The 72,089-nt window shown below is 44.3% G+C and overlaps 1 protein-coding gene across 1 annotated transcript; it reads left to right on the top strand.

Annotated features, from left to right (window-relative positions):
- Positions 1-20,419: 20,419 nt before the first annotated feature.
- Positions 20,420-24,888, top strand: MSX2 (msh homeobox 2). The gene is made up of 2 exons (XM_086471010.1): positions 20,420-20,774; positions 24,464-24,888. Exons 1-2 carry the CDS (start codon positions 20,420-20,422, stop codon positions 24,886-24,888), a joined length of 780 nt encoding a protein of 259 aa, XP_086327136.1.
- The last annotated feature ends 47,201 nt before the right edge of the window (positions 24,889-72,089 follow it).

Raw genomic sequence — 72,089 nt, forward strand, 5'->3', positions numbered from 1 at the left:
GCATTTCTGTGCAAATACTGTGAACTTCAGGGGTAAGTCAAAGGTATTACTCACCTCTACGTAACTTTATTTTTAAGTGATGTGGTTTGACGAAGCTTTTAGAAAAGTGATATCATATGAGAACGAAGCAGTTTCACCCTCAAAATTCCCAGTTGCCCTCCCACAGCAGTTTCCCAATATACTGCCCATTTTAATTTCTGCAGCATGACTTCTGTTTCCTGTGTTACCAGCTGACCCAAAGCAGAGGCCTCCAGAGAGAACACAGGCGGTCCCCACATATGTGGCTGTTAACAAAGGAGAAAAATCAAAATCTAGGAAAGAGATGGAAGGGAAAAAAAATATTATTCTTTTCCGAGGTAATAGCTTCTTTTCCCAGCTCATGTACAGAGACAAATAACCCAAAATTAAGCACAGTCATATGAGTTGCCAAATCTAATGAAACTGGGGAAATTACAAGGAAAAGTTGATCACAGCCACATTCCCAAGAAAACCCCATGTCACAGATTATTGGTCTTTTCCTTCGAGGCAGATATGTAACATCCATCAGTGCTGCCCATCCGCAGGAAATCTCCTGCAAAGCAGTGAACACCGGTGAGGCTTTGGGTAACAAGCTGGCAGCTAATGGGAGCACTTTCTATCTAGGTTTCTTCCTACATCCCCTCTGAATCTGTTTTATGACGTAGAAGAATGCTTTGAAGAGAGTGAGAAGGAGGACCTGATGAGTGTCACTTGCAGCCAGCCTGTCCTGCAGCAGACCCATACAGCCCTCAGAACAAACTTGGCCTATGAGACCAAGAAGAACCATCCAGAAAAGCAAAAATCAAATATTGTTTGCTGCAGCAGGCAGCAAAATATAAAGTATCACTAAATATTTTGTCCTTCCTAGCAAACAGAGAAATAGAAAAGAGGAGGGAGGTGGGGCTTCTGGCTCACTGGATGCCTGCTTCCAGGACATAGCAGAAATGGAAAGGTCATGAAAGTGTTCATGTAGGTATGTGATCTTTGGGCAATACCTCCTCTTCCTTACAGACACTAGAAGCTTGAGACAGAGAAGAGCTTTCAGGAATGAAAATAACTCAAATCTGGGGCAAAAAAAAATGCTTTTTGAATCAGTCATAATCACGTACCCAAGGTCTCTTCTCTTCTTGGTTCTTGCTGAGCATGTATCAAATTGTTTTTTCATAGCTCATTTGCTTGAGCCTCAGACGCATTGCAGTAGCAGTAGCCACTGGGGGCAGCAGGATGCCCATGCGGAGTGCCACCTGAAATACCTGCAGGGGAAGACAGCAGCTGTGATCAGAAGGGGAAACCTTTAAGTACTGGAATTCCTTATGGAGCTCCATGCTCAGAACACTGGATGAGAAAACTTACTAAAAACCGAAAAACTACTGTGAATTACCACTAGAGTCAACACATGGGAGCAGACAGTGCAAACATCAAGCTTGATTTCTTTCTGATCACATGGGGGGAAAAAAAAACAAAACAAAACAAAACAGAAAATAATTAATCTGTAAGAACGATACCAGCATCTTGGTTTCAGATGTAGCTTATACACCTGATGCTTTGCTTTTGTACAGCAGGCACTCTCTTCTAGCACAGTTACAGGGGGAAAAAAAATCTGCTAAAAATCCCTCTGCTACTACTCCAATGTTAAAGTAGTAGTAGTATTGTACAGCCTCTGAGGTCAAGGGGGTGAAGACATCAGTGCAGAGGCATCAGTGTTGGTGGTTGCATTAAACAACGTTGGACATGTTCATATAAAAACAACCATTGGGATGTTTTCATGCCACATATGTTTGCATAAATATCTCTATGTATTTATAACCCTCCTCTTCTCATAAAGATACAAAGCTATCTCTCCAGTGATATACATTGTGTATCTGTAATCTGCTGCAAGGTCAAAGCAACTGAACTGAGGTCTGTGGAGCTACTCCAGATTTACACTAGTCTAATAAAGATCAAAATCTGGCCCTGAATACTACCCTTCCTATTCACAAGAGTATTTTTATGTCTCTGTTATCTTCTGCCGCCTTACATTCCTGAAGAGTTTTCCTGCTAACATTCTTGGACTACAAGATTTTCTCTAATCATCTAATCTTGGCCCTTTTTTAAGAGAAAGAAAAACTGATAGCTGGGTTAAATTACAAAAATGACAGTATTATATGACTAGCAGCATCCGTATCTAAAAAACAGTCTGTTTATCAGACACTGCTGAGCATCTAATTATACGAATGAAATCCTAAAAAAGTTCCACTTCATTCAAATATTTTACTGTGAAACTAAGAAAGTAAATTGTTCACTGGAAGGAATCCAGTTCTATCTGCAAAATGCACTTCTAGCAGTAGCATTGATGTGTGTGTGAGATGAACTTGGCACTATCCTTTAAAAAACCAATAAAACTCCCAAATCTTAATGGTCAGTTCTTTATGCGTAAAGAAGTACTTCATAGTTGGGGTCTTTGGGTTGGGGTTTTTTTGGTGGTTTTTGTTTGTTTGTTTTTATTAAAGGTGATGCAGAGATCAGCTCATTGATTCTTCAAATGCCCTGTTAGGAAACATGATTTGGAAACTGTCTGCACTATTTTTTCCCTGAAATCTGAAAGATACCAGTCACACAAACATGGTCCATAAAAGAGAAAAGGAATCAAAATCAAGATTTCAGATCTGCCCATTAGTAAACATAAGTGTCTGTTATGTTTACTAATTAATAATTGCTTCTGTTCAAGCAATAGAAGCGACATGCCCAAGGCCCACAGGAAATTGGTCTCAGTGGCGGGTTGAGGTTGCAAGAGCTCCCAGAGCCTGTGCACTTATCCGTTCACTCACCCATTGCACCATTTAATTCAATCTGAAAAAACACCTATTCAAACTCTAAATGTTATTGGAAGCCTATAATGCACCTGATTTTTATAGTGCTTGGAAAGGTTTTAAAGAAAAACTTTTACAAATTAACTGCCATGCATTATTTAAGAACATTGTGTTCTGTCTCAGCACAGGATGATCCTTTCATTTCACTTTTGCATTCTGCCAATCTGTTATATATGTAAATTAAAGAATTGCAAAAAAACTTATTCCAGACATAGCCCCTTTTGCCACCAATACCTTAGCCATAGCTTAAGCCATGTCATTTTCTTTAGTGAGTGTTTATGCTTCCAAACACCTACCATGAATGCCAACTGGCTTTACATGTAAAAATTAGCAAAGAAGAAGGAATATAAAAGTTGCGAAAGCTTTTGTAAAGAGACTTCCCCCCATCTGAATCCTAGTGAAAGGTGTATCATGATTACTGAGTGAGCTTTTTAAATACCTGACCTCAGGGATTCAGTACAAAAAAAAATAAGGGGGGGTGGGGGGGTGGAGAGCAAGTCGATTTATATAGCTTGATGTATTCCACAGCCAAAGTGGCTAGATCCTTACAGGCTAATGTTCTCAGAGACACAATGAAATAAAAATGTTATCTCTCTTTTAGCTGTAATCTCTGATTAGAACGTTTAATCAATTAGCATTGCTGTTGTCAAAACTTGCTCCCAACAAAGGATGAGAAAACCTGCCGGAGGGGGATCTCAACGGCTGGCCAATTCCAAACCATGCAAGAAGGTGGGAGACTCGTCCCTGCAAGAAACGTCATGTTTTACTAGGGTGCAACACTGACTTTTGTGTCGTGAGATGAGAGCACTTATCTTGCATTGTTCATCTCAGAAGCACTAACAGAATGTCAAATAACCCCAAAAAGAAGAAAAGCTTAAGGTCAAGAATTGGAAGTGTCAGATTACACTAAAGAGGGTGTCTTTATCTTTTCGCCTTTCAGAAAGCAGGGGACTTGTGATCTTTGGAAACTGGGCTGCTGCTGTTAAAAAAAAAAAAAAAAAACAAAAAACAAAAAAAAAAACCACATGTTTGGAGGCCAAGTGTGAAAAACTTACTGCATGTTTTCCTTGCTCTATGAGTCACCTGGGATTTAGTCACTCAGAGCTGGTCATTATTGGAATTCCAACAAAAATGACAAGAATTCTTTTTTTTCCCCAGTGAGGTTTATTGTCGCTCTCATTAACCCAACCTTTGTGTTACAAAGTTCTCTAAGGTCTCAGACAAGAACAGGATCTCATTGTGCTAAGTACTGTACAAACATATAATGGCTAAAATAAACAGGCAGGAGATCAGGAGACAAAGAGTAGAAGGAAGAAAACACGATTGTTCCTGTTTCATATATGGCAACCTCAGGCCCAGAGAGGTCATAGACTTACTTAAAGCAAAGGACAATGTCCAGGGCTTAAAAATTCACCCATGTTTCCTGTGTGAGAGTAGGCAGCATTAACCACAAAATTACCTTTTGTTTCCACCTACCTATCTGCTTATGTTTCCTGTAATGCAGCAGGGTTTCTTGTTTGTCTCTGGCCCTCCATCAAAACCCTCCTCAGAGACTTCTGCTTTGCAACTCATGAGCCACCTGCAGAGCTTGCCCATCCTCTGCACTGTGCTGCTGTAGTAAACACCTTGGCTCCACTATCTGTACCATTGATTTATTTGAACCATGGACATAGCTTCAATGTGGTGTAATCTTGGTACCTGGCCAAATGGGTGTATTAACTAAGAATATTTCTTCACGAGAAATTCAAATGTAGGTCACGGTAAACAAGTGTATTTGAATGGAGATTGTTTATTTGGGGGCAGAAGGGCATTTGGAGGGTTTTCAGAAGACTTTATATAAGGCTTCTCCATAACAGGTAGCTATAGGAAATAAATCGCCATTTTGGGACAAGGGAGAAAGTATCTTCTTGCCTTAAAACTGCCAAGTAGCAGTCGGTACACTGCAACCCCCAGAGCAAAGGAAAGACAAGCCCAGGGATTGTTCTCATGTCAGAGCTGCAGAGCAGAGAGATTTAATGTGTTGGGTTTTTTTAATGAGTTGCAGAAAGAAGTGGACAGTGAGGTGATGAAATTTCCTGAAGTGCTGACAGACTAAGACGTTCTTACTTAGTTATGGGAAATGCTGGAATATGCATGTTAATTGGTATGACTGTTCAGGGTTGTATTCAAGCGTGCAGCGTTCTTGGAAAGAATTGTATTGGTTTCATGTGCACCTTTTTGATGTGGTGTTCATTCCTGAGCCACGACTCCATCTCCTAAGGACTGGAAAAGACAAACAACCATGGCGAATGTGGCAAGAGCAATTCTAGAGAGGCCCAGGCTGGATTAAGAGGGGTCTAAAGGGAGCTCTTACACTTATGGGAGGTCCTAGGAAAAACAGGAGTAGAGCAAGAGCCACTAGGAGCAGCAGCAACGGTGGGTTCCAGAAGGAAGGAGATGACAGCTGCCATGTGCCTCTTTGCATGTAACACTCAAATTTCATGCTCAGAATTGCAGCCTAAAAGCTATGGACAGAGACCGAGATTATTTCCTACCATCATATCACTCACCTCAGAAATTCTTATGTACTAAAGAAAAGTAATTAAAGACGACAGTATAGCTATCAGTAAGAAGGGGTGAAGTACTGGCAGCATGCTCTTGCCTGTTGCAGTGCAATGGCACAACTAAGACAGCCAGAGCTCCACCTTGGATGGGAGAAACAGGGCAAGCTTAGTGGTATTATTAAATGGCAGATCCACTACACAGTAGCACTCCCCAAACATACTTGAAAAGTGACAGCCACGCAAAATTAACCAGAACATGACGGATTAAAGCCGGCTGCAGAGAGTACAGTGGGGTCATTCAGCTGCTCAAAACGCTTCACAACAACAGTTTGTGAAATGACTGCCTGGTTCCTGAAAAAAAAAAATGAAAAGTCTAAAACCATAACCAAAAACCTATGAGAAATGGTGAAATTCACATCAGAAATACACACTAGAAAAAAATAGTTGGCTTAGTTACTACTTACTTACTATTTTGTTTGTCAGGGTTTTTTATTTTAGGGTATTTTGTTCATTCACAGTCCTCCAATTCCAGGTTATAAATAGCCAAAGCAACTCCTTGAATTCAGTACCACTTGCAAATTGAAAGTTAGGATCTCCCAGACTAGCCGATAGTGCTAGAGAGAGCTTTTTCAGAATTAGGAACCCAGAGGGTTTTTAGGAGTGAATCATCCTCTTAATGTCTGCAGATTTCTGGGAGAGAGAGGCAACAACCTACTCCTGAAAATCCAGCATGGCCTCATCCTCCTTTTATTTCAGGCCTTAATCTATGTAAATCTGGATGTACTGACATGTAAAAAAGTTTGAAGGGCTAAAGAAATACGCTGAATTAGATATTTCTGTTGTCAGAGCTGACAACGGATTAATAAAAGAACCATATTCAAACCTCAGTCCCATGCTTTACTCATTCCCCTAATAGCCAAGAGACTGTTGTGTTAGAAAAGGGTGTAATAAGGACATGCTGTCCTAGACATTGTGTTTCCTAACATTTTGTTAACTGGACACATTTTTGTGGGTTAATAACCTCGCTTGTTTTCTGATGCTTACATTCAATTGCAAAAGCAGCTGAGAGGAAAAAAAATGCAAAGAAAGACTAGAATAAAAGCCAAGAAAACCTTCTGTGGAAGTGTAGGTGTTTGGACATGATAGCCTTTTGGCAACTTCAGATGTTGCCTTTTTTTTTCGTAGGTGTTTAAAGAAAAGCAATTACCTCTGTGATGACACTTAATATGCCAGGATTCAGCCTTGAGCAATTTTTTATGGCTGTGTTATAAACTGCAGAAACTACAGAGCACACTGGATCCACTGAAAGATGTTTCAGTGTAGCAGTTCTGACAGGAAAACTGTGGTTACACTGGCATCTGAAAATTCTTGAAAAAAGACAAATAAGCAAGCAAAAAAATGGTGGTTTAAGGAGGTGGAAATGCTGCATCATTGGCTGGAGAGGTACAATAAATGGGCTGAGATTCTTTGCCTTTTTGAAGCTTATCTTTATATTTCGAAGCAGACTTTACCCCCTTTGCATTTGTTTCTTTGAAGAGCAAACATGACCTTCACCGAGGGGATGGAAGAAGGTTTGCAGACCCTGGGCAATATCTCCATATGCAGCAGCAGTTTATTCCTGTTCCTGTGTGCAGGTTAGGATCAGGGCTTTTACAACCAGCCCCCAGTTCTGCCACGTGGACACCTAATACCTCCCAGAGAAGCCACTGACCACTGCAGGGCTGGCCCCCAAATTAATTCTGGCTAAGAGGCCATTGGAAAAATACAAGTGGCTTGTGTTTCCTTAACTCCAGAGGTGTCTGGGACGGGTTTCATTATCAGCACAAGCTGCTGGCTGAGGTGACACCCAGCAGCAGTCGGGACAGGACCTTTACAAAGCAGCAACAACCTAGACACAGACCCCAGCTACTGCCATTTCTGCTTTCAGGGAGTCCCGGTCCTTTGAGTGGGGACTTAGCATGGCTGTGAGGGCAGTGATGGATTCCTCACACAAATTAAGCAAAACTCAGAATTAAATAGTATAAGATCATGAGGTGATTTCCTTTAAAACAGATATATGGCATAAATTTTTTATATTAATCAATTAATTACCAGAAAGATGTTATATAGAAAAGCATGGCCTGAAGCATGGGAGACATTTGGGAGTTTTCCTGTATTCTGACACTTACCCCCTCCTAGGTTATAAACGAGAGAAGGGGAATCATTCTGCAAAATCAGGGCTAAAATAGAAATTCCTTCATCCATCTGGTCATGACCCTGATTTTCCCATGTATGTTCCCTGCACCTCTTGATCAATATTTTCTCTAGTATTTCAGCAACTGTAAACTTTCATTCTAAGAACCCACAAGTTACAACATTAAATAATATTTTCAGATATGCTTATGATGTTTATTTTAAGGATATGTCCAAATGTATGCTTCTAATTGCTTCATGGAAAAACAAGTTTACTTTATGGTTTGAGGGTGTGAGGCTGGGTATCATATTACTCTTGTATTTGTGTAAGAGTGACTATTCAAATGGTTGTGATAAGCTACTGTGCCTGAAGAGCTACAATTAGATGTTTCCAGAAGCTTGTGCCCTGCCAGTCAGCACAAGGTGGTACAGATTTTGTAAAAACACTGCACTGAGCCACTTGGAAATTTTCAAAATGTAGTATTTGTTCAAAAAATGCCTCTTTTCCCAGCCACAAACTGTCAGGTTTTGTGTTTCCTTGGGGTTTTTTTCCAAAACTCTTTGGATGTTTAAATCTTGCTTTTTAATAAAAATATGTTTAGAAATGTGTTAAAAGTCATATTTGATGCTTCAAAAAAAGTTAAACAGCACAGCATGTGTTAAATTGTGTGTTTGAATCCATCTCTGTAACTAAAGTGATGAAAAAAATCTTATTTTTAAAGAAGAACAGACTCAATGAAGTGAATAGACATATGGGTACTGACTGCTTTTGTTGCTAAAAGAAAAAGAAAACTTATTTCCAGCATTTCCAGAATATGAAAAAGAAAGAAGTAGCTCTTCTTCCTGAAACCAGCCTGCTTCATAAAGGTGCTCTCCCAGCAGTGCAAATGAAGATGCTTATTCAAACTTGCAAACAAAATCCAGGAAGATCCTTTTGGCGTTTGGTATAAAGTCATTATGAAGGTGATTAACCCATTAATTTTCAAATGTGTACGTTGTCAAACATGACAAAACAAACGAGAGGAGGATGAAAGCAAAGTTGCCAATTACGACTGTTGTATGAAGGAGTCAGCCCAGATTTAAGTGACAGACCTTTCTTTTCCCTCTAGGTTAATATTGCTTAAATTGCACCGAGCAATTTGCCGCATATGATGCAAGTTAAATACCACTCCTGCAAACTCCGTGGAGAATTCTGCTGGCTCAAAGCACTTACAAGTGGCAAGACTGAATCAACCAACTTCAATTGAAATGTGTATTTAACTGGATATTGCATTTCCTTTGACTTAAAATGCAAATTGCAACTAACTTAGACAGATCTAGCTTTGGATGTGGGAAATGTGATTCAAAAGTCATTCGATCAAATGGAAGTCAAGGCTCCACAGCTTAGTTTCTGTTTCAACCACTGATTTATAAAACCAAGGTTAGACAATAATCTCTTTATGCTCTTGTCGTTGTGTTAACCAGCTTTTAATTTAAGACTGTATAATTTTAGGAATGATCTGAGATCTCAGCGGCAGAGATTCTCTTCTACGCTGTTGCTATAACTATATGTGTAGAGAGAAATGTACACACACTTTAAAATAAATGTTTGGGATCAGATCTCAAGGGTCCGTATGCTGCTGTTTGATGAAGATACAGTTCGGAGAATATAAAGAGAGTTTGTTTGGAGGTAACCAAAGAAACCTTGGCACTATCCATCTTTTTACTCATCAGCTATCTCGAGCAAAGATAATAAAACAAATATTTTCAGAAAGTGGCAAATTATTTTCAAGACATCACTCCAGAGATACCAAACACACATTACTCTGGATATCCAGAGTAAGTTTTAGGGCTTAAAAAGCTATTATCAGCTTCTGGTGTTCCCCTTTAAACACAATTATGTTTTTTCTGTTTAACTGGTGATCAGATTTTTTTTCAGATCTCGATTTTACCAGTCTAGAAACTTCAGTGGAACAACAGCCTGCAAAATTTTGTCTTATGCTATTACTAACACCTGCACTCTAGAAAACAGAATTTCAATCACCACCTTATTTTTTCCTTTTCTGATTTTTTTCTTGTACAAAGCCATTCATTTTGCTTGGATTGTGGAAATGAAAAAGTTACTGTTATTTGCATTTATACTGTTTTCAATCCTGGCACTGCAGAATTTGGGAGGTGATGGTGGGGATTTTAATTATATAAGAAAATTCTTTTAATTGGAAAACTTAATATCCCCCTGTTTATACTTTCTTACATTCTTCATTTCAAAAAAGAAAGATGCTGTTTGTTTGTTTTACAAAATCCAAATTTGGCACGAACAAGCCCATAGCAGAGCCAGTTAATAAAATTACTCAGTATTTATGCTTCTCCCTAAAGATTGCACAGAGAGAGCAGGAGAATACACACATGAAGGAGTGGCTGCCTCTCTCAAATCCAACACTGGATGATCTCATGTTTCTCCTGACTTTTTATATTGTTTTTGGAATCCTTCACCTAAAAGAAAAAAAAAAATAAAAGAGGAGACAAGAGTTGATTTGCCTTTCTGATGGAGACACATATTCTCTGGCGGTTAGAAAATTCTGTTCTTCCCTCATCTCTTCAGGTTCTGTGCTGGTGTCATCCATCTGCCTCCAACAGTGGACAACCTACACCACTCATATGCTACATAAGAGCCAACCTGAAGCCTAGTAGAAGGACTGAAGAAAAACTGTTGGGGAAAAGAAGTGGAATTAGGTCTGAAGAATTGGAAACAACCTTTCTGCTCCTCTCCTCGGATTGTGAAGCCAGCCCTTCAGTGGAGGTCAGGGCAACCCAGCACGAGCTACAAAACCAGGCTGCAATGAGGGCAGGAGGAGAAAAACAGGGCAGATGCTTCTCTTGGGAGCAAGAGGGAAGGCACCGAAGAGACGAGATGGGAGCTCACAACCTCTCCTCTTGTGCCTGGGCAGTGCTCCAGCGTCTGCTGAATCAAGCCCAGGGCTGGAGGCAGTGTTTAAAGCCAGTGTAGGGGCAACAGAGGTGAGTAGGGAGACAACCTGCTCCCTGGCCATGGGCTGCTTGGAAGAGATCCTGAGCACTAGGGATAGAGGGTGAAACTGCCGTCCTTCCAGGTGTGGCTGCTGCTCCTCATGCCGTCCCATTCCTCCTCCTCCCTTGTCCGTCTTGCAAGCACGGAGCCAGGCTGAGGAAACACAGCTGTAAAGCCACAGCACACCTCTGTGTACAGGACCATGCTGCACCCAAGGTCAGAGCAGAACATGCACCAGTCACAGACCATTTCCAACAACCTCCTGGGGTCACCAACAACACTTTGAGGGAAGCGGCAGCAGACGCCACTGTATACAAGCGTTATTCTGTGTGGGCATTTACTACCTTATTCTGATCTGCTTTCTTCCCATGCCAAGGCCAATGCAAAACCACGAATGAGCCCTATTTCTTTAGGACCCTTTGGCCCCTGCAGCACAAGCTGTGCCTGCAGTGATGTTCTGCATTTGAATCCAAGCACCACTGGGAATGGTAAAGGTAAACCAAGGACACCTATGCCCCGTGATTTGCTCTGTGCTGTTTGTAGCCTCCAGAAGCTGCTTTTCTTGGCATTCACCACCTTGAAAGAGAACATTTTGCATTTTGCTGCAAACTGATCTGCAGAAGGAAAACAGACACACACACCCTCCAAAATCTGATTTTACATGCCAGCCTTTTGGCTAGTACAGGAAAGCAAAGGGATTATCACTGACAATAATGTTACACTTGCAATAAATAGTTGCTATGGAGAAAAACTTCTAGTGTTTCCCAGAAGGCATCAGCAACTTTCATATTTATTGAGTATAATCTGCCTTTTGCATTATCCTCTTTGAATTCTGCCACACCAATAATAACTCTAATCATACCATTAGCAACTACCTCCAAGGTTTCCTGACAGTTTCTCCTTTATTACTAACTGGTAGATGTTCACGGCAAGGCATTTTCCCTCTTTTCCCGTAACCATGGGTATACTTAATCTCGACCTATTTGAAACATGACCAAAGAAATCAAAATCTTACTGAATAGACTAAGAATTTGTACTTGTGAATTATGTATTTACACACAAAAAAGAGGGTATGATTTAAACTACAAATGGAAGTGCCGAAGAGACAAAGGGCACTTTATCTTTCTGTTGTATAGAGATGTGTTGCAAATGTAGCTGGTACTGGTCATGCTCCAGTAGATCTGGTGGGAATTTTGGATCTTGCGAAGCCTGTGTTAACACATTAGACCTAGGGCTGATTAAGTGAGTTGTAATTGAAGTGGAGTTAGGTCATAACGAGGTTGGCTTTGTTGGACCTACACCGATAATGATGGAGAAGCAGAGACAATATTATTACTGCAAACCGAGGCTGACTAAACTGTTCTGATTGCTGTTAGTTCAAGATTTATTCCTCTGCAATGTAGAAAACTGTTAACATAATTTTAAGATGATTTTATTGGCGTACACAGATCTAGCTTTCACTGTGCTGTAAAGAGCAGCAGCCCTCTCCCTCGCCTTCTCCTCCTCCCCCTGTGCAGCGTATAGCTCTGGAATCCAAACTGCTACAGATTCAAGTGTTGCCCAGGCTGTTATCTGTTGTGGGCCAAATGAAAATTCATTACTCGGATACTCCTGCATGCTGGAGATCTGGTTGCTGTCTAAGTCACTGTGTTGTGGCTGAGAACCATCTGGAGCAAATCAAATGAAATAAAACCTCTATTAACTGAATCTTAAATATCCAGAGCTCACCATTATCACGGTCAAACACCCTGACATTGCAGAAATGTCTTTGCTTGGTACAAATCTCTGTTTCCCACATTTCTTCACCGTTGTCATTGCTGCCCAGGAAGTCGAGACTGAGCTGGTTGCCTGCATCCTGAAATATTCTGAACAACATTGCCATGTAGCACAGTTGTGGAAGCTGACCAGTGCCAAGCCACTGACAGGATCAGGGTCCAGCTACAAACCCAATCCTTAAATTCCACGGTCATTTCTGAGCGTAGCGGTCTTGTTAGCACCACTTTGAAAAAAAAAAAAACCAAAGTGTTGAAAAGACAATTTGATTTGACTGTAGAGTAACTGAGAATTTTGCAGATGAGGAACAGTGGGGAGCTACTATCCGAGGAACTTTCCAGTGGAACAAATTGGGATTGTGCAGTCAGAAGCAAATGCAGACTTTTAACAAAAAGCACACAAAACCTGACTCAGTTGGTTACACGAAGCAAAAATACATGTAACAGATTATAGTGTAGTGATGGCAAACCCTCTGTGAAAGTGCTCCCACCTCACAATCTCTGCAAGCAGCCACCTTGAGTTAGACTTAAAGAATTATTACCTTTTTTTTTAAGCTTAGAGACTGTAAATGAAGTTGGTTTGAATGTATTTTGTAAGAGCATAGGCAGAGATAGTGCTTACATCGGAAAGGGAGCTACTTTCCAGAGAGAAATTATGGAAATAAGACAATGATGTGGGATATTTGTAACTTACATGAGCAGCAATACATGTATAGAAAGAGGGAAAGCTGCACTAACAGGGATCGAAGCACTGCAAACTGGACGAGTTAGCTGTTGTTCTCATCTCTGATTTCTGAGAAGCTGTGCAAAATAAAGCTGTAAAAAATGGTTGCATGGATTTAATTTAATCATTTGCTAAATTAACATCCTTCCAACATCTGTTATAGTCTAAAGTATGATTTGCTTTGCTTATTACAACTTTCCGTGCAAATATGTATATATATACACAAATAAAAATTGTTGCTCTTCTTAAAAACACTTGGCGACGATACAATCTACAAAGGAATTAGGAGCATCCAAATAAATTACCCACCCCTGCATAACACTGCCGGGACCCTGATGGCGTTCTCTGCAGAGCTAATATCATCTCGAAATGCAATCAGAGTAATTGCGAATCCCGTGAAGGAACCCTGAATGTAATTAAATAAAGGAAAGGGGAGAAAAAAAAACTGTAACCTTGGAGGGCTGGCTGGAATCCGGAGCGGAATGTGCCCGCTCCGGCGCTCGCTGCCCACCCTGCTCAGCCCGGGGTGAGAAAGTGCCGGGAACGGGCTGGATGGGGCTGGGTGTAGAAGCACGTTTGGGCTGAGGAGTTTCTCTCTCCTCAGACTGCTGTGGGGAGCCCCGCGGGTTTGGCAGCAGCCAGCTGTAAGCTCCCCCCCGGCACGGCACGGCTGGCCGAGGGCGGCGGGCGGACACGCGAGGACTCCGGCGCGGCGACACGCGTGGGACCGCGGCTGCTGCGGCCGCCCGGGAGGGGCTGGGCTGGAACCGCGGCTCTCCCGGGCGCGGGCTGAGTCCCACCGACAGCATCTCTGCTCTCAGCCATCGGGCAGGACTACGCCTAGCCCCAAAATAGCCTTACCAGCCTGCTGCATGGGTCAGTCCCCCGCCTTCACTCTACCAAGCAAGATTTTTTTTTAAAATGTCCTTCATCTCAGTTCAATTTCCTGGAAAAAAAAAAAATGCAAGTGGTGTAGATTTAAATTTTCTTTAAAGAAATGGCGTTTGAGAAGTAAAGAAACTAACCGGATGATCTCACAGAGTCGGGCACTCTCACAGTCAATTTGTACCAAATTTAAGTCTATGACTCAAAAAGCGATTTATTGATTGCTTCATTATATCAGCCTGGATAATCAAAAAAGAATGGGCAGCTACGGGAGACAAACGGTTCGATCGCCAAGCTGTGATCATTCAAAGGGCTCAGGATAGACTTGGAAAACAAAGATGGAAAACTAAATGGAAAAAAAAAATAACTGGCAGCAGATAATTGTGATTCGAGAACTGCATCAAGCGTGAGACACATCTCCACACTGCGAATGTACTGCATAAATAATAGCGTTTTTATAGGAGCTCCGTTTGAGCACGGGATAAGTCAGTGTATTTCCCACTCCCATCCCCTCTGTATTTCCTAGATGGGTGGAAGAAAGCAGGCAAAGCATCGAAAACGAATGTATATGGAAAATGACAAATAAAAGTAAAATGTGCATATAAAAATAAACGCAGCTGCGTGTTTATATGGGGAGATGGGTGTGCGCAGGCACCCTTTGGGAATAATCGGGTGCTCGAATCAAAGTCAGTGCAGGAGCTTTTAGTTTATAACACTCCACGCATTATTTTCCGCGCTGGAGTGAATCATTTTGATGTATTCATAAGCCAGACAAGCAGGAAGGTGTGTGCGATAATTAAAATTCACTGCAGCAAGTTCGAAGGAAACCGTTTGCAAACGGAAAGGCAGAGCCCGGGGGGGGGGAGAGGAGGGAATAAAAATCATAGATCATCTTTTTTTTTCCCCCTGTCTCTCCCTCTTTTAAAGAGAGAGAGAGAGAGAGAGAGAGAGAGAGAAGAGACCTGCGGAGTCCCGGGGCGTGTGTGCCGCCTGCCCCCGGGGCGCCGCTCGCAGGGGTCGCGGCCCCCGACGGGGCGGGGGCTTGGGGCCGGCCGGGCGCCCGTCCCTGCGCTTGGCTGGGGCCAAACCCGAAAGTATTTTGCCCACGTTATTTTTTTTTCAATGGTGGATTTGTGGTGTCCCTCTGTGACGGCTCGGGACGGTCCCGGTGCCAGCAGGTGCCCAGGGTTTCCCTCTTCGGGGCCCAATCCTGTGCGCTCGGGAGGCAGCGCCGGCTGCACCAGCTTCGAGGGGAGCAGGGGCTGGCCCTGCTCTCCAGGAGAGAGCGGGACCCTCTGGGGCCCGGGGTCGCCTGAGGGTCCCCCCCGTCACTGCCCGCTGCAGCCGGCACCCCCGGAGTCCCGCTCTTCTTCTGGGCGAGGGGCCGTGTAGCGCCTCCGAGAACCAAGTCTCCATACGATCCTCTTGATCGCGAGTTGTCTGCCTGTAAATATAACAGCGCTTTTCTCCCTCGAAGCTTTCCCATGTGTTTATTTAAAAAGTTATTACCTCGGAAAAAAAAAATCGTTTTCGATCCTTAAGGGCAAAACTGTTGACTGCGTTGAGCAGGAAGACGTCTGATCTCTCACAGCTATCCCCTGCTTCTTGCCAAACAGCATAAATATCTGATCGTAAATGAAATACCTGCATAGAGAGAGGGAGAGGACAACCCTCGGCGGGTGGGAAAGGAGACGCTCGTATTATGCAATAATCACGGTTCATTGTACACTCGTTGTCTTAACGAGTGGATGACACCGGTGCGATAAATAGGAACCATTGTCGGGTGACACAGAGGACAATTATAACGCGTGAATGCACTTACTGCCCATTTCCCGCACCGAATATAGCGCAACTTTGCTTCATGGCACACACCTTCCCCGCGCATCGGGAGCCGGGCTCTCCGCCGGGCTGCGCGTCCCGCCGCCCCGGGCAGGCAAAGCCCCCACCCCGGGCGCAGCCTGCCCGGGCCCGGGGCACTCGTGTGTATGTGTGTGTGTGTGTGTGTCCTCGGGGGTGGCCGGAGGATGCTCCGGGGAAGGGTCCCCCCCCAAGCCGCCCAGGATCTGGCTCCGCACTGAGAGCCGTCAGCCAAAACGGCTTCAGAAACAGAGTCCAAAAGCCTCAAGAGGAGGATCTAGATCGAAGCGTCGGTAACCAGACCTGATCCCTCGGAAGCTCTAATGTTCAGCTCGTTTAATTCCTTTCTAGCGTCTGGAGATAAATGCATAATATCTATTATTGCAACGCCTTTCTCTTGGCTCCAGGTCTCTTCTGGAGCAAGGCGATGAGACAAAAATCCGCCAACTTCTGACACATCAAATATTACCTCGGTGTACACCTCGTTTCGGGGCAAAATCTAGACTTGTTGCACACTCTGATTCCATTTTCCTGCCTTTCTTCCTAGTCAAATCACGAGCCTTATCTTCCTTTCTTAAAAGACTTCCACACGCCAGCCTCACGGTGGCTCGTTAAAAAGATCTCCTCTCTTTAGAAAACGGCTTATTAACCAAATCGATCATAAAAGGAGTGGAAATGCTTGTGGGGTTGTCCCTCCTGGAGAATAAACGCACTCCCCACTGCCCGCGGGCAGTTTGTCCCTGCGAGCAGTCTGTAAGGGACACGGGCCGGTGCTTTGCGTGGGCTGAGGATGTAGGACATCATTCGTGTAATGATCCGAATGGGTTCCTTCCTGATTTACACCGACGGGGGCGGCTGGAGAAAAGGGACGCTCCCCCCGCCCAAATCACCAGTTGTCACAGACTAGTTCTGTTGTGGCATTTCGTGGTGGGGACGCTGCCCACGGCCCGATGGATACAGGAGCCAGGGTGCTACGGCAGTGCCTGCCCTCCGCCTCCCGCCGCCCCCCGGGTGAGAAAGGCGAGGCCGAGGGGCAGTCTGGAGCCCGGGAGGGGGGGCACGGGCCGGGACGGGGGGGGTCAGGGGGAGGCGTGAGGCGGAGCTGGCCGGGACGGGCCGTCGCTGCTGCTGCTGCTGCTGGAGCCGGTCAAACTGCACAGCCACTTCCCCCAGGAGCTTCCCTTTCATCTCCCCGCTCCTGGCGCCTGCAAAACAGCCTCAGTTTGTCTGCAACGTCTCTCCTCCCCCTGCGCTCCCTCCCTCCCCGTCCCACTCCAGCTGAGAGCCCCAGGACCGGGGCGCCCAGAGCCCGCCCCGGCTCACGGGGGCTGATGCTGCCGGAGGGGGGGGGGGGCGGGCAGGCTGAGGGGCACGGCGGGGTTAGGGGCTTTTGGGGCATCCTTGGGATCCGGCCGCGCTCCCTGCGGCCGTTTCTGACGGCGGCTCGGAGTTGGAGGACACCTTGGGGCTGGGACACGGCCCGAAGGAGGGACCGCCCCGAGAGCCGGGCGGCTCCCGCCGAGCCCCGACGGCCGAGCCCCAAGGACGGCCCTCCCGGGAGCGGGGTCTCACCGGGGACACGAGGGGGGAGCCCGGTGCAGGGAAAAAAAGCCCGAACTCACGTCGGTTCCCCGGGCCAGGAGAATTCCCTGCTGGTCTGGGGCTGGGTGGCCACCCTGAGATCCCGGGTAGGGGGGGAAGCCTCAATTCCTAGAAATTTCTCCAAACCCCGTCTTGGCAAGGCTTCCATCCCGGCATTCGGTGCCTCGTGAGGCTTCATTCTCCTATGTTTAACTCATAGGAAGAGGATGAAGGGGGGGCGGGGGGGGGGCATGAGGAGATAAACCTCCAAGTTCAGACTTTAGACAGAAAATGATCCAACTTCATGATGGGCTAACACTGAAGAAGGCAAACGCCAAGAGCAAACCCTGCTATGCTTTGCTATCCCGAGCACCCCTGTGGCACCCAAAAGCCAGCCAAACCAGGCTGGATGAGCCAACTTCTGCTCCATGCTTCACAGCGCTGAGAGAAGCTTGTCCCTTGGTTCCTCTCCTTCCTCCAGCCTCCCAAAGAATGGCAGTGCAGAGAAGTCTCCCCAAGCCCACAGGGACGCTGTGCGAGCTTGCCCACCCAGGCCATGGCCAAGCACCCGGGGAGAGAACCTGCACCCAAGGGACGTGATCGGTGTCACCATGACCTGCCTTCCTGCTAGCTCTCCTTCCCCAGGTGCCCTTCCAGCAGGCATTGATTTTGGGAGCGTAGTATAATTATCTGTAGCATTTTCAGCAGCCTCACAATGGCTTTCCACGGGCGGTGCATTGTTCTTGACACACATGCATTGTTCCTGCATGTCTATCAATACTCATTTACTTGTCACGGTGCAGGAAGCATGGAGAAGGGAAAGGAAGGGGAGTGGGGGAGAAGAGGGACAAGCTCAACCCCACCGCAGCAGCAGAGCCTGCAAGGCCGGGGCTGGCTGACTGCAGTCCTGCATCTCGCTGCGAGTATCTCCCAGCAAAAAGATGAGCTCTGTGGGGAAGAAGTCAGAAACTGGGGACAGCAAGAGCAGCTAAGGCAGTGAAAGGCATCAATTCTCTCTGCAGATCTTGCTTGGCTTTAATCCTCAAGCCATCGAGGTCTGCAGTAATACTGCTAGCAATAAGTAATGAGTGTGCAAACCCTACTATTAACCCCACGGATGAGTGGGGTTTTGTAACACGGCTTCTTGTACATGTCCTCCCACACTTCTTCCCACACTGAAATTGCATGCCCCGGTCCCAATTTGCCATCTGTGGCACTAAGAGAGATGCTATCAGGGCTGGGGCAGCTCAGATACTTGTTGCCTGACTGGAGCAGGGGGTTGGACGACCAGGGCTGTAAGGGATGAGGGGGATCCTTGGGTCCAGCGCAGTGCACTCTGTACAGACCTGCCCTCGGGGTGCTTTCTGGCCTGGCCTGGGTGGAGGAGCATGGCCCAAACTGCACCAGACCAGTTCTTCTCCCAAAATCAGCTCCTGAATTGCCCTCTAGGAAAAGGTGTGATCACCCAGGCTGCAGAGGGAGTGGGAAGTCATGATTTGTGTTAGCAGGACTGGGCACTTCTAAGACTGCTGCACCGCCTGGCAGGACAGTCAGGAGTCCAAACCAAGCACAAGATGAGCTAGTGAAATCCTGCATGTTTTGTGGAAGGGGTATAACCAAAACCGTGGAGGGAGCGGAGTCCTGCAGCCGCCCAGGGCTGAGCCCACAGCTTTGCCCGAGCTGCCCCTGAAGTCAGGGCTTGGGGCGAGGAGCTATGCTGCACAGCCCCAGACCTGGACAGATGCACTGCCACCTTCCCAGAGTATTTTGGGGTTTAGAGCCTCAGGTATAAATTATAACACCAAAACGGCCTCCAAACTCTGCATTGCCTGGACGTCAAAAAAAAAACCAAAACCCCAAACCAAAAAAAAAAGAAAATCAAAAAAAGAAACCACCCAAACACCAAAACCCAGAGAAAGTTGCGAGCGCATCATGAAATAAAAGCCTGGTGTAAGATTGAAATAATTACAAAAAGAACAATATGTATTTGCTTTTATAAGCAAGGTAATTAGAAACGCTTTTTAAAGACTACTCTTTATTCATACCACTGGTAGGAAGTCAAAAAGTGAGAGAATCGCTTTCATAGTACTGGTTTGATATGCCTCTTAATTAAGGGCTGCGTGCCCCTAATTTATTAAAGCTCATCTATTCATCACGTGTGTAATTGACGCTGAAAAAAAATAATAATTACAGATCTAACCTCTGCAGAGTGGATTTGCCCGACTTGGGTCCTGCTGCCGAGGAAACGCAAACAAAAAAAAAGCCCTTTTCGTATGAAGATCGAGCGGCGCGGAACAGCCGTCCGCGTTTCTCCGTCTCGCTGAGGGAGGGTCTAGCATCCCGCCCCCCCCCCCCCCCCCCCCCCCCCCCCCGCCCAACCCCATGCCCTCGGACAAGCACCTCGTTTCTAGGGGACCCGGCCGGGGACCGGTGCGGGGGGCGGCGGGGCTGGGGCGCGGCTGTACCCGACGGGGCGGCGGGGACGCGGCTGGGGGGGGCGGGGGGCGCCGGGAGGAGCCGGGCCGGCGGCGAGAGGAGGCAGAGCCGCGATCTTCTAAAGTTTCCTCTTCGCCTAATCATCAGCCCTAATTAGCCCGGCGGCTTTTTTTCTTGCTTTGGGATGATTACAGCCCTGGACGGCTCCTTAATAGCACAGCTCCGCTGGCCGCCCGTGTCATTAACGCCTAATTCATTTCGGAGGGGACGGGGGGAGGGGGAACACCCCAAACAACATAAGCACCGAAAAAAAAAAAAAGGTTTCTACCCGCCCCCCCGCTCCCAAGCCAATGGCATGAGTCATCCCTCGACGTCAGGCCCCAGCGCGGGCCCTGATTGGCCCGCGGGGCGTTTACTCCACTTCCCAAAGGAGGAAAGAGCCGGGGAGCCCCCAGAGGGGGGAAAAAGGGGGGCGGCACGGCAGTGCCTCACTCGCGTAGTCCCCGCGCAGGGCCGGGCAGAGGCGCAGCGCAGCTCCCCGGGCGGCCCCGCTCCAGCCTCCCTCCGCACCCGCGATGGCTTCTCCTTCCAAGGCGAAGGAGGTTTTCTCCTCCGATGAGGAGGGCCCGGCGGCCGGCGCCGAGGAGCACCACAAAGTCAAGGTGTCCAGCTTGCCGTTCAGCGTGGAAGCCCTCATGTCCGACAAGAAACCCCCCAAAGAGCTGCCGCTGGCCGCGGCGGGTGGCAGCGCCGAGGGGGCGGCGGTGGGCACCTCCAGGAACCTCCTGCTGCCGGGCCACGGCTCCCGGGACGCGCACAGCCCCCCCGGGGCGCTTACAAAAACCTTCGACACCGCTTCGGTCAAATCGGAGAACTCGGAGGACGGCACGTCCTGGATCCAAGAGGCCGGGAGATACTCCCCTCCGCCAAGTGAGTGGCTGGGGAAGGGTCTGCGCGGGGCTGCGCGGAGCCCGCGGGAGCCGCCGGCGGGCGGGAGCGAGGGCAGGCGGGCACCGCTCCGGCCCCGGGCTCCCAGCCCTGGCCCCCGGGCTGCGCTGCTCCCGGGGCGCCGAGATGTACAGGGTCATGCTGGATACATACATATATTCTATTTTATGTATGTATTTGTATCTGCCTCTGTGTGATCTTTATATGTATGTTACGGTTTTCTTCATATATATATTTGTATATTTATACTTTTATATATTTATATATATGATTATATGCGTGTATATAAATATATAATGCTTTTAAAACCATAGAAATGTCAGGAACTATCACGGACTAGCTCCCTTTCCCGACACACTCCTCACCGGCTGCTAATTCGTCCATTTATGCTATCTCGTTACAACGAGAACGGGAAATTCTCGCAGTTCCCTTCTCCTCACACAAACCCTGCACGGCAATCTCTTAGGCTCGGGAACCGTCCCTTCCAGCCTTGTGCGCTTGCTGCCCGCTGCCTCCCGCCGCGGTCTCTCCTGGCTCGGTGCTAGTTTCCCTCTCCCTCGCTGATGTAGCCTGCCGGAGTCCCCCGAGCCGGGCCTGACCTCTCCAGCCCCTGCCAGCTGCCCCGACCCCGTCCCCCCCGCCTTAGGGACAGGCGATCCGGAGGTGACAGGTCACTTCTTAAACCCTTTTGCTCTTCAAGCAGCTCTGCCGTGTCTGCGCTGAACTGCGTTTCGCTTTCGGTGAGATCCCTTTTAAAAGGCAAAAAATAATTGCTTTTAAAAAATAAAAAGCCCCAAAACTACATTCAGGAAAGGTGAACAGCGCAGCCCGGCAGTGCCAGGCTTTCTGCCTTCCCGTCGCCAAGAGCCATGGCTGCTGTACACCTGCATTAGCAGATCGATCCCCGCTCCTCCACGCATCCCTGATTTGCCTGATGTAAATTAAACTGTCTGCTTTATTTAAGTTAATTGCTTTACAGACACGAACTGTGGAGTCGGACAGTCTCACAGAATTTACTCCTGTAATCTAATATTGCAAGAAGGAAGTTTAGTGCTATTACAGCTTTTTATTTTTTGCGCTTTTTTTGACAATCATTTCGATTTGGCTTTCAGCCACTTCCTTTCCTTTGCGATAACACCGAATTAATTTGATTCCTAACGTACTGGGAGAGGGCCCGGGAGGAAAGCAGCCCGCCCGTTGTCGTTCCCTGCTTAGCTCCGTTTGCGATTTTCATGTTACCCTCAAGGACGCTGGAAAAGCATGAAAAGAAGCGTGTGCTCCTATCCGGACCCCCTTCTCTAAAACTGCCCTAAACCCCAGACTTAGCCAAGGCCTAATCTTCTCTCCATGCATTTTTTTTTTCCCCTTCTAAATTCCTTCTCTTTCTCTGTTAAATCAGCGGTTCGTGAGACCTGCAAAATAGCTTTGTAGAGGACTTTGTAAAGCTGGGGGGGGTTCAGGTCCGGTGATTTCAGCGGGATTTGGGGCGGAAAATGATGATCAGGGCAGGGGAGGTCCTTCAGCCTCGATCGACTTCTCGATTTCCCAGCTCCCGGCGCTCGGCCCCCTCGAAGCCGGTGTGGCAGCGAGAGGCAGTGACCGGTTCTCCAGCAAGAATCCCGTCTGTCTGTGGACGGTTTTGACAATAGAAATAGCTACTCGATTTATTATTACTAATATTACGGGTGGGATGAACCGGGGAAAGAGTTGTAAAAGTTAGATTTTTTTTTTTTGAGCAACACGGAGAAGGAACTGTCTCCAAGTTACGATTTTTGTCCGACATTGGGCGGGAAACGGAGGATAAACGGAGAAAAAAAACCCCAAAACATCGAAATAAATCACTGCAGCGAGTGCTTGAGGACTGGCACGGGATAAACGCAATTACAGGGTCTGCGGTGGCGACGGTCCCTGTTTCTTATCAGAGCTTGGCAGTCACTTGGGGGATGGTGAGGGAAATAGCCCTTGAACACTTGGGTGTATTCCGGGGGAAATATTTGTCCGAGATTTAATTTAAAAGCATGTTTTTGCGGTTTCCCCCGTGAGTAGCAGAAGTCGGGCCGGGTCGGGCTAAGCCGAAAGCCGGACAGGACGCTGGGACAGGGAGCGAGCCCCGGAGCCAGAGTCCCCCCGTGAGCCCCATCGCTCCTGGAAGGAGCTCCCTTTAGCTGCGTCTTTGGAGAGCTTCACTTCGGAGGAAAAAAAAAAAAAAAAAAAAAAAATGTTTGTGTTTGAAAAGAGAGCGGAATAAGGGGGTGACCGGTAGTGAATTTCGGGTAGATTTGGTGTAGTTTGAACTCAGTGTAGTTTCAGGAATGAACCGGCTGTCACGGTGAGCACTTCAATTATTAAAATGCTCTCGTGTGATCATAAGACGGGTATATTGACAAGCTGTTTTCTAAGAGGGCTTTATTATTCACTTTCAGTATCTAGAAGAAGAGTGAGAAGTTCAACTTTTTCTGCTGTAGCTGTTTCCTCCCTCCCCTTTCTGAACTTTTGAACACTTTCCTCGTGGGATTTTTAAATTTTTTAATTACTTCATGGTTGAGTTTATTTTAAAAAATAAAAGAGGAAAGGGGTCCAGAAAACATGACATACAAATACTGACAAGACACTACAGCACGTAAAAAATTTAGTAGCCTTGTAAGAGCAGCCTGTGTGTCATTTTCTGCATCAAGCTGAGGAGCCAGGGTGGCTTGTTGTATGCCCTGGGAGTGATTCGAAACACAGCCAATTTGCTAAGCTTTTGAAGCCAGCTGCCTGCTTTTTAATCATTATTTTGATTGCAAAATTTGTAGTGAAATGCAAAATGAATCTAAAGACAAGTCAGTGATGTGCCATCCCGGGCATATGTGTCTAACCTGGTTGGGCTTATTAGGCAAGCATAGAAGGTAGTAGATTTCCTAACTTGTATTTGCTACAGATGCTGCAGCTATGTGTTGGTTCGGGTTTTTTTTAATTGGCAAATGTCGTGAAAGCTACAAGTTATATGAAAAGTGCACTGCTTTCTTTTTTTTTGATACTTGTTGAAAAACATACAATAGTCCTTGCAAAGAAAAGTTATTAAGCAGAGGAAAGATTTACTCTTGAAGAATAAACAGCAAGAAAAAACCCCAGTTTTCTAAACCACAAAAATTATCAAGCCCGCTTCAGCTGTCAGGAAAAAAGTTAGGGTTGACTTGTTGCTCTTGGTGGAGAAATCCCAGAGCGGGGCTAGACTGGGCTGGTCTCTTGCTCCGCTGTCCTTTCGTGAATCTCCTGCTTTTACATATATGTTTGTCCTGTGCTTTGCTGGAGTTACTCCTCCAGTTCTGCAGCTACCAAGACACTGTTTGGTGTGCTCTAGACCCCTATGATGTGACTCCTGAAGCAATCTGCTATGTGTGTATCTGAATCCTCTGTGCTCTGTTTGCCTGCAAGGTGTCCTTTTGAAATCACTGAGGCAAAATTTCACTTCCCAGGATGTCTGCTGAAGTCCTGCAAACATAAGTTTGGCCAGAAAAAGATTTCCTGAGCCACTTGCAAAATGATCCCCTGTTTTGAGGCTGTTACCTGGCAGGACGCTCCCTTCACATATCCCTCCCTTCTTGCCCAAGCCCTCTCAAGCATGACATCTCTCCAGAGCACCCAGGTCTCCCTGCTTTTGTGATAACCAGCCTTTCCCTTCCTTTCAGGACACCTGAGCCCCACTGCCTGCACCCTGAGGAAGCACAAGACGAATAGGAAGCCCCGAACCCCATTCACCACTTCCCAGCTGCTGGCTCTGGAGCGCAAGTTCCGCCAGAAGCAGTATCTGTCCATCGCCGAGAGAGCAGAGTTCTCCAGCTCCCTCAACCTCACAGAGACCCAGGTCAAAATCTGGTTCCAGAATCGGAGGGCCAAGGCCAAGAGACTGCAGGAAGCTGAGCTAGAGAAGCTCAAAATGGCAGCAAAGCCCATGTTGCCATCGGGGTTCAGCCTCCCTTTCCCTATCAACTCTCCCATCCAGGCTGCCTCACTGTATGGAACATCCTACCCTTTTCACAGACCTGTGCTTCCTATCCCGCCTGTTGGACTCTATGCTACTCCCGTTGGATATAGCATGTACCACTTATCCTAAGAAGATCAGAAAGACAAAATGAGACAGACTTTCTGGTGGATCATGTCCAACCCTGAGAAGGCAGTACCTCAACCAGTACTGGCCATTCTTTCTGCACGCTTCTATCTGCCATCCTGAGTGTACGGGAGTTTGCGTTAGCAAAGCAAGGCATCCTGTATGCTATGGGTTGGGTGTCTTCTGAAAGTGCTCTGAATGCTCAGATTCTGATCCTCAAAGAAAAAAATATGTAAAAACAAACAAACAGAAAACCCACAAAAAAAAAAAACATTCGAGCAAATGTAGGGTTTTTATACAGTGCACGTAAAACTAGAATAAAAAAGAACGGGTCAAAAAGCAATCTCATCTTACAGAGGCAGAGATTTCCCAATGCCTTCCTGATGGGGCCCAACACATGTTTAAAGTAAGAGGGGTGCATGCCCTAAACCCACACTTTAAGTTGCCATCACTTAATATGGGGGCAGGGGGGAGGGAAATAAAAAGGTATAATCAATGTTTTGTTGTTTGGGTTTTTTTTTTTTTTTTTAAAGAAAGCAGAGCCCTTAGCTAGAGACACCGTGTAAATAGAAACTAGACCCAGTAGAGTCTGAATGAAGTTCAGAGCCAGCAAGTGCCTCTGTTTCTAGGGGTAGGGAAAATTTTCACATCCCAAACCTCGACAGATGTTTGCAACAAGATGAGCGTCAGGGCCCCTAAATGTAGAGTGCAGCTTTATCCACCATTGGCTCCTGTAATGCCTTTGTCTGTATAAATAGCTTCAGTGTTTGTAAAGCACTGTGAGGGGAGGTAAAGTGCAAGGGAGGGTTATTAGGCAGTCTAGTCTTTATCTCTTCCTATTGGCATGCTCAGAAATTTTTGACTACAGCCAGGTAATCTTGGCTCTGCAATGCTCTTTGAAAAACCAGGAGAGAGGGAAGGAACTTTCTGGGGAAAGAAGACGTGGGTTGTTTCCACAGTGGTGGTGAGCAAAGGATTGTTGAACACTTCTGGGAGGTGTTTGGGGGTTTTTATTAGTATTTGCAAAAGTCTGTATTAAATAGAAGACCCCCCCGAGTCTTCCTCTCCTTCCCTTGCTAAGGATGCCAATATAAGTGACTCATGCTTCAAGTCCATCTTAAGCGAGATCCAGGTATCACAAACAAACAGCCCTACTAGTCGGATGGTGGGGTGCCAAGAGACTGCGTAACCTGTCTGTCCCCGTGGGAGCTCCTCGAGCGCTGGCAGTACCTTCCCCAGGCTTCTCTTTATAACTATTGTATTATCTGTATTACTCTTGCTAAACTTTGTGAGAAAGTTACTCCAAAGGCTGTGGAGCACCGAAGGCAGAGCTTCTCCTGGATTTATTTTCTTAGAATGTTGTTGTGGAAGAAAACAAGAAACAAACCAAAAAAAAAAAAAAAAAAAGGCAGAAAAACAAACAAAAAAAAAGCCACCAGGTTTTGCTGGTTTTGGTTTGGTTTGATCCAGGCACTGTCGCCGTCTGGGACCCACTATAGATGAACTTCCCCTCTCCCTTCCCCTCACCCCTGATCTTCCATTATAGGAAAGTCCCTTTGAAAGGGATGCCTTGTACAATTTTATATATTTTATTGAAGATTTATTATTTCTTATCTCTTATTTCGAATTAAATTAAAAAAGAAAAAACATGTTTAATCGCGTGTGGGTCTGTGAGTGTTTGGAGTTCTTTAAAAAGTAATTTCTCTCCGTGTGTGTTTTGCACCGCTGGGTCAAGTTCAAAGGAATGTTTGGGTTGCCTTTATGATGATTTCCCCTTTCTGAATCTGAATTAAAGCCAAATTTGCAGCACATGAAGGTGAATTGCAAGTCAACAACTCAAAGTCGAAAGCCAAACCTTTTATGAGGTTTCCTTGTTTTTAACAACCGCTTTTAGGCGCCTCTGTTCTTTACAACATCATACTCCGGTGATGGCTCCATCACTTTTCTCAGCTCGTGTGCTTTTCTCTTTGCTCAGGACTTGCCCTCCAACTCGCCTTTCCCTTGTCCTCAAATTTGTGCCTTAGTGGGAGACTAGTCTCGACCCCGGCATAGCTAGGGGTAATTTTGTACAGGTAAGACCTGGCAAGGACCCTGCAATACTTCAGTACAATTGCATTTCAGGGCTCCCATGTACTTTAGCACTGTCCCGTTTTCGGGGACAGTCCCTCCCTCAAGGGACGGGCCCGTGTTCTGCCCAGCGAGCAGATGCTGCGGCACCCGTCCCTGCGCTTTCCGGCGAGGGGGACTGGGGTTTGCTCTGCTAAGGGGGTACCCGGGAGGTCCGGAGTAATTTACCGTGTGACACCCAGATCCCATGCTGGCCCTATGTAAATGTTGTTGGAGGCGACTTAGCGGGATTAGGAGCGACCTTTGGGATCCCAGCTGGAGAAGAAGGTGCCTTTGCCCACTAAAGGTGCGTTTGCCCATCACACGGCCGGGCGGTGGAACTCCGCCGCGCTCGGCCCAGCCCCGCGGCTCCCCCGAGGGAGGGTCCCCCCCATCGCCCTCAGCGCCCTCCCGGATCGGGCCGCGGCTCTGCGGGAGGGAAAGGGGCCGGGGGGACAAAACACCTCCCGACCTGGGCTGCGGGGGGGGGGCCCTGCGGTCTGGTTGTAGCTGCTGGGGGAGCTCAGGGCATCGTGGATCCTGCCCTGCTCGCCCCTCTCCCGACGCCGAAAAAAACAACGCTATTAACCTTCCCGCTTCGCCACCGTAGGGAACAAAGCTGGGGGAATCTCATCTCCGTGCAGACTTTTCAAATTAGCATTTACTGCCGCATAAAAACCGGAGACAACCGCTTCTTTCTCGGGCTCCCTCCTTCTGAAGTATTATCCCCCTAACTCCAGGGCAGGGCGAAGCCCCCTCGCCCCGTCCTTCCCCGTCCGATTGTCCCGAGGGCTTTCTTAGCTGGGCCGGGCCGGTTATAAATAAACCAGCGGTATTTTTTAACCCTCGGTATAAATCAGCTGTGTCAGGGATTACAGCTAAATCTTTTCGCTGGAAATTCTTTGAGCGCAGGAGCTTTGTGTGTGTTATGATAGATCCTTAAATTGATACAGATTTATTGCAGAACACAGGGGTGTTGAAGGAAAAGCTTCCAAATCTCGGTTACAACCTCTGCTATGGGAAAGGCAGGACGGATCTGTGACACCTTCCCCGAGCTTGCGGATGGCATGACAATTCACCCTGCGCCCATTATTAACTTGTTCCAATTAAAGCCTTCAGAAAGGCCGAGTTAATTGAGTATTATATTTTATTAGGAGGGAGGTGTCAAGCTTTACTCATGAGACTTCATCATGGGCCTAATGGGAGCTGCCCCGCAGGCAGATCTGTAACTGAATAAATTACAGCAAGGCAGGGAAATCAGAATGCTACCATTAAAAGCGATGCACTTACTGAAATTCCTCCTCCACTTTCGCAAGAGGCGGTGGAGGTGTGGCTTTAATTAGTTATTTTAATGCAAAGTTAAATTGTTCCCAAAGTATTTTCTGACACAAAGCAGATGCGATGATTAGAAGTTGAGTGAGACTGAAAGGAGTTGGCATCTGCTCCAGGTACATCTATATATTTTAAATTTCCAATAGAAAGTGAAAAATAATTAGAGCAATAAATAATAAACATTAAAAACAACGCGATAAATTATCCCGATCCTTAAAATTCCGACTTGCTGAACGGCGGCTCAGGCCAGCCGGGCTCAGCGCAGCTCTCCCGGGACCCTAATTCACGAGGTACGGATTTGTTGACACAGACAGTTAGGAGAGGGCTCGCTGACTCGCTACGGCCGAGCGGTCATTACCTAAAGCCACGGGCGCCCGGAGCTTGCATTTCATGTTGTCACGTTGCCTTGTCAAGCCCGGCATTCCTGCGTTTTATGGGGAAGGAGGAAACCTCGCTGGCTGCGGCGCGGCTGGGAGCCGGCGGGCCCGGCCGCGCTGGGGTTTGATCCCCGCCGGGAGCCGCGCTCCGAGCCCGGCGGCAGCGGGCACCCAGCTCGGCGGGGCGCCGGCGGCGACCCGGGAGGACCCCGGCCCCTCGGCCGGCCTCAGGGGCCGTACCGCCGGGGATGGAGCCGCTCCCGGCCGAGCACCGGCTCCGGGCAGCGGCGGAGGCTCCGCGCCGCGGGGGCTCCGCGCAGGGGGCGGACACCTGCTCGGCGGATCCCAGCCCGGGATGGGGGGGTTGCCGGGGGGAGCAGCTAACCTTCAGGCCGGGCAGAGCTGGGGGGCAGGCGGAGCCCTGCAACAGCATCCCTTCCCTGGCTCCCAGCCCCTGTGCGGTCTTCTTGGCGCGGACACCCGCGCACCGGGGATTTACGCGCCGTCCCACCCCTGCCGGGGACGCGCACACCCATCTCCGCAGCGAGGGGCTGCACACCGCAGTTTTCCGTGTAGTGTCCGTGCGTCTCGCCACGCAAATCCCGTAAGGACCCGAACGCGCGACCCCAGCACACCTGGGTGAGCGCTGGGTACGCACGGCAGGAGCAGGGAAGCCCGCGGAGGGCAGGAGGGGGTGGGTGACAAAGGACGACCCACCCGCCCAGAAAGCGCCCACCTCCCCTGTCCCGCGGAAGGAGGCTCCAAGCCACGCACTCGCCCCCCGCTGCGCGCAGCTCCCGCGCAAAGAGCCAGAGAGTCCGCGGAGCAACTGCGGTGGATCCGACTCCCACCGACCCCAGGGCTGATCAGATAGGGGAGTTATCATATGGCTTTCTCCAAAGTATATTTCCCCTCTCTATTCATCCCCGGTTTAGTATCCCCTCAGACTAACGTGTGTTTCTTCAGTTAAAAAAAAAAAAAATCATTAAACGAGGCAAAAATAATCTCCACAAACCCCAACACTCCCCCAGGGTGACTGTATTTCTCTCGCGCCTACGATCAATAACCACCACGGACATTTAAAAAGGCCTTTTCCAGGGGTCATTTCTCGAAGTTAACCCACTTTCGGCAGTGCCCATGTTCTTTGCGTACGAAGTCTCTGTCGCAAAACAAAAACAAAGCGGTTATTCCGATTTGTTTCCCTTCCAGAGCAGGGGGATATTTTTCCAGCGAAAGCATTAGGGGTCTCAGGGAAACGGCACAGCTCATCCCCGCGCTGGGAAACGCAAGGGCTAACCGCCACCCCGTTCACGCTCCTTTTCGGTGCCGGCCACCGCCGCGGAGGGGGGTGACTTTGGGGTCTTTTGTTGTTGTTGAGCTTTTTTGTTTTGGTTTGGGTTTGACTCCCTTAGTCCTTCGATGTGTGTTTCCCACCGTAATCCATAAGGCATTTGGCGGGTGCTACCAGCAGTTCCCAACTAGTTGCACGAAAGGAATAAAAATCTTTCCATCCATTATATTTCAGTCTTTTAACACCAGAGCAATTCTGTCCCTGCTGTTTTAGTGGAAATACCGGTCTATAAAGCTGCAACTGCAGTATATTTTAAAATGCTACCATTTTTTTTAAAGGGGGATTGAAATAATTCTGTTTTGCTTGGGAAGGAAAAGTCTCAAGCAATGTACGTGCGATTAATGTTTTATAACACTGCTCAAGGAAATTAAAAACATTCTATGATACTCTTACTGTAAAGGCAGGTCTTTTTTGGCAAAATGCTCTGTATATGTATTTCTTAGATTGCTGTGTTTTGAATAAGCAAGAATCTCGTAAAGAAGAAAACATGTTCCTTAAAAGTATGCGCTACCCGTTTTATTAAACTGATTATGCCAGCGTTCAACTCAAAGTTTGTTTTAAGTAGGAATATTTTCCCAGACGTGTAATGGATTGCTTGAAAACAGAATTCTTTGCTTTTTAATGACCTGTAATGGCCAATTCATTTCAACTGCGCTTATCAAGGTGCTGTGTTAAATAACAAACCGGTTCTTGAAAACAAAAAAGTCATAATGAAAAATAAGCAGTCAGAATAATCTCCCATCTCCGAGCCAAAAAAATGCAATAAAATTAATTTAAGACTGTCAAAACATCAAAGCTGAGAAAAGGAGCTGCTAAAATAATGTCTCTTGATAAGGAAATAATAAAAACACACCAAAAAATGTCTACTCAATAAACTCCACTGGATTTGGGGGTCTGTGCTATATTTTATTTGGTGATGAAAGCACTTTGATGTCACTGTATTCCAAACAATTATTATTATAATTTTAAACAACCTGGTGTTTTCCATTACTAACGGCTTACGCTTTGAAGTTACACCTCATAATTTCTTAAATTAAATAAATCATTTTAAGTTTGCACTGGGAGCCTTTTAATAGCAGAGAAAGGAATATCATTATCTTATTGAGAGGCAATTGCAGTGGCTCCAGTTTGGCTGTAGCTGGGGGCAAAGTGGTGCACTATAACAGACATACTTTATTAGCCTCCCATAACTCTTGAAAGAACATTTTTATATTTTCTTTGATTCCCCCCCCTCTCCCTCTTGTTTTAAAGCTGTCCCAACCTTTAATTACTGCCTAATATGAAAAGCATTATTTTTTAATGCTGTGTAATTTACCAGAGGCAATAGGCCAAGTTAACAATTGTTTATTAGGGTTGCTGTTTCACACAGGGCAAAGAATGCTGTTCCAAACCCAACTTTTCATGGGTGGTTGCACTAATTAATACAGTGTCTGAGACTCCTAGGGGGTTTTTAATATTAAAGCCTATGGGGCGGAACGGTTTTTAGAAGTCCAGCTCCTGCTGACGTCCTCCTCCCCTCCCCAGTGATTTCTGCTGCTTTCAAGCTGTTTTGATCCGAGGGAAAAGTCGGCGGGCAGGAGGGGAGCACCCTCGGAGCCTCCCGGGCCCTGCCGGGGGGGGGAGGGGGGAGGGGGGGGGGGCACCCCACCCCACGCTCCGCCGAGCCAGCGGCGCCCGCCCCGGCCCCGGGCGCTGCCCCGCGAGGTCTGCGATGCCCCCCCGCCCCCCCGAGGCTTTTGCCCCCTCCTCTCCCCCTCGCTTTGATTTTCTCCCGTCAAGTCTCCTTCACCGTAATTTAGGATGAGGCGGGCGGTGCCGGCGCGGTGACTCCGTGCGCAAGGCGGCATCGCTGAGGTCGGGCACCGCGGGGGCTCGGCGGATGCGTGAGGTGCCTGCCCGCCCCCCCCCCCCCCCGCCTTTTCTGGTGTAAAGCAGAAAACTAATCTGCTTCGGGTGCGGGGGTGTGCGTCTCGGGGGGTGCTTCTCCGTAGCTGCTCCCAAGAACTTAGGGCTAATTCGTTAGATCTTCACGGAGCACCAGCCAGCTCAGAGCTGCGACCCCTCCCAGGGCGGTGACTCGGAGCATCTCCGTCCCCCAAATCCCCGGGGTGCCCCGGCCCCGGCGGGTACCGCCTCCCCCGGGTGCAGGGGTAGGAGGATGCTGCGGGCGGGGACACCCCTTTCCCCGCGGCGGACCACGGCCCCCCCCCCCAGGGGAGACACGGGACATCCATCAGCTTGATAAATGGGGGTTACTCGCTCCTGTTCTCCCTGCTAGTTTGTTTTCTTAAACTACCGGGAAAAAAAGTGTAATGACGGAGCAGACAAACACACTAACAAACAGACGACAGCTTTATGGATGGAGCTCAGCTCCGAGGGCTGAGGGGCGTTAAAACCCGAGCTCCGCCGCGTTTGCCTACTCTCGCTCCAGCTCGGGTCACTTTAGTCTCCTGAAGAAGAACATTTGAAAAAAAAAAAAAAAAAAAAAAAAAAAAAAGGCAAAAGGGCAGCCTTGGCTGAGTTTTAAAGGAGGAGACACTTACGGATTTATTTTATGGGCTGACCAGGACTGTTCTCCCTGCTCCCTTCGCCGTTAGCTCAGCTCCTTTGCAAATCTAATCTGCTCGGCTCCTTTGCTATTTTTCATGTTGGACCCATGCGTTTCTCCTCTAAGCCTTTCTCCTTTTTGATGTAGCGAGTCAATTGAAGAATGTTGGTCTCGGTTATCAATCACCCAGCTGGGGCTTAAAGGGCTCGGGCTAATCAGATTTAATTGCTCATGTAGCGCCACTCCTGCCCTGGGCCACGACCGACTTGCTCAATTAAACCCCAAATACCTGCAATCAATAAATAAGGAATGACAACACGTTTAAGGGATTTATCCAGCAAGGAATTGAACTGGCAACAGATTACAACAGAAAAAGGCCCTTTTATAATTAAACGTACACCTCTTACAGAGGGAAAAGCTATGTTAAAAAAAAAAGAGTAAGAAGAAAGAAAGGAAAGAAAAGATAAAAAAGAGAGATCTTGTTCCCTTTGCCTAGGGAAAGGAGAGATGTGGGCGCTGCCTTCCGAGGGGCCATTCCCCATCACTTATTAGCTTATTTATAGCCCGTAAAACCCGGAGCCCTGTGCGGTGCTGGGGCCTCTGTTGCGCGCTGCGCCGGCACCGCGCCCCGCTCCGCGGACACGTCGTTCCGCGCCCCTTCCTCCCCCCCTCCTCCCCCCCCCCCCCCCCCCGGCCTTTTTCGTGCTTTTCCCTCTGCGTGCGACCACTGAGTCAGCTTTCCCCTTAAACGCGTGTTTTCTGTTTAAACGCCGCGACTAGCGGGGTGAGGCGTCATCGCTTTTGACGACGAGAAAAAAGTTAGTCCCCCTCGCCTTAAAAAAAAAAAAGGGGGGTGGTGGTGTAGATTTGCTTTTCCAGCCTCTTGTTTGGAACACAGTAGTAATTGACTGAGATCAAATAACGTCGAACATGCATAAATTATTGCTTTTGGCATATTTGCCATGCTATCTTTTTTTTTTTTTTTTTTTTTTTTTTTTTTTTTTTTTGTAAGAACTGCTTTGAAAGTGGCAGATGCAAAACGGGTTTGCAGTTAATACCAAAACATATTACTTCGGACCATCCAGGCATGCTCTTGTCCAGGGTTTCCGCACCGGCAGCTGCTGTCTTTTATTTGGATTAGGTTGTAAAATTGCCCCTTCAGCAGATCTGCTGTCAGTGCTCATGGAAAGAGCAACAGGGGAAAAGAGAGCAGAGGGAGGAGAAGCTGGCCGCTAACCTGGAGGGATCTGAGCGAGGTGCTCCTGCTCTGCAGTCACGCTGCGCCGAGGTGGATGTGTCAAAGCCTGTGATTTGCAGAGAGTTTTGCTCAGCTCTGCTCCCAGAGCCTGAATCGGGGCCTCTCGGTGACTCAAGGAGCTCCCTGCGCTCCCTGGGGCAAGTGACCCCTCAAGCTGAGCAGGAAACCAGCTGGGACGGTGGTTAGGTGTTGTTTCTTACCCCTAGTCCCAGGCTCCTAGGGCTGGAACTGGCACCCCTACACCACCCAACACAGTGGCTTCGGGCAGGATTTGAGCTGGGTGGACAGGTCAGAGGGAATTCTCCATCTGGGGAACACCTCTCCCCTTGCACGCCCCATCCACTGAACAGCTCAAGTCCAAGCTTTGCTCCAGTTAAACACCTCTGCTAATTACTCCACAAGTGGTCATCTTCTGCACTAGGTGTAGAAGGTGATGCTGGCAGGACACCTGGGTCCTGTGCTGGTTTCCCATGGCTCCCACTGGGATACAGACTAACCCTAATGCAAACCTGCCTGTAACGGTGCCACACCAGAGCCACTTCTGTGCATTTGGTGGCTGATCTGTAAGATAATCTTTGTGGGAAGTGAAGGTAAAAATCTTCATAGAAGCCAAGGTGTTGATTAAAAAAACCCCTCAACTGTCAAGGGACTATTTCTGTAAGGACTTATGTTTGTTTGTTCCTTAGCTTGGTTTCCTAAGGAAGCCAGGATTATATGATCAAACCGTTACAGCCTTTTGAACTTCTAGGCCAACTCCAATCAAAATTGACATGGGGGCAGAGGTCTCAGAAATAATCAGGTTGCTGTGATTTTCGCAAAAATAGACTGCTGGATAGCAGAGCACCAGATACTGTTAAATCCCTGCTAAGGCTGTAACCAGAGCTCAACTCTTAGGAAACACCAGAGAAGCTAACTGAGAGTGAGTGCAACGTGGCAAATACCCCAGCAGCTCCTACCTTGGCTACTAAAGACAGCGGCTATGAGGCACAATTACCAAAAAGTAGGTTTCATGTGTTTTGCTGCTTGAGGAAATAGTTATTTGTTGTATTCATCTTTCTTTGCCACTTTCTGGACCAAACTGCCCTTTGCCTTGGAGAGCAGCAGCACATCAAAGGGCAGATCTAGGCACTGGCAGAGTCTTCTGGGACAGTTCCCATACTGTGGTTAACAGCATCATCCAGGGCAGCCAACTGCACAAACATCTCCCTGGGCTGCCTTGGAGGAAGCCTGAGGCTTGGTAGTGGCCCAGGAGGTTGCGAGATGAGTGGTCCATGAGTTTGTACAACAGAGGCTCTGCCCTCATCGTTGTCTCTGTTATCTCTTTCAGAGTCACGTGGAAAGCCACATTATGTTTTTAACAAATCGATCCAAATCCTGCAAGTAGCAAGGAGAGGAGAAAAAATGAAAATTCTCCCAGCTACTGTGATGAACCTCAAAGCAGGCTCTTGACATTTTTTTTTTTTTTTAGTAAAATAGATCAAGGAACAGTTTTATTTAGACTGTGAAACTCGAGCCGATAGCTTTGCCTGTTAGAAGGTATCTTTGCTTCTTGCACTCTCAGCCTGAAAAGCAGTTCTACTAATTCACATTTGATACAATTAATACTCAGCTGGATGCTACAGGGTTTTGAGGTTGGTATGTGCTGCCACGTTTCCAGGTTTAGGCAGACAACACCAGTAGGAAGGTGGGTGGTACTGTATATGGGCAAATAGACCCATCCATGAGAGACACTTGACTTCCTAGTCCAGAGAGAGCACGATTCATAACTCTGCAGCAAAGGGCAGCAGCCAGCTATGCTACACTGCTGCAAAGCAACGAGACCTTCCCTGGCAAGCTGAGTGCAGAATGAGGCATTTCCTCCTTGCTGATGCCAAATCAAACTGGGCCAGTTCGGAGTGGCTCAGCTAGCCAGGTTGCCAGCTCATGGCTGTCTCAGAATCTGAGCTGTCATTTAGAAAAATAAAAGCACAAATATTTTTGTTGTTATTGAAAATACTCACAGCGCAGACAGTTCTGAAAATTAATATAATGTGAACAAGATGCAAAAGATTTTCAGAGCCTGTAGAAAAGCCAGGTCTTATAGTGCCTTGGGGAGACAGACTTATTTTACTCTATGTCATTGGACTGTTAACTCTGTAGCCTGAGGAAGGCAGTCAAGCTAGCAAGTATTTCACCATCCACAGGAGTCCAAGATTTGAAGAATCTGATTGAATGGCATCTGACTTTAGCATTAGACACAGCCAAATTTGGGATAAACTAAAGGAAAATTTAGGAAAAATACAAGAGAAAACAAATATGACCGGATTCTTTCCAGGCACACAGCTGCCTACACATCCTCCAGCTAATCCTTTCTGGCAGATTTCCTTTTTTTTTTTTTTTTTTCCCAGATCTGACCAATTCCCTTCATTTAAGACTTTTGCACTTTGAGGTGAGGGGCAAAGGGAGGGAGGAGGAATGAAAACAGGGAATGCCATGAAAGTCTCGTATGCAAGACTGGAATAATCTGAAAGCATTACAAATGCTGAGCAATGCATGGGAAGAGATAGACAGAAAAGCCACACGGAGCCAGCCAAGGGCTGGCCTCACTAGGACATTATAGAAATTGCAGTGAGAACCAGTTTGTGAAGGGGCAGCAAAGGCCAAAGATCAAATTGCACAGCATGAAGTGGAATCACCAATGAATTTAAAACACAAAAAATCCCCTAAATATCTGAAATAGTCTCTTTATTCAATACCTAATTTCTGTCCTTCAAGCTGCACAAACAAAAGTCCTGGATATATTAGAATCAGTATTGGTATGTTCTAACTTGGACTTCACACATGTTCACGTGTGATGAAGTAAGGCCCAGTCCTCCCTCCAGTCTTGATCTTAAGCAGTGAACTGTGAGAGTAGGGTATCTGAAACTTGCTGGTTTTATGTAGTATGCTCTTTGACTGAAAGATTATATATGTTATAGGAGACAAGAAACTATCTATAAGGGTGTTTCCCAGCAAGCATTTTTCTGTCCAGAATAGCAAGAACACAAAGAAGAGCAGCTACTGGGAAGCATCACGCGATCATGTTATCATAGAAGAAAAAAATGTCTGCTTAGAAATCCCAATCCACTGTCTTTAAGGGATGTAATTTACTTCTGGAAGCTGGGAGTTAGCTTTCTGATCTCTAGGAGAGATCAGAAATAAGGCTTTTGTATTCCTCTAAGCTCGGGGAATATTACTTCTCAATATCTGTGTGAGGGACCAGGTGGTTCTTTCCCATCTTATGTGGCTGGAATAACAGCAAGGCAGATTACAACTCCAGTTCCCAGCAACTTGCTCAAGACTGTGAAATGAAGTCCATTGCTGGAGAGAGGTGCAAACATTTGATTTACTTCCACTGTAGTCTTAGTCTCACCTACCCTCACTTCTGCCCTGATAGCACCCAGGCTCTGTGCGATGGAGGTGATTTAAGACGTTACCGCCTCCAGCTGTCTGCCTCGCCCTGCTCCCAAAAGTTGGTGGAAGGTAACATGCGTCTGTGCTTCAGCTGCTCCAGTTCATGGTCTGGCTTATTAGCTTAAACAGTTGAAAAGACCAAAAGTTGATTATGCATTGCCTCTAGGAGGGGAAGCACCAAAGGGAGAATCTAGTTGCCTCCTTTCGTGCTTTTAAGAGAATAGGCCTGTATACATATTTGCTTTGCTCTTTTAAATGCATTAACCTTGAGAAATGCACCGTAATTTTTACTCCTACAGACCTCCAACTGATGCTACTGAGCTTGCTGCTTTGCGGTATCACGAGAGCATGAGAGTCCCTGGGGGCTGGCATAGTAACATTAGACGTTCCCTGGACTGATGTGACTGGTTATGTTTTATGGTTGGACTGGAAACTCAGACATTACCTGTAACATCTGAGAAGAGATGATCAAAATGACCAGTGGATCATTGATTTCTTTTTGTTATTGCTTGGAGAGCATCCTCATACCCCAAACAGAGTTCTTTTGGACTAGGTTTAAAGACATTATCAGCCAAGTGGCATAGATAAGGACAGTAGAAAGGAAAGAATATCTTCACTTTCCAGAAAGCAGCTCAGGTACAAAAAGAACAAGGAATTCACCCCAGTCACATGGAAATCTCTGGCAGAGTCCCATCAGCTAAATCCTTGCTGGGCTAAACCTTTTGATGGCCAAACAGACACACAGTGACTCTCAATGTTCAAGTTCCTGCATTCTACTAACTGGGAAGAAAAGCTCATCTTTTGCTTTCATTTCCTTTCTACAGAGATTTAATAGCTGAAAAGCTGTTGAGAGCCATCACATTAATTAGAGTTCATTGCTTTTGCTGTAGTATGCACCAGCATAACACTAAACTCTAATCATCCAAACAAAAATCAGGTTATTTCATAAAACATAATCTCTCTCTGATGTCTGAGGAGAGCTATCAATTCAGGGACTCAACCTGGTTCTGCCTGAAGTCAATGGCAAAGCTATTAATAATGGCAGGATCAAGTCAGTTCACTAATTTGCCAAATTCCCCATCATTAGTGTGAATTAATGAGATCCTACTGGAGATGCCTTTTGGCTGTGGGTGAAATGGAACATGCCTGGCAGCACATCAGCATTAGAAGGGAGGCCAGGGAGGAGCAGGCGTGGTTTGGGGGGAGGGAGATGAGCAAATGGAAGATGCTTAATGCAGTCCAGATGGAAAAAATTGACCCTGACTTCACCAGTCAGGCAGTGGCCATAGCCAAGCTGTTTCCTAGTGAGGAGAAAAACTAGAGAGGCTCAAGTAGCAGATGAGAAGTCAGCTCAGATAAAATAAGACAGCCATTCCCTTTGCCCCCCAAATGATCTTTTGCCCCAAACATGAAACAAAATGCATTTTTTCCTGCCTCTTCTAAAAATTGTCCAGTGGCTTTCCTTTTCTTGCTTGCTTTAATGCTTCTAGAAGTAGGAGAGCCAGTGCGTGAAGTGGAAGGTTGTGCTTACTCTCACATCCAGCCTCATCCAGAACTAAAATTATAACAAAAATTTCATGAAGAAAACCACTTCTGTGAGATTTATAGCGCCAAGAGGGTCATATAAAGTTTGGAGAAGCATCCAAAGAGATGTCAAATGGAAAATAATTGCACTTGGCTGTCATCACTAAGTAGGACACATCACTTTGAGCTTAATGGATCCTGCCAAGCCTAACAACAGATATTGTTGCTCTGTTCCTTGAGATGGTGATGGTGGTTTAACTGTCCATGAGTCACTGGGATAATAGCTATTGCTTGAAAAGAATGTGCAGGGAGGAAAGGATGTTCTTGTCTGACGCATGTGTCTGCTTTTGGTGCCATCACAAAGACAATGCCAGGCTAATGCTTGAGTATGATCTTTTAATGGTGGCAGCCCTAGCACCTTTGTAGAAGTAATTGGGTAAATTAGAATATTTGCTTTTCTTTATTTTTTTTATTTGTACTGGCTACAGAGCCAAATGCATACACCTCCATTTGGAGCAGTCAGGAAGCCTGAAATTAATAGCTCAAATTAAAGACATAAAGCACATGGAAAAACCTGTTTTGTTTCATTTAGTGGTATGATGACAGCGATGCAGTAGCTTTGATAACACCCTTACCATTTTCAGAAAGGACTTTGGGAGAAACGTGTGTGAGCAGACAGTTCTGAGATGAGAACTCAGAACTGCCCAGTAAAATCCCAGTGGTTATTTTTTGCAGACTCTGTTGGCCAGGCATTTGCTATGTTTCAGACTTCTGACCAAAAGTCTCCTCCTGAGCCATGCCTTACATCAAACCAACTTCCAACTGTGTGGGAACTGTGGGCTGCCCGAGCAGTGGATATGGAGATGACCTTTGCAGTCGCCAAAGGTAGTTCAGCCCCCTCAAAAGTTACCGACATTAGAGCCATGACCATAGTGAGCTGAAAGGGAAACAGCACATTAGAATATTTCATGATGGCAAAATACCAATAAAAAATGGACTGTCATAATCCACTTCTGACTAAATACTGACTGCCTATGCTGTGCTCAGCAAGAGCAAACCTTAATAAATATGATCCAGACACTGCCCTCCCTCTCCCAAAAAGCAAAGGCAAGCCACCAAATCTTTAAATACTCAGTGTATTCCCTTGAAAGCACCAGAGGCTAATCTGGCATGCCGAGTATAAGCAAACACACTCTTTTCCAGTTGTCCCGTAATATGTAACATTGTCTTACAGTAAAAGAGTGCAGCAGGATGACATAATTGGGAATCTCACCCATTATTTTCACATCTAATTTGCACGTCTGTGTCTGTACCCATCAGATTACCATTGTTTAAAGTGTTAGTCAACCTTCTTGTAGCAGGGAGAAAACAAAACATGTTAATTTCAACAGAATTTTAAAAGGCATCGTTAAATACCCTCTACTTAAAAAAAAAAGTCTCTGCAGGCGATGTATTGCATTCACAGAGATAAGAAATGTTTCCCATATACAATCCATCTACTTTGTAGTTTACTTCTAATGGGCAGTTTGGTGAAAGGTACTTTCCAACATGCATTTAAAGTGATCCATTCAAAAGATAAGTGAACTGCAGCTGTTCATTAAATCCAGCACTTCATGTTGTTCTGCAAACGTATATTTAATCAGAAAAGGCTATTGTAGGCTCTCACTGTTTTTTTTTTTTCCTCTGAGATCTAGAAAACTTTATGATTCATCACCATTTCCAAAAGTGTCTAAGAATTACAGGCCAAACACGACAGCAAAACGGTAGGGACTCAGGGAAGTGAACGCACCAAAGAACATTGCAAACATTTTTCCATGCAGCTACTCTTGCTTCTTCCTGGTTCCTTTTGATCATTGTTTACAAGCTTTCTTTAAGAGGAAACAAAGCTTTTGTACTGACTCTATTGGACAGTCCATGTGCTGCAGCAGAATTACTAACTTTCCAGGAAGGGTTAAAGTAGGGGCCAAACACTAAAGTGCATTGTGGTGGAGCTTTAACCTTGCATGTGCATACACACAGAAAGCCAGAACTTACTACTGTTTTTTCAGACGTCACGGTCTTGCCTATATAAGGCAGCACTCTAAAAGTGCAAGAGCTAATTCATGCTTGCAGAATTCTGCAGTCATTTTTGTTTCCAGTCCCACTTTCAGATTAACGGAAACTCCAGCTCTCTTTCTTTGAAGAGAGATGCCCAGCTGCCAGCTAGGACTTTTGGGGAAAACTGGTCAAATTCTTTGTATATGCCAAGAAAGAGATGCCCTCTCCTGCCTTCCACTACACAAAATTAAGCAAGCACCAGCATTCTCAGAGAGCACGTAACATGTGATATGGTAGCGAGGGAAAGGAAACATTTTTCAAGTTACACAAACTTGAAATTTTGTCCTTCGCAATGACGGTGACCAATGTTGACCCACAAGAAGAACCAGGGACCCTGCTCTGCCTTGGAAGCAGGCTGCACACCACTCAGTCTCTTCACGATGTGTGAATCACAGCCCCTTGGCAGAAAACTGACTTTATGGTATAAATACCCTTAAGGAGAGGTGCACTAATGCTGTGTATTCCCCAGTGGAGAACTGGAATCCTGCATGGCTTATACACAAGTGGAGAAAAATGAGTGTGTGGGCTCTAATTAGAAGCCAAGAAGGATCTCAGCCCCCAAACACTGGAACTCTGCAATTTCTTCGCTATTTCTTTCACCTCCTGATGATATTAACAGCAGATAATTTTGGTTTTGTGGAGAGTCCAGTCACTTGATCTCCCCTTCCCAAGTAGAAAGTGATGCCACATTCTGGGAGGTGCAAATATTGATTTAACTGTGATAATATTTGGTTTATTCTGTGCCTGAACCCATATGCTGGGGCTTTGGTTCAGAGCCTCAATCAAACCTGGGCATCTTATAAATCATTTAATGTTTAGAAAGCCCCAAATTTTTCATGTTGCTAGGATTTAAACCATACTCATAGTAAGGGTACCTCTGAGGAAGAAGTGGGTTTTTGTCTTCTCCTATAACCTTCTTTGCAAAATTTTCAGTATTTTTGCCTGTTGTTGAGCTTGAAATACCTTAACAATCAAAGCAAAACAAAGCCTTTCTAAGGATATTTCAGCATTTCCATTTCTATTTCCTGGTAAAGAGGGAATATGCAGAGGCAGAATAAATATGGGAAGTCAGCAAGAGAAAACCAAAACCAAAACAAGCAAAAAAAACCAACCAAACTCTTACGGAACCTTTAAGAGGCGCTTGGTGCCAATTCTGGGTAAAGATGGCTCCAGCCCAAGACATTACGTACAGACCGCTCTGAATGAGGTTTTCATAAATCAGACTTTGGCTTGGGATCTATATTTTACAGCTGCCCTGTGTTATGTGCAGTTTCTATCATAGGCCAAAACAAGAACTCAAGCTCTGAACAACCCTTGGCTGGTGGTGGAAGGGTGCAAGGTCAGGTGAAGACCTCAGTTTTGTGACTTCAGTCAGGCTCTGTCAGGAGGTGTCTAATGACAGATTAAGGTCCACAATGAGTCCCTACTTTATCCTAGCTGATGCACTCACTTCCTTAATAATAGTGAATTAGTGAAAAGAAAACTTGCTGAGAAGAAAGCCCTTCATTTATACTGTTCAGTCATTAATGCTGCTATCTGTAGAACAACCTAGAGAACCTCTGCAGCCACCAAATCTGTATGACTTTGCTGTGAAGAACTGATTCTTTTGTGTGAAGACATTGTGTCTGCATATATCTTACTTTTTCTGCCTGAGTTTTGAATGTTTAAGGAGGTGCAGAGCTGGAGAAAACGTACTGCATCACATTTGGGTTGTATTTAAGCTGGCCACAATTCCCCACAAGTACAACTCTGCCTGAGATAGCAGCAGTGGAGACCAGCACAGATGAAGCAGAGCCCACAACTATCATTTATGGGAATAATTTGCCCTTTAGAAAATAGGATTAGCAATGCAAGGCCCAGAATTAGAGGCACGTATGAACCCACAATGTTAGTGGCAAGGAAAATCCCTTTCGTTCATCTGCAGTTCTGAAAATGATGAAGCAGTTTAGAAGAACAACTGTATGATGCAAGACCAGATCTTGAGAAGTTAAGGTGGCTGAGGGGAGGGAGAGAGGAATAGCAAAGCCTTTTTTCCCACTTGCTGCCACATGCTTTGGGTAACAGTTTGACCAGGGAGCTGGGGAGAGGGGATATTTCACAGCAACTGGAGCTGCGAGAAACTTCTTTACCTAAGCATTTAATCATGTGAAACTCAACTAGCATTGGGGTTTTGCTGTAAATTTTAGGTAAGCCTGTGTTTGTTGACAGGTTCACCATGATCTGCCAAGTCTGGCTGACGGTTCTATGGTTTTGGTGGGAAGTCACTAAGTTTGCGTCTCAAAAATATGGAAAGTACATCACAAGGACAGTACAGGTGAGGAAGAAAGAAGAGAAGGAAAAGACATTTCCCAGTTACTGCTTGCTGGCATTGCAGAGATTTACACTGCTTTGCCCTATTTTGCTTTCCAGCTACCAACTTAGTCCTAATTACTGCATCTTTTGTTTGCCCACGGGATTTTTGTGCAAGCACTTCGGTTTTCACCACAGTCCATCAGAAGTCCTACCAGTTACTACTATATGAAGAAAAATCACCTGAGGAACAATGAAGGAAAAACATAGACTGGAAGTCAAGAGACTTCCTTTGGTTCCAATAAACCATGATTACCATGAGACCTCGTGCCAATTAAAATATCAGGTAAGAGTATCAGCCACACCTGAGCTGGAGGGATATAATGTTATTAACAATATTTATGTAACCATCATCCACAGATCATATTTAGTCTTTGTAAAGCTGTTTGCTAGTCTGCGTGGTTCAGGATAAACTGTAAAAACTTTGGCTCCATAAAAGGCCAGCACTAGGTGATAGACAGGCTGAACTCCGCTCAGTCACATATATGGTACCTTCAATCTGTTCACATTATGGGCCAGGTCTGCCTCTGCATGTTTGCAGCTGTAATTGATTGTGGGAGCTATTAATCACGGGTGTGTGAGATAATGTTTAGACGTCTCTGATTCAAGGATGCTATTAAGGAATTAGACTGCAGGATGGTAAGAGTTTGTCTCTTCAATTAATTGCTCCTGGGGTTTTGCAATCCAAGATCAAGTAGTGGTGCAAAAATCAAAGACTGACTTTGAAAAGAAAACAAACAACCCAAAAACCACCCCAACTCCAGAGTTATGTGTTATATTTGTAGTCTCCATATTGATGACTGAGTATTTCAGGTTTACATGTACAATTTGTGAAACAAGTGCTCAGGGTCTGTTTCAGTTTCTGAGTGTTGCTGCTGGAGCTTGTAAAAGATATGATCAAAGATGGATAAGGTAACTAGAAGGACTCTGCCTCACAGTAGCTAATTAGACCTCCCTCCAAGTTACACTCCAACAAGGACTGAAGAGTGACTTCACTAACTACTAGCTTTGGTCCTGTTGTGATTAGGATCCTGACAAGATCAGAATTACCTGATCCTATTCAAATTCACCATAAATTTGGACTCCTGTTGTGATCAGAAGCCATCCCTGTGGGCCTGGGAATTTCTTATTTCTTAGGATCGTATTAAGGATGTTTGGGCTGAATTCAGTTTTTGAATAAAGGCTGGGTGAAGAAAATGACGTAAGAAAAACATTTTGGAGTCTTTAGGGGTGACTTTGCATGTGGTGTTAGTCTCCATGGACAGGGCTGAGTGCTGCTTTGTTTGTAAATCAGAGGAGAAACAAAACTCTTCTCCAGGTGCACTTGGTTGTTTAAAGATCTTCTGATGTTTGATGTGTGAAAGTACTAAATGCATTAAGCCAAGATGATTCTAATTCAGGCAATTACTTTTCACTTACCCCAAACTCCTCCCAGTTATTTAAAGTGGCTTTTAAGTCTGGAAGGTCTTTGGGGCAGGAGCTTGTGGTGATATTAGGAACAAATTTAATACTAGTTTTCTCATGTCCTGTGCTGATTCTTATACAAGGTTGCTGTCATCAACAGATGGTTACCTTCCATCCCAGCCCAAGATGAAATAATTTGACTGTTTTTTTTTTTTCGGAATTCATTGAAATCAAATCCTGACATGTAAGTTGCTGCTGTTCTTGTTATGAGAAATGATCTGGCATTTTGAATACCTTCTCCTTCCCTCTGGGGACGTTGCCATCAAGGTGACTGTACCTGCTTCCAGCACCAGATTAAGAGCAGTGGAGAAAATGGAACAAAACAGAGGTTTTCAAATTCCATTCTGATGTCTAGCTGCCAAGGGAGCCTGCCGTGCTCAATTCAAGGGCTAATCCATGACCATCACTCTACTTCAATAATTGCAGAACATTAATGAGTCTGTTTCCTTATTACAGAGCTCAAAATAAGAGCATTGGCATTCCGATTTAGCAGGGAACTTTTAAAGTCTTAGCCCAAGGATTGTAAGAGGAATGGATTTTTTTTTAATTAACTTTGCATTCAAAACTTGTGTTAAACCATCTGTTCTCATGCAAGGGGTGAGGGAGGGGGAAGCTAGCCACAGATTTTCATCAGCGAGCTGTTAAATTAGTCCCTTTACTTCACAGGGCTTGTTTTATTCAATCTGCCTTTATTAAGAACACAGGTTTGATTCTGCAAGGAACAAATTCTTCTGGTTCTTTAAGGAAAATGGTTTTAAGCAGGGTTTTATTAGGTTGCATTACTGGATAAGCGATACAACATGTTACCAGCGTGAATCATTTGATTTAGAGTGACAAGAAAGGAACTTAAAAAATACCCAGAGCCAAAACATTGGCTGGCAATGGCTAACAGGGCCAGATTTGATCTACTTTTGCAAAGTTTTTCTGTTGCAATTGGTCGTAACTGTCTAGGGCTTTTAGATATTTTGACTAAGTCGCTTTACCATCCCTAAATTAAGAAGCAAAGAAATTAGGGCCAGACTGTAAGTCTTCTAACCAGACTGAATAGTCACAGTGAAGTCAGCAGGGCTGCTGGTGGAATGAAGTGTGATCTGGGAGGACGTCTAGCACTATTTCATCCTAAGAGGAAAGAGACATACATAGGTCATCTTGCCTTCACAGCCAGGACTGTGCCTTACAGCATGCCTGTTTCCTTTCCCTGCCTCGGTACTGCTAGCACAGATTCTGTCAACCCCCTGTGCTTGTCTGTAACCAAACAGGCATTTACAAATCTCTGCCTTTGGAACGATGCAGCCTTCAGCCAGACCAGGTGGGCATAACATACCTGAGAGGCATGGCTGAAAATTCTCAGCCTGTTTCTGCTCTCTGCATTCAGATCCTGTTTGCTTGCTACACTCAAATAATCTGTTAAGTGACCTCACAGGCAACTTGGAAGAGGCACAGAGACTATTAATAGAAACAGAAACATGATTTCTTAGTGAGAAGCAATAATAGAAACCTGTCTCTAAGTCATATATTTGGCTATCATGAGGTCAAAGCACATCTTCTTCCTACCAGCTGAGAGTACCTCTTGCACTGAAGACAGAGTGAAAGCAGTATGTGAAGATCTGCAGGTTCAAAGATATCTCAGGTAATCCAGAAAGGCAAACTGAATATTTTCACTGAAAACGTCATAAAAAATATAGTAGTTTCACTTGCCAAACTTGACAGCTTTCAGTCTAAGGATATGTCTCTCATAGTCATGTTGACAGATCTCTGTCAGTACTAGGGTATAGCCTAGAATTAGCTATTTTCCTATATTGAGGTCTTGAGACTGAAATGAGCTTTTTAACCTGAAGTAAACTTCTAAAAGAAGAAGTCCTGAAATAGGTGATTGGAATTACTAAACCAAAATTCCCAGCTATCCAAATTTTTGGGATGTAGCAAACCTCTCTGTCAAATTTTCAAGCTGTGCTCTAGACTATATTGAAAACCCCCATTCCACAATAACACCTACATAGTTTCAATCTTCTGACCAAACTGAGCTGTGAAGGTAGAAGGAAGATGGCTCCCTGGAAATCACTTTATTGTCTTAGTGCTGTCCTCCCTAGCAGATTTTGCCCGGTCAGTTCCCCTTACCTGTCCAAACTAAGTCTTATTGCCAAAAGCCAGTACAACAGACCGCTGTAGCTGTAAAGAAAAGTCCATAAATGCATTGTCGCTCCTTTAACTGCAATGAGAAGAATAAAAGGAGAAACAAGTTTTGCAGCAAGACTGTCCCTTTGGGATGCAATAATGACTGTTCATACCAGTAACAATTGTCACTTGTTTAATCCTCTCATAACTTATTCCCACTTTGAGGCTTGGATTTTGTTTATGAAACCAGACCACGGTCAACCTATGGACTGAGAACTAATCACTGAAATTATGTTGGGAGTTGTCTGAGGAAAAAAAATAAGTCTCGGTATCCTCTCCTAGGTATTTGGAGAACTCACTGAATACACTGGTCCAAATGCAATCAAATATAGCACTTTTAAAATGCTTCATTTTGCATTCCTGTAGAGAAAAGAGTATCCTTAGAGTGAGCTTTTTGTATTGATTTATATGCAGAAGATGACATGTCTATATTTGTATTTCAGACTCCATAAGAGAAAAAAAAAAAAAAAAAATTGCTGGAGAGCTCCCTATCGGCTCTCCACAGGGCTGGGATATTAAGTTTGAGCTTAGGAAATCATTTTTCTTACCATGTGGCAAACGATTTCTCTCTCAGTTTCATGACTAACCATCTAGTTTTCCTTTTTGGTGGGTGCTTAGTCATTTGGGATGCTTGAGTCTTTTGCATCCTTTCCCTCAGAGGGAACAGAGGAATCACATTACTGCATGCTCCAGTCCATCTGTGCCAGCAGGCCAGGAGTGGCTTGGGAATGACGGTCTTGCCTTGCACACTGTTATTAAAGGAGTGATGATGACTAATTCTGAGAAGTCCTGGACATTTGACCACGCTTGGGAATGAATCTCCAGCAATTTTCTTAAGAGTGTGTTGACCATTTCAGCATACAGAAAAATCCCTAGTGCAGCAGAACCGAGCATCTTTAGTCTGAAATGGCAGGTTTGACTGGAATGTTTATTTTGGTAGCTATGGCATTTCAGGGAATTTGATGAGGTAGGGATCCTGTGTAAGACCACAAATCCATTCAAAGTGTTGCTCCATGTGCCTCTTTCTCTGCCCCATACCTACCCAGTGCAACCTCCTTGTTACAATACATAATAATGAAGGCTATGAAAGCCCTGATTTTTTTAAACATCTATTTGCATGGAATTTGAACCTTGCTACAAATAAACCATAAAAATGACATTAATAAACACCGGAAAGCAGTAATGATGTGTTACTGCCATAGGAGGGCCAGTTAAACAAGTTAAAGGCTGACACAGTTTTCCAGGTGCAGTGTTGCACAATGTACTTGTTTACCTGGATCATTTACTCTTTCCCTTTCCCTCCTTAGACACACACATGGGGGTACCAAAGCAGAACCTGACATGGACTTAGAAATGTCAAGCATAGGTTACAATCTCCCGCCCCTACAGATCTGTAAGATCACATCTGTAAATATCTTTTACTTGTAAAAGCTTTTCCAACCACAAAAAATTACCATCTTTTGATAAGTAACTTTGGATGTTTGAAAATGAGGATACTTGCATCTCACCTAGAGTTCTAGTCCTCTTGGTTTCTCCTCTTCATACATATATATTCAGTTTATTTCCACATTCTAGGACTCATTCCTGTACCTTTCCCACAAATCCTGAGAGTTGAAAATCAGTTTTTCTCTCCTTGACTTCACCAGTCTATCCAGAACTCTTCTGTTCTTCTTCCCACTGAGTCTTTTTAGCCTTTAAATTTCATCTTTGGAAGCTTTCCTTTCTCTTCATTTTATGGTGATGACTTCTTCCCTTTACTTGTGTAATACAGTCCAATGATGAAGGCTAGGAATGTCCTTAGAAATGCAGATGGAATTACGAATAAAGTTTAGGATGCCTGAAGAGGACAACAGCAGGGCTAGGATTTATGTCTGGTTGATCTGATAATTCTTACTAATGTCAATTCCTACAGTGCTCTGAAATCAGCTACTCAGACATGTATTCTGTGACCATGCCCTGAATTTGCTCCGTGTTTAGGAAACAGATTCTGCAGGGTGCTAAAATCATACAGGTGGATTCAAGCTAAACTAATGTTCAACCTATTTTTGACAAATTTTTGACAAAAACTTCCCTTTTTAGAAAGCTTTTTCATCCTACTGGTGTGGAAGTGACAGAAACACTGAATGGATACTGCAGGAGTAAAGAAGTTGCACTAGCTCATCGGCAGTGGACTTACCCTGGCTGTCACCTCACAGGCTTATAACAAGACATTTCCATGGAGAACCTCAGTTAGGTTCAGATCCATCCGTACTTTCATATCTTGCCAGTTTCAGTGAAAAGAGGATAATTTAGAAAAGTATAATTATATTTTAACAGATCAAAGATGCATATATTAAGTTGAACTAATTGCAGTGAGGAATTTTGACCTATTTTCTCTGAAGTCCTACAAAAAATAAAGTAGGTGTGCCGATCCCTTTTGCACAGGACAAGTTCAAGATTCCTGACAACACTATTGCTGCCAATTTATGGTTTTGTTATAGCCACCAAATAAATTATTTTTTTGTTCCAGGATCAGGCAATTATTCATACAGGGGATAGGAGTCCAAATAATGAATATCTCCGTCTTCTGTCCTGATGATTACGTGAATCCAGGTATTCCTTCCTGCTAGTCGTGGTCTGCCTTTGTATTTTCCCCTAGTGAAATCTTAAGCTCTTGAGGTGGTTGTAGATCAGATGTCTCTGCACAAATTTATGGATTTACTTACTTACTTACTGGTTAGGATCACAAAAGACTTCCCTCCAATTAGATAGTGTTCAACAATATACTATAACTTACAGGATGCACTCAGTACCTGGGTGACAAATGTTAGCCTTCCCTTCACAGACTCAAATGCAAATAGGCTGAAAAGCAAGGGTGGATCTCCACTTGATGGCCTCCACATGTCTGTGTCAAAAAATGGGCAGGAAGCTCACAGGGGAAGAAGAGCAACGAGATCATCAGTGTGTTTTTAGCATGGCTGACTTCTTTCTTGTGGATTTGAAAGCAGATTGAATTCACCAATCTGAACTATGTTCTCTACTTTCTTAGATGGTAGTCACTGAACATGGAAGTAATACTATGCTATTCAGTTCCTGAGTCCACCTTCCCTATGCTTTTATGCCAGCTGCCTTTGGAGTTTTCTTTCCTCACTTCACCAATTCTTACCTTCTCCTTAATCTCAGGAGCAAAAATCAAGCTTCAGCCCAGAAACTGCCTCCTTTGTATCGAGGCAGTGTGGAAGCAGGAAAGGAGAGTAGACAGTTTCAGATGCAACGACTTTTCTGGGTTGTAATTGGCCATATAACCACAGGGACTTCATTCTTTGGCGTTGTAGGTATGGAGAAAGGCAAGAGACATGGCCTGAATCTTAGCTCACATTTATACCAGGAGAGGATTGGCCTTTAGTCATGAGCACAAACCACTAATGTCACATGACTACAAATTGTGGTCCAGTTACAGAGAAAGGCCATATCTCCCTCTCTCTTTCTACTTGGTCAAAAAGTCCATGAACCTTGCTCCTCCCATTTCCTTCTTCATCTTTCTTGTCTCTGTTCCCTTAGGGTCCTAGCTTCTACTGACTGACCTTTACAAATGCAACAACAATAATTATGCTATAATTAGACTCTCTAAGTCATGTTGTTGCTAAAGCTGTCAGTGTGGAGGGGAAGCAAGCAGTGCTTAAGGTAAGAGTTTAAGACTCCTTCTTCATTGTATCACCAGAGCTATTTGTGCCAGTCCTTGTGGCATTTCATTAGGTGGTTGTTAGTGTTCCCTTCTAATTGTGTAAGTTAGTGATTGCTGTTCATGACTCAGTGGTTGTCTGTCTCCGCACCACGTAGATAGGGAGTAAGGGACATTCAGGGTTTCAGCAGATTTCAAGTTCCTGCTGCCATTATGGCCATTGACAAGTTAAACCATCCAAGGTCATCGTGCCAACTGTATGGTGTTAAAGGTGCACCTCAGTCTTCTGATTTTCACCCCAGAGCCTGGAATGCAAAAGTTTGGTTCTGGCAGGTGGCAGATATGTGCAGCTTATGTGAAATCCAAATACTTGGAAAATCCTTTTTGGCATTAGTAATACCTCTGAAAGCATAATCTTCACTGTCCCATCAAAACAGGTGAGACATTGAGACATTCTTGTAGAGATGTCCCAGCTATGACAAGGTTTGGAAGCACACCCCTGGATTAAAGACATAGGGCTCGTCTTATCCACCCTTCGTGACACGGGCACTCCACTTAAATTTCTTAGCAAGGCATTTCATATAAATGCAAAGAAATATGTGAGTTCCTTATACTTGGGTTTAGCGATATTTTCACATTTTCCTTTTTTTCCTTGTCTTCACTGTCCTCTGTGGTCAGCTGTTGCAGTGTAACAAATCCCTCAACCACCTCTCTGACTTGAGATGTGTAGCAGGACTTCTCTGCCCACTCACTCCACGGCAGTTTTTTCTTCCTCCATTTGCCTTGTAAAAAGAGTTGGTTTTTTTTCCCCCCCGGTTTAATTTTCCCTGGGCACAGTACATCAAGTGGTGTCTGCAGAAATACACAGGAATGAATATCTGACTTTATCTCTCTGTTGTCCACATTTCAATGTCTTGCTGCTTGGATTGGTTCTCCAAACCTCACAGTAAAAATATTACTAATAAAATCACACATTCATGTAATACTCTGCCTCAGTACCAAATTTCTCCTGGCTCTTACTTACGCTTGCATTATTGATAAGCATCAGGCAAAAGAAGGGTCCCTAGGTTAAATCTATATTGCTTTGAATTTCCCTTCTATGCTTAACATCAGACGCCACCAACACATCTTGAACTGATTTAAGGCCCTGGGGTGTTACTCAGTGCCATTCAAAACACAGCAAGCCACTTTCCATGTGCTGGGGCCACTAGGGCTCGTTAGAATGGCATTTTTAATAAAACTTAAGTGTAACTGCAACATTTTGCGGCTCCATTCTCCAGATAAACTGCTGCGTACGTCATTCCCCACTTCACCTCCCCATTTACACACCCACTAGACTTTTGACTAGCCGGCCAAATTCATTATGGGTGTAAATCTATTGCAATCAATAACATTCCTTCTGCTTGACACTTATTGTAGGCAAAAGTTTCCATGGGGTTGTTTGCGTTTGTGTCTTTTTTTAACTTCCTATAACAAATTAAGTCTTGAAACAAAGCCCTGAATGCTATTATTCAGGTGAGGCAATGCAGGAGCATTAAACCCACTTTGTTTTCAGATGCAGCTGTTCTACGTTAGAGTTGTTTTCTGGTCCAGAAAAGTCTGAGCTGTTAATAATACTTGAACATTTTCCCTTTCTTTGCCTAAAATAAAAAAAAAAATCACTTAATCAGTGCAATTTCTTTTAGGCAAGACTATCTTCAGGGTTCACAAAAGAGCCCTCTGATCCTAGCCTGGATATGACAGGCAAAAAGAGCGTGAAGCCTATGCCAATGGATTAACTCATCTCTCCACTGGCTGAAATAAATTTCGGAAAAGATCATCTGCAACTCAAACAGATGATCCTAGCCAGCTAAGCCAGGACAGTGTTTCTTGAGACCTTCCTCCATGGGAATTGGAGTGGAACTGGAGGAGAATGACCCCACCAGGAACCGCAGTTGCTGGAGCAGGAGCCTTTGCAGCAGAAAGTTTTGCATTGTTTTTTGCAGATGGTGAAGCTCCGCTTCTCCTCTGCAGCTTTCTCCTCTGATGATGCCCTTTAATGCAGCCTGTTTTGCTTCTGCTTTTCATTTTCTGGCCTTGTTGTAAAGTCCGTGTTTCATGCATGGTACAAAAGAATCAATACAGGGATTCCCCGAAAGCAAATCACCGTGTGCCCTGTGGGATTCAGATAAATAGTCTGAATCACACTTTCTTCACCTCTCTAGACTCCCGTTTCAAGCACAGTCTACAGCCCTTAGACAGAGGACAAAATACTACTGTTCCCAAGTGGATTTGCACTTGTCAGGAAAGACCTATGCCAAGATGTTTTTCCTACAAGTCACTGTCTTATGCTTCCTAATGGACTTTTCCTTTACCTTCATCAGCTCCTGGCAGATTCTGTGTGGTTCTGTTTTTCAGCAAGGACTGCGTCTCTGCGTATAGATAGCTACATACATACAGCTCCTAGCAGAGTTTTAAGTATTACAGTAATAAATACGTAAGGCTGATTATGTGGTGGATGTACTGTTCCCACCTCTTTTCCATCACAAGCATCTCCTCCATTCAGCGGCTCTCCCCGCTGCCTGCTGCTCTGCCACAGCTGACAGGGAAGGGAGGTGTAAACTCCTGCGTGGCAGAGCATGCACCGAGTCAACAGCCGGCACCATCACTCCCAGCTTACACAGTCGCCACGCGATGCTGTTTAATACCAGACCAATGAGGTGAATAAAACCTACAAAAGTTTATAGTGTGTAAATTACTGCTGCACCCTGCCCTCTGCCTCCGTGTTGAACTGCCTGCACCAGAGACGTATAAATGAAAACAGTCCTTTTCCATGCACAGCAGAAGGGCTTCCAGGAGCTGGAGAAATTACTGGGCGGTTATATTGGGATGGGAAGCAGGAGAAAATGTCCAAGGCAGTTCTGGCTCTTGACATCTCATCCTCTGAGCATCCCACTCCCAGGCACCTTCAGAAAGTGACTGTGCTGGAGAGCCTCGGCTCAAGGCCACAAGTCTTCTGCCAAAGCCTCAGCACCCAGAGCCACAGGAGTGAGCAAAACTGTAGCCTTTGAGAGCGAGGAAGGAGGCAAAGCAGTGGGTAGGGGCAACAAACAGCTAATTCAGGGCTTTCAGCGGAGTTTAGAGGTGAGGAAACCAAAGGCGCTTTGGAGGAGGGCTCTGCTGGAGACTGTGCACCACAAAGACTGTTGTTTTGCCTCTTCTCGGCTTTCAAAAATGTCACTGTTGTGTAACCTGAATAGCCGCTGGCCATCCTCTATCTTACATATTTGAGAAGACTGGAAAATTCTGTTTCAGAGTGTCTAAAACTACCGAGGAAACATGCCATTGTAGACAGGCATCTACAATTCAGTTCAACACATGAGAAGCACTGGCAGCTGCCATGTTATCTTTGGAGACATTGCACAGCCTGTCAAATTGAAAACACGACAAAACATTTTGAGTAAATGCTGAAACTTTTATGATCTCTTGGGGGAAAAAGAAGTTTCAGATAGTGTAATCTGATGAGTGTGGTACAGATGAAGAGATAGACAATGCCTGTTAGAAGATGCATATGCATGTTATAAAATGAGAGGATCTGGCTCCATGCTCACAGTAAGATCTGTGAGCACAGATTCCTTTAACTATTCAAACCCCTGTTGCTGTAAGTGGGACTCAAGCAATGGACAGAGGCACTTTCTGAATCAGCTGCTAGTACTCTACATATTCAGAAGAAACACACCTGGTCAAAAGCTGGTGTCAATCCTGATGATTTTCTTTATATGTCACTTAACTTACTGTGCCTCAGTTTCCCTGTTTGTAAGACAGATAGTAAAATCACTTGTATCATCAAGTGTTTTGGTGTTGAAAAAACATTCTATGTAGGGAAAAGTTTTGCTATTCTCGTATTTCCAGATGCATAATAGGCCACTGCTAGTTTAAGGAAGCTTTCTGATATGCTAGTTAAAAATAGGTAATGATATAAAAGAAAAAAGTAGCTCAGAAACATCCAGGGTCTATGTTTTAAAAAGAAATGAGTACATAGCTGTAGGAAGGAGCAACATTTGCCAATGCTTGCTGTAATGTGGTATTTCAAGAGCTACAGTTAGGGCTGGCCCTGCAGAATCCAAGGGAATTGTAAGTGCTCAGCATGCTTCAGGATCAGGCACCTCTTCTTTCAGTGCAAAGGGAAGGAGTGACTCTCAGTATCCCTTCAGCTCCTGCAGATGTGGTCTGTTTAACGGTGACTGCGTGCAAATGCACATCTCGCGCACAATCAAACAGTTGTTCTGCTGAAACTGGGCAGAGTCAGAGAAACATCATGTTAAAGGTCATCTCTGAATCTCTCATTTTCCTCCTCTGTTCTGCCTTCCCCAGAGCCCGTGATTTTGTCTCAAGACTTTCTGGGAATGGTGCTGGCCCTGTGCTCCTGCCGGCACTCTGGCTGCATTTTGCTTATGAGCAAAGAGGTTCTCATGTAGACACTTTGCACAGTCAATTAGTAGAGTAATTTGAGTACTCTCTGGGATGAAAGGTATAGTACACACACAAGATTATTCACCATTTTCATTACAGACCATATCCGGGAAGCTTCAGGAATGCAATGCATCTAGACATTTCATGGTGAGGTAACTCTGAATGACCTGCTTTTCCTCATTTACATCTGACTCAGTATCATTTGAATACTGTGCTTTATGTGTGATATTGCCTTATTACTTTTACAACACCCAGAAGAAGACTAGAAGAGCCAGCAGGTCTCTGCCCTCAAGAGTTTGTTTTATCTGGGAGAAAATGAGTGGAAGGTAATACACAATAGGGAGGAGATGGGTGGAGAGCTTGAGATGGTTGGACTGCAGTATAATCATTATTATTAAAGTCCTTATGGATATCATGGGAGAAATTAGTCTTAGGTAAGGATTTGAATGGAATGAGACTAGCTGCTTAGCAGGCCAGAACTGGGAGGCTGTTTAAGCAGAGAAGGGTGGTGTAGGGAAAAGATTGGATATACATTGCATATATATATATATACACACATATACACACACACTTGTACATGGCTATATAAAAAGTTTATATATAAGGTTATATAAAAGATTATATCACCCATCCCAGTCTGTAAAGATGGATGTCACACCTTCTTCTGGAAACATCCCATCAAATCTCATCTTCTTGAAGTGGCTCGTAAACTTTTAGGATCAGGTTTTCAGAGGAACTTGTTCTGCTGGGCAAAAAGTGACAGTTTCTAAATGTCACAGTTTTGAAAACCTGTCTCTCAAATGCTTGTGCTTCAGAACACGTGGAGATTGCCTGTATTGTGGAAACTTGGGAACTATTTTGCTATCTGTATTAGATGTTTTGCTTTGGTATCCTCATTATACTCAAAAAGTGCCAGTTAAAAATACTGGGCTACCGAACCGCCTGAATCCTGTGCCGCAGCCGTGCACGACAGCCAGCACTAAAGCTCTCTCTTGTGGTCGTGATATGCAAATACATGTACTTTGTTAGAGGCAAATGTGGTTCATAAGCTACTTCAGTAAAACACGAAGCTCTTGAGGAGTTGAGAAATCATGTCTCAATTTTATGTTTACTAAGCTGACAGTTTCTACTCCTAATTTTAAGTGGAAGATGTTTACTATGGAAATTATTGGCATCTATTACTCTTCTAACACAAAATCTGTTACTTGAAAAACTGCTTTCTTTTAAATAAGAGGTTGTATTTTTCATGTCTGTTGTTGAAATACTGAAAAAGCCGATTCAGGTGCTTATAATCACAACCTTCCCACTGTGCTTGAATATCCAGTTTACAATTACAAGAGTAATTTTGTCCTGGCTAGCTTTGAGTTCCCTTGCTGAAACCTCGTTTGCATTTGCGTGCTGAGCCTCTGCAGCCACGAGGGCCAGGAGAGCCTGAGAATGGCAAGAAAGTGCTGTATGGCATGATGAATATGGAAAACAACTGGACACCCATTAGTTTTGCAAAAGCAGAACCTGTTCCCCACAGATGAAAGCTGATTCATACGACATTTTTCTGACAGAGAGCACTGTCTCTGCTGATTAAGAAATTCTCTGACCAGATAGTGAAAGTCATGGTGAGCTACCGTGTCATCTCCTGATGGTGCCGATGCTTCGTGCCGCTGGGAATCTGGGCTCATCTGAATCACTTTGTTCCGGCATCAAGCTGGGTCTTCCCTTGGCCAGAGGGGAACTACGAAAGAAACTTTGCGAACAAATCTGGATTAGTTTACAGATGCTCCCTGAATGCCTTGAGGTGGTCAGAAAGTCTCTGCGGGCTGGGAAGCAGGGGCTTTCCTCCTGCTTAACAGTGTCAGGGGTGAAAGTATTGAGCTGCTTACTGGCCTGAGCGGTGTCGATCTTATCAGTGGGGACAGCACGACACGGCGGTGAAGCCCATGCTAGGAAATGTCTTGCTTGTCGAACATCCATTCTGAGCAGTGCTGAGACGCTGCTGGATTCACTTTTACTCCTGATGATAAGAAAAGAGAAGCAGGGGGGGTGTGTGTGCAAATCTTCCAAAGAGTCTGAGCCATGAAGAAGACGTAAATGTTTCCTTCCAGTAGTAGAGCAGAGAGCATGTTGTAGCTGGGGGATGAGCTAGGAGATCTGAAGAAGCTTGTGAGCTCCACCAAAGGTGCAAGGAAAAGGCAGAAAGTGGCAAGGGCACAGGTTTTTGGGTGAGCATCAGGCACTGGAGATGGATGGGGGAAGCAGGGGACGCATTTCTTGGTTGTCTGGCATACGGCTTCAAAACACGCCAGCCAAGTGTCTTCATCCCTCTCCTAGGTCTCTGCTTCAGCTCACCACATGGACTCCAGTGAGCGGTCTAAAAAGCTGTGCACTCCAAACAGGCTTTAGGCCCAAGCAGCCTCTGTGATAGCATTTTTTTTGCCTTCTGTTTAATGAAAGAAATCTTCTACCTTTACAATGCATTCAAACACAAGTCTCTTTCTTTCTGAACATACACTTGATTACATGAAATTATATTAGTATTACGATCCCAGCAGCTGTCAAACAGAAAATTTTATGGGAAGTTTTGAAAGCCTAAAACGCGTTGTAGTCTGTGGAGTTCAGGAAAAAAAATAATGTGTTCAATATTTCAAAAAAATGCTGCGATTTGGAATGCCATGGACTTACTACTTCGTCTTTTTTTGTCCTTTTTTGTTATTCCGCATCACAGAATGGATGGTGTTTAGATCATTTCCCTTTTTCTGTTTCATGTTTGGTGAATGTTCCAAATTTGGTGAATGGCCAATTTTGGAAAGTTAGAGAGTAGCCAAGTAAATAGTATGTCAATAAAAAAAATAAGATTATTTTCTTTCCTGATACTGGTAATGCAAAAAAGTTGTGAAGGTTAGATTTTTGCAAAGAAAACCCAAATCCTCTGAGGATATTTTTGGCTGTTTTCCAAAGGGTCATTTTAAATAGAAATAATAGCATTTTAAGTGGAAAATTTCAACCAGCTCTAATTATCTAAACTATGGAGGGGTCACTTGCCCACGAACAGAGTTGCTTTTTTTAATGCAAACTCAGGACTTGAGTCAAGTTGTCAGGATCAGGCTGCAGTTTGCCTTACTGCAAAGCTGGTTATTAAAACTCACTTGATTTTGAACAAGGCTTTTATTCCCCATTGTTTTGAAAGAAACAATAAATTTCCCTAGACAATTACAAAATGACAACTCTAAAGGACTGGAAGAATGGGTCTATTGAATGAATCCAGGCATACCTGTGACTGCTTTGAATCACTCCTGCTTTGGTAGAAAGGAACAATTTAAAAGATCCACATGCTGGCAGGGCTTCATCTTCCGATCATCCTCCGATCATTGGCTGCTTTTAATGGCAACTAACAGCTAAACTGGGCTGGAGAGTGCTTATTAAGAGCGGGGAAGTCCTGAGCTTCTCCTAGAGCTGGATCCTTCGTCTTGTGTCGATGCAAAATGCAGCACAGATGATCGGGAATGGCTTAACATGCAGAAGCGTGATAGAGGGGTTACAAAAGCAAAGATAACAGGCATGCAAAAGGAAAACTGGGAACGCTGCTGACTTCTTTTAAAAATTAAGGCAGAATGAAGGGCTTTCCTGATTAAGTTTCTTTAGAAGTTAATTTACCGAAACATTCAGTTAAGAAAAGAAATGTGAAAAAACATGAACATCCTCCATTACTGTGATAGTTTTTTTTTCCAGAGCTGCAAGTTAAAATCCTCAAAACAAAACTCGCCAAGAAAGCATCACACACAGCACCGACAGAGTCCCTTCAAAACCCACGAACACCAGTGGACAGTCCTATTGGTCAGCTCCATTATCCTCTGTGGACTTCAGACCAAGTTCTCCAATTTAAAGCAGTGATTTTTCAGGAGACAAGGAAAAATGGGCTCTGAACTTCTCAAACGCCAAAACACATTTGCAAACTGGTTGGGTCTGTGCTGCTCCGTCTTGCTGCTGGAATCATGCAAGCACTGCTTTGGAGAGAGAGGGCTGAGACTGGCAGGCAAAGAGCAGCCAGAACTCAGCACAGCCGATGGTGTTCAGAAAGAAAGTCGGCTAAAAAGCTTCAAAACCAAACCAGCACCTACCCTGAGCGTGGAGAAATGGGCAAGTGTGTCTACTGTTATGGGATAAATGTGTTCTGGTCCTGATTCGTAGCTGGGGAAGTCAAATGGAGCTACCTTCCAGTCCTCTTCCTGCAGTCACATTTTTAATGAAAAATATATACCATCAAAAAAAATCCCCAAAACAAAACAGAGCAAGGAAAATAAAATCAGAAATCTAAGCATGCTATTAAAATAAACCCGGTTATTGTCTATTTGCAAATATGCCTTTATGCCCTTGCTTAGAGCATTTTTTTGTTTGTTATAGCAGAAAATCTCAAACCGCAGAGATCTGATTTTTACAGGAAGCAAGTGATTCTTTTATAAAGGTCTGAAAATTTTTTAAGTTGTCCCAAGACCTACTGTACAATTTTCCTGGTGTTGTTTTAACTTGGAGCTGAAAATGGAAATGTTTATGACTGGAAGAGTTAACAACAGAGTTTATGAAGAGATTATTATAGCTATTATTAATGTATACATTCAACCAGACATGTGTTTGGATAGGAGACCTGGTTTTTCTTCTTTGTCCTGTAACACCCCATGAACAACTCACGTGTGTTGGTGGATCGTTGTGCTTGCTCAGAAAAATCCATACTTCATCTTGAAAAACAGGCCCTTGTGTTTTGCCAGAAATGAAAGAAACTGCAACAAACAGCTCTAAAATTGAGGAAAGGTGATTTAAATTTACCAGTAACACTGTCTTCGTAACTGTTGACTTTTGAAAGTATGAGAGGAATGAAAGGGACCATTTCCTTGGTTTCATTCCCTGGTGTCATTCCTCATCATAATGTAATTTAAGTGCTGCATTTTATACTGCTGCTTTGCAGGTTGCCTGTTTTTAAAGGTACACTGTCACATAAAATCAAACAATGCTTTACCTCTGCAATGAATAACACTTCCAACTGCTAAAACTGATTGTTAAAATGTCATGTTAGTTCATTCCATAAATCACTAGTAAAATCCTGACCTTACTGAAATCAATGGAGGTTCGCCACCAGCTCCCATGGGGCCAGAATTTAGCCTCCAGGCTTGATGAATATCCAGAGTGAACAATATCTCCAATTACTTTCTTAGGTTGGGCAAGTGCATTCCTTGTTCCCATTCCTTTTCTGCTTTCACAGTCCCTCACATCTTCAATAGGGCACTTGGGCTGCTGGGCCGTCGGTCTGATGAACTGCCAAGAGGCAGTCTGATATACAGGTGGTGGGGAGCTTCATCCTGCAAACACTTCAGCACATACAAAGCTTTATCATATAGGTGATTCCTCTGGAGCCACAGGCCAGCTTTGGCCATAAGTGACATAGCTGTGGCTGAGGTTATTGCCCATTTTACATCTATGCGTCAGATGCAGAAACAAAGCACAAAATGTTTTCTCTTTTCATTTACTAAGAGAGTGAGTAATAAGCTCAGTACTTATTTATGTTGCCTTAGACAATGAAGGGAAAATATTTTGCTCTTTGTTTTTGCCCAAATCATTCTAATTGCCTCCTGGAAAGTCCACTTTATAAAAGGAAAACACATTTGAAAATGTAGCTGGGAAGTTCATCACTTACAGATTGAAAAAGCAGCATTTGTTCCTCTAACCAAGCTTTCCAGGGTTGATGTGCTCACTACAGTATGTTTACTCATGCTTTATCTAATTTAGATTTAAATAGCAATCACATCACATGTCTATTTAAGACCATTATTTAAAAATTAGAAATGAGCCTGAGAAAAGTCCTCGGATCTTACCTCCCCATAGCTCTTGCAAGTTTTGGCCTGAACTTAATGGTTTATACTCTATTGCACACAAGCTTTAGGGGTGGAGTGGGAAAAGGAGAAAGCTGCATCTCACATCAGGGCATGTGATCTTCCTGGGTCTTCCCTTCGGACTGTCATCCCAGGAGCCGGGGAGCCAGGCAGTTTGCCTCTCTGCCTACCTCCGCTGCTGTTTAAAAAATGAGGTGCAAGCAGCACCATGCCTCAGAGTCATCTGGCAAGCAAGACGCCGAGATGCAGCATTGCCGGGACTCCTGCAGGTACGCGGGATAGAAGTGTTCACTTTAAAATGCTTTTCGACACAAGTCCGCAGGCTTATTTCATTGCCGTCTCAAAGCCTGGAATCAAACATAGAGTGTATCGGATGTCTCCAGCAGCAACTAAACTCATGCACTCTTGTAAATCTCCCTCGTAATCCCCCTGCTGCTGACACTTTATTAGCCAGGCATTCCGGGCTGCGCTTTACTGGGGCACCTCTAAGTGATTGCAGATGGTATTGCTGTGCTAGGGTTCAGATGTGCTACCAAATATCTGTCTTCATATTTTCCATGCTTTGCCTCATTTGTCAGATTGGTTTTAACCCTGTTGTGTTCAGGATGTTTCCTACCTCAACTAAGGAACCAAGGGTGGACTGGACACCTAAGCAAATGCCGGCTATTTTCATGGCTGTAAAGCTACTCCTCTCTGCTGTACCAGAAACTCCTCGAGCTTAAAAGCTTGCTGCACTGAATTTCCAACAAGAACTGCTGAGCAGGGTGAGGAGACATGTCAGTTTTCCAGGACACAGGAGTGCTGGGAAGCTGGGGATTGCATGGAGTTACCCAAAGCAGCAGCGATAAGAGGAGATGAACCTGCACCACATAGCTTCATTGGCTCAGCTGCAGCACAGCTCCAACTCTCAGCAGGTCTCATTAGTACACAGGGAAAGACATTGGCTGAGCTAGAGGAAGTTTCTGGATTAATAGCTCCTATTAATGCCACGTTAACAGAAATACATTGCATCTAGACCTGAACCTGAATCTGGCTTGTAACACCCAGTGTGCCTGGGTCTCTGCTCTCGGCTGCCCCACGTTTTCAGCTCTGGGTTGGTGCCGGAGGATGAATTGCTGCTTGCCTGCAACCCCTCCTGCCAAGATACCTGCGGTGAGGAAAGCACATACAACACCATCTCATTTCCCATCCAGTCTTTACCCAAGCATCTGCTGAGCATTTACAGTGAAGGATACCAAAAAATCAACATTTTTATCTCTCTGTGCCTTTCAACAAGAGGGACCTTTGATAGATGTATTCCTGTTGAATACTGGCTGGAGTTCTGGACTCCCCATCTGGTCTTTGAATTTTATGCTGCAAATCCTGCGCAATGAGCATAAGGTCCATAGTGCTGAGCTGGATAAACTATAATCTCCCACCTTTCTTAACAAAGTGGAGTCAGCAGTACGCACAGTGGTAGTTTAATTTCTCTGTTCAAATTAATACCAAATTAAAGTTCTGCACTGCCTGTTTTTCTCAGGTCATAAATGTGACATGCGACGTGTTTTATCCGTGTATGATGGCCTCGCTCAACCGAGTTAATGGGAATTGCAGATGGTATCTGTAAGTACTTCAGAATTAACAGCTATTTGTGAGGACTGGTCTTCTGGATTTTAGGTTGGAGAAGCAATGTTAGCAGTGTTACGAATTTCCTGGAAATGAGCATACATTCCTGGTGGTATCCAGGGAATCTGTTGTCCCAGTACTATAATATTCAGCACATAAATAGCTTAAAGAAGGAATTTTAAAAATCAAGTCATGGCACCGGTGTATTTTAAACCATTAATTTAATTAATTGCTTTGTCTGAGAAATGCTTGCCGCAGCCTTTGAAATAATGTCAGGAAGGCTCATAATTGTCTAGTGAAATGTATACAAGTGTTTTTATAACAGCTATTTTATAGAAGCTCTGATTTCTCTAGTTAAATTGAGTGTAATGAAGACAGCAAGTCTGACAGACAAGTTGTGTCACCTGCGTTTCCAGATGGGACACTGTACATAAAGGCTTGCTCATCTTGACTATTAGTTTAGCTCTATTAACGTACATTGCCCAGAGTAACTAGGTGTCTATCAAACAACAGCTATGGGAATTTAATTTATGATTCATGCTTTTTCCATCCATCCAAACAAGCCCTGCTAAGCTGCTTTACTCCATAAACTGGACTGCACAAGTAATATGATGAAAAGCATCATAATTTATATCCTGAAGAACATATGTCTTCCATATTGATACGTTAGCAAGTCCCAGATTTTGGCTAAAAGGTTTGGCCAAGTTAGGCATATGTGTTGCTGTGGTTAATATGAATTTGTTCTCTACATATGGGCAGCAGTCTGATCTCACATCTTGTACTCAACAAGATTTACTGTATTATCATGGATGATTAAATACACATAAATTAAACATGCAGCCAACAGTGGCTCTTTTACTAGAAGAACATTGTTTGTGTATTATTACAGCCAGATTTTCAAAAGAATCACCTCCCAGCTAGACTCCAGAAGCAGCAGTCTGATTTTTAAAGCAACTTGACATTTTGCACGCTGATCTCCTGAAAATTTGGCTGTGAGGATCATTCTACTCCACCACTGCCCTCACCATAGCTCATGGTAATATATTGACCGTGAGATCTTCTGACATTTCTTATGATCCTATGTTTTGCTTTCCATGAAAACATATTTCTTCTGGTTGAAAGGTAAAATATTTTCTCCAGTATTGCAGGAAATTAGGAAGCTGGTGGTATCTTCTGCTCTGTTCTTATGAGCTGAGTAGTTCTGATCTCTGTTACCAAAGGTTTTATGTAGGTGTTTTCTGGATGCTGTGAGCTCTGTGTTTCATAGCTTCCAGTACATGGGTTGTCCTACCAACTTTCTGGACCAAGTATCTATTATATAGCTGTAAGACACTTAAATGGACTGAACTTTTGCAGTGGATTTCTTTAGACCATGTAGGTATCACTGTCTTATGCAGCTGGTTAGCAGAATTTATCATCTGTATGTTAATGGTCCTTAAAAACTATCAATCACTGGTGATTTTCCTCTAGTCGAAATGGTACAGACTTTGTGCGTTTGGTGCAGAATATTCAGCTGTATTTTTTCATATTACAAAGTTAGAAGTTGTGGTGTCTTTGATATTCCCTTTTGGAAACAGATCATTTCTGGTAGGATGGAAATTTGCCCATATAGGGAGCATCTCTTGGGAATTTGTCAGTGCAAAATGTGGTTTTTTGTTTCCATACTGTTAACATATGGTTGTTCCAGAAAAAAAAAAAACCACAGACAGCTTATTTAGTTTGATACGTACTATACCGGTTAAACAGTTAGTAGGCCAGTGTAAGCAGCATTTATTGTAGGATCTTACAACTACAGCTGGAGTGAAAAATCTTTTCTAGTAGAGAGCTGTCCTGGCTTTCTCACTGTGCTGCTGAAAGATAGCAATGCAATGTTAGAAATATTAGTAGGCTAAAGGAAGAGTATTCAGATCACTAAAAATTGATCTGAGTGAAATGTGTGCTCATGCATAATGTTGCACTTATATCTACATATGGCAGATATGAATAACGGCAGTGAGAAGTTAAAAAGTAGTATCATCCATTTTGCTCAGGTATATTTGAGGCTTTGGGGGTGTGTGGGTGGGTATTTCACATGACTGAGCTGCAGTCCTGCAAGATATTACAAACAGGTCGCCAGCATAATGGATCTTAATAAATCTGTTTCCTTAAGATTTTTCCATAATTATTGTTGGATCTACTTTTGCTCTTATGTCAGCAGAAAATGAGACAAGAAGATTTAAGTCCTGCTGTACCTGGGAAACATGTAAAATTGCTTTGCTTATTTATGCAAGTTTTAATCAATTATTTCATACCTGAGGAACACTCTCCAAAGCCCGTCATCTGCCACATTAGCAGCTCAGAAAATGCCATGTTCCCAAGGAAGAAACTCAGAATAAGAGTATGGAGAAAATATTTTCCATTTTTTTGGGACCTTCTTCCTCCACATTTCCTGCTTTCCTTTACCCTTGTGGCCTCTGTTGAAAATCGTTGGGTAATGCCTAACCTAAATGTTGCTTTAGTCACACACCACTAGTCACCCAGAAACCATCGAATGTTATTAAACTGCAGTCATTTCTCCTTGGGTTCCATCAATTATCAAGACTAATGGTAGAAGGGTTCAGCCAAGGTTAGAGCTTGTGTATGTCTCTGGGCCATGGGGAGCTCTGTATCATTGCTCCAAGCCAACATAGAAGGCACTGTGGATTTGATTGCTTCTGGGGCCATCAATCGAGGAAACGTGCAAGTTCCAGTGATTCCAAACTCTCCCTGTTTGAATAAGGAGGGAAGGAGGAGAATCACCAACTAATGTCAGCAAAATGCTTTCAGAGCAGTTCACAGCAGCTTCTTTAATCTGCAGTACATCAGCAAGCTTGTCACTAAACCAGTCCATTTCATCCTTATTTGTTTGCTTACCATTTCCATTTCCCTTCTAAAGTGTTTTCTTCTTTTCTGTGCATTTCTCTTCCCATCACTGCCATGGCTCTTCAATTTGCCACTATTGTGGCTCCACCAGACAATCCCAGAGCCCCAGGGCTGTGAGAATGGGGAGGAAAGATGAGGATCTGGAACTGCCAGGGCTGAAGGTGAGCAAACTGGGAGTGGCATGTTAGTCCTTGTGTCAGTGCCCTTTCCAGCTCTGCAGTTCCACCACCTCCTCATCCATGGCTCTGCTGAAGTTATGGCTTTGGTCGCACATCAAACCCATTTCCATACAGCTTTGAAAAAGGACAAGACTTCTTTGATAACCTCACATATTAATGTTGCTGCAAGTGGTGTGGATTTTACAATTTGTACAGAGTTTGGCTGTAAATTGGAAGGCACTTCCAGATTTACATGCAAGAAACACAGCTTCAACCAGGTATACACTGATTTGTAACTGTAGTTTGATTCTGTTAGCATGTATTTGGCTGTATTCTTACTACCAGATGACATGAAGTAACATATGTGGTGGGATTGCATAGATTCTGAGGGTGAAGGAAACTAACACCAATTTTAAAGTCCTTGGGGACTGTCTATAATTACAATGAGAAAGTGGAAACCTAATTAAAACAAAGGTTATGAAAAGTAATTTCACAATTTCCTTTCATTTGCCAATAAAAGTATTTAGATTATATATGACAGTCTAACATTTGTCCAAAAGCCAGAATCCAAAATATCTCAATACAAAGATCTGTTTGTAGAAAATATTTAATCTCATCCAGTCTCTAAATTCAGATGTGAATCATGAATTCCAGCAAATTTGCAATAACAGCTGTATGTTAAAACCTTTCCCAGATGTTATAAGTTTATTCATTTTTCAAAGTTATTAAAGGATATGCCCCTGCTAGTAATTCTCAGATCATGGTGAGACACAAAAGGTTTATGTATTTCAACAGAATGCTATTTTGCATTTACAGTTCTGCATGAGAGAATGGCTTGTTATTTCCCCTGAGACTGATCAATAGGCTAGGTGGAAACAGCAGGAATAAAAATGGTGATAACTTAAAAGTGTTCTTTGAAAAATTGTCCAGGATTTTGAACTATGAACAAAACCTGAATGCAAACTTAAACTAAGTAAAATGTGATTTTAAAACCTTAAATAATCACCCTTGCCAAACCCAATAAGCCAGTTATACCTTTTTAATTTGGGTGCAGTGACTTTAACTGGATTAAAACAATAAGGAAAACTAAGGATCCACAAAAACTAATTTGTGTAGGGAGAAGGTCCTTTAGTGACCTGGTTCCAAGCATAATCAGCTGCCAGGTCTTCAACCAGCCCAGACTGCTCCAGATCTTAAAAATGCAATAACCGTTTTGGAGCATGGCAGTTAGAACTCCCTGAGTCTTGGGGTTTTTGATATGAAGGATGACCCTTCTAAGGATAGATATATCCACCCAAGCAGCAACACATACTTTTTTTCATGGTTTGGTGAACAAATCCAAATGTTTTTCAGCTTGCAAAAAATAATAGATTTGCTGATTTTTTTCCTTGCCTTTGAAGTACTTTTTCAAACAAGTATTTGTCTAACTCAGCAGAAATCTGCACTATGCCCCCGTATTTGAGTTTTGCACTCTTGTTTCCTCCTGTGGAGACCAATGTAACAATGATTCCTGTTCATTATAAGTACCATCATTTGTCTTCATTGAAGAAGAAAAACATAAGTTCTAAAACGTTGATCTTGTCAGATATAATGATTCTGTGATCCTCGTTTCTCTTATCCAGAGCTTTGAGGACATATGAAACTATCTCCTTAAAATAATAGCTTCTCCATATCTCTGGGCTATAACTAACTGTTTTGTTTATGCAATTGCTGCTGATTTTATCTGTATTAGTGCTTGGCAGTTCTGCAAATTAGCACACAGATTGTGTGTTGTGTCCCTGAACAGGAGCAAGATAATGGATGATCACTTTAAAAAAAAGTGTGCTTTAAGCAAATTGCTTTCCTCAAAGGGAATCACCGGCAGTGACAGGGGTAGCATCAGTTTTCCAGGACAATATCCAACTACTTTAATCCACAAAGCTGTTCTTTCTTTAACATTTTGCCTCATTCACTAGAGAGCTTCCCCAATTGCAGCAAATGAAGCAGAGATCTTACAGACAACTTCTTGCTTTGTTGTTCAGCCCTGATGAAGCCCCACAGCAATTCTGTCTTGGGCACCAATAAGGCAGGTGTCCTGTGATCTTGGATATACAGTACATGTGCACGGAGAGCAGATCAAAATGCTCCTACAAACTGTAATACTGTTTTTTCCTAATTTTTCAGTGTTTGACTTTGCAGCCTCAATAACTTTTGAATGTGGGAAACAGAGAGTTGATTTTGTTTTGGCTAATTTCCTAGGTAAAGTGAAAATGCATAAAAAACATGAGTCCTCTTCATCTGAGTGGGAGGGATATCCGTCGTGTCCTGCCGCCTGAACCAGCAGCGTCACTGAGAGCTGTAGGATCTGAACATCCTTTGCATGGACCAGGACTAGCAGGAGATGAGACACTTCTTGGCTTCCTAGAGGTTTGCTGGGAGCAGGGGCCAGAAGTCCAGTAGATTTTCAGGGAAGGAGTGAAGGAGGACCATGGTATTTCTGGTGGGAATAAACTCTGTACTCTGTTCCCTCAGACCTGTCCCTTCCACAGTTTAACTCACAGGATTATGTAGGTACGTTTATCCAAATGGTGGGTGTAACGGTCAATGAGTCACCTAATTGGCTCCGTATGATTGCAGATATACATGCCCTACTGGGTTACAGTGGTAGCAGCAATATAGCCGTGATGGTTTAAGGACATAAGCGAGTTAGGGTTGGTAGGTAAAGCCAATGTTTTTTATTAAGCCAGCTGATGCAATTGGAATAATCTTTCAGATGCACTTAAATGAGGTTTTGGTCTATCCAGGACCTGTTCCAATTGATTCAAAGTTGTTCAGAAATAATCTGCTTCATCAAGGCCGGAATGCTTAGCACCATATAAAATAGATCTGTATCTCTGAAAATCTGATTACTGCTTTATTCTGGTTAGAGACTAAGCCATGACACAGAGTTTGTATTTTAACTAGAGGCACAGCCCTTGTCTACCCTGAGCCTTTTATTTGCCTTGCTTATAATGCATGTATTTTACGTATTTTCGCCCTGTGCCCTCCAGGGCACTCCAGGATCGCCTGTTGTCCATACAAGGTCTGAACGGTGGTACGTGCTGCTCCTTAATCCTCCTGTTTCCCTGTCACAGTTGTTCACTAAAAAGGAACCTGTATGTGAAGTAACGTACATGCAGTGTGGATGCCTCCGGGATGAAAAAAACTTGAGAAACAGGGGTGGCATCAATGTAGAGTGCCCCCTACTTTCTGGAGCCCAGACCAAGTTTCTTTGATCCTTTGAAGTGACACCAGGGGAGTCCCTGAGACCTGCATCTCAAAGACACCTACATAGAGGAGTTGTCAAACATGGCTGAATAGATGAGATGCATAACTCCTACCACTGCCTCTGTAAAGGTCTTGCTCACTCCCAGCCATCCATCACACCTTGCTCCCAACCACCCATCACACCTTACAATGAAGCTAGACAGGCTTGCGAGGCAGCTGCAGTCTGGTGTGGTGGTGAGAGACGCATGAAAGCACCTGAAGTTCAAATCTGGAAGCATCATCCATCAGCTCTGGGTTTGGACTTGGTTCCCTTTAAACAGAAAGAACTGTCTAGAAAACCAGTTTCCAATGGACCTGTGTCCATTTAAGGGGTTTAATGGTGTCCGCTCTCAGGGTCTGGTTTAGACTCACTTTGAATTGTGTTACTGGTTTGGTTACTAAACTGACACAAAAACCAACTGGATAGCAGACTGACACTTAAAATGAATGGAAATTGGAGGGGAGTATGTTAAAAAACCCAGGAATTTAAGAAGGATTGTGCATGGTAAATAGTTGCTCCTGAAAATACAATATTCTGTTCTGTTGTCAAGCTGATAGACCAAAACAGGCTCAAGTAATTTCTATATCAATAACATTACACTAGTGTAAATGCTGCAAACTTCTTTAAATAGATCTCTCAATGCAAACAGGTTAATGGAGCAAGGGGACAGGTAAAATGAAAGACTAATCTGGGATTACTGAAACAAGCCCTATAACTGTTGAGCCCTGAGGAAAGAGAGAGCTAACACACTTCATCTAAACTCTCCCATAAATAGTTTGGGTAATTAGAGGCTTAGATTTATTGAAAACAATGAAAAATGTCATAATTACCTTTACATATTTTTCTTTCTTTCACTGTTAGAAAATGATCCCATTAATTTGGTGTTTGGTGAGCAGGGCACATTTTGCATTGTTGTTCTACCACTGTGCCATTCTGAGCAAAAATGCTTCAGGGGAACCCTATTGAACAGGTTTGTTCTTTTCCTTTTTAAATCTTGTAGCAATTAGCAAACATTTCATGGCCCATTTTGGTCAAATAATGTAACTTAGCAAAATAGTGCCCAACTCTGAAGGGCTGCAAAGTGTATCCTTGTTCCAGATGGGAAAGGTTTTCTTCAAATGAAAGATGTCCTACAGGCTGGAATAAAATCAACCCCAATTGAGAAGGAGGTTCCCTTCTCAATTATTTTTTCCCCAGACCCAAAGTAGAAACTGATACTGGTAAAAACCTCTATTAGAAACCTCTGTGATACCCATTGCACAGCAAAGGGAAAATTCACAAGAAACCTAATGACTGTTCTTTTACATGAGTTGATGATGAAGGTGGAACAAACTAGCAAGAGCCCATGAAGGCAGACATCCAAGGCCTGAGGCAGAACTGGGACAGCCCAGCCATATGAGAAGTGGTCATATTTCAAAATAGGCTAGTCCAGCATAATCCTGTTTATGAAATGCAGGTGGAGTATAATTCAGAGTTTGTGGTTTGAGCTTTAAAACTCATTATGTTTTGGTTCTTCACTCCTTGGAGACCAACTGACTCCTTGTACATTAACGTCAAGATGCTCTGATCAAATAGAGGGCTGAAGTTTACAGCTCTGGTGTTCTGATAACTAAGCGTGGACACAGGACAATTCTCCTCTCTGGAAGCTGTCATCATCCTGCAGCCCAGATAACCTGAGCGATTTGGCTTTCAAGCCTCAATACAAGGCATGCCTCATTTGCCAGGCATTTTATGACTTTGTCTTCAGTGAGAGCATGTGGTTTGCAAGATAAGATCTGGCTAGAAAAGAGCAACCAATGCTTGGATAAGACAGTGAAACTTAAGAAATGCTGACAGATTAGTAGCTTTCTTTTTTCTTTTTCAAAATCCTGTAGTATTTCAGATTTTTTGCCGTACATGTCATTTCTTCTTGGGTAGCCCCAGGTAGTTGGGGCTGTACAATGTCCCCTCGTCATGCTGGATGTTGAAGTTACAAACTACCTCTCTGATACATAAGGATCTCACCATATAAATGTTTCTGGAGAGGTTGAGCAGAAATGACTACACCATCAGACTTTCAGGGGATTAGATTTTTTTTAAGGTGTCACAACAGAGGCTTTGGGAAACTGGGACCCTGAAGAGCAGTTTCTTTGGCTGCCTAGGAGGCCAGAAGCAAGGTCAGCCAGGGATAGGGATAAGAGGAAGGCTGCAGGGGAGACACTTTCTTAAGCAGGAAAGTGGGGCCTGGCTTTATTTGGATGTACTGTGCTGATTTCTGTTGCCAGCTTTGTTGAGCAAACTGTGGAGTGAGTAAAGGAATTTCTTCTGAGGGACTTCTATAGGGTTGTTGGCTCTGTGGGAATCTACTGCCTTCCTTTCAAAAAATGGCTTTTCCACTGTCCCTACAAAGACTGTCTTTCTGGGTTAAATGTATGAAGCCTAGAACAAACAGACTGCTCTTTAAAAAAATCTCATAAGCTTCCACTAGAAAATAATTTATAAATATTCTTGTATGGAAGACAGTATGGACGTTATAGAAAGGGAGGGTAAGAATCCCAAGTGGCAGATGAAGCTTTAAATTCACAAAAGGGGTAGACTCTTACAAACATTAGTGCTACTAGCCTGAGGTTTGGGTTATTCATTTGGAGAAGAATGCTGTAGAGGTGAATGTATCAAAGACTCTCGTAGACTTCTGAAACCAATGATCTCGTTCTTCAAACAGCAAGCATGACTTGCTTCAGAGAGGTGCCACAGTGTACAGATTAAGGTCAGATGAGGAGGAAGAGGAGTTCTGGCTGCAAGTTTGGGGTTTGTTCGAACTAAATGAGCTGGCTGTGGTATTTGCCTTTGGTTCAGCACTTGACTGTGCTGTTACAGAGTAATAAATACAGCCCTTGCATAGTTCAGGAGATCTAAAAATGAGATCACGTTTAATGCGTTGCACAGCTTAGTTAAAAGACTCTGACTAGGCTGCTTACTATTGGGCTGGAATAGCTACAGTGTGGTGCAGCAAAGTAATCATTTTTATTTATTTTTGGGTTTGAGCCTTTTGCTCCAAGCTGCCTGCTTGGGTTTTTGTTGATATTCGCTAGCAAAACTAATATAGAGCAGCATAACAAAAGCAATATGTGAACTACAGCGCATTAGGAATGTTCCTCCTGGAATGGTGTAACCCTGATCCCCAGGGGCAGAGAGGTGTTTGTAGGAGAAAGGAAAAGCTCACATCTGGTTTGATCTACGGTAAGAGAAAAGACCGTTTGCCACTAGAGGGTGTTA

The sequence above is a fragment of the Leptosomus discolor genome, chromosome 10 (genome assembly GCF_034619465.1).
Source record: "Leptosomus discolor isolate bLepDis1 chromosome 10, bLepDis1.hap2, whole genome shotgun sequence".
Lineage (NCBI taxonomy): Eukaryota > Metazoa > Chordata > Aves > Leptosomiformes > Leptosomidae > Leptosomus > Leptosomus discolor.

Coding starts and splice junctions, on each gene's coding strand:
- MSX2 (XM_086471010.1), top strand. CDS start 20,420: ATGGCTTCTCCTTCCAAGGCGAAGGAGGTTTTCTCCTCCGATGAGGAG. Junction 20,775..24,463: donor GAGATACTCCCCTCCGCCAA/GTGAGTGGCTGG, acceptor CCTTCCTTTCAG/GACACCTGAGCCCCACTGCC.